This window comes from Mobula birostris, chromosome 7, assembly GCF_030028105.1.
Source record: "Mobula birostris isolate sMobBir1 chromosome 7, sMobBir1.hap1, whole genome shotgun sequence".
In the NCBI taxonomy this organism is placed as follows: Eukaryota; Metazoa; Chordata; class Chondrichthyes; order Myliobatiformes; family Myliobatidae; genus Mobula; species Mobula birostris.
Genome location: NC_092376.1, coordinates 111,952,863 through 112,021,532, shown reverse-complemented (window position 1 = coordinate 112,021,532; position 68,670 = coordinate 111,952,863). Strand labels below are relative to the sequence as shown.

The window sequence follows — 68,670 nt, the reverse complement described above, 5'->3', positions numbered from 1 at the left end:
CATGTGCAGAATGTAGCCCGATTACTCTGATCTTTCAGGGCACCATAAACACATGCAGTGGTCAACCAGATCATATAACTATTCACTTTTGAAGTAAGATCCCAGAACCAGTACCCTGACTGATTTTAAAGCAAACCAAGAATCCACTGTGGCTCTAGTTCAGGTAGCAACAAATTCAACGGCAGTTAGGCAGCTGAACTGGGGCTTTGTAGATTATAGAGTTCCCCGATGATGTTCAATAAACCTCAAACATGCCGCAGACTAGCTAGTAGATGAAATGTAAACCTCAGTGCTTGAACAAAGGATGCACATAAACAATTATAGCTCATTGTTTGACTTTCAACAGAGGCAGTCAGAAAACACAGCAGTGACAAGAGCTGGCAATTTTGTTTGAACCTTTATGCAGCTGATTAGATTTATCTGAATACTTGATAAGAGGCGGCTCTTGCTAAGCAACACAACTTTTTTTTCCCCAAAACCTTCAGTGCACTCTAAACAGACCTGTATTGATTCCAGTTAACTAAGTAATGACATCATTGAATTTCCATTATCTACCAGTTACACTGGCTTCTGTATATAATACATTTATTAACAACTATGAAGTAGAACTGGTTATTGGTGTGGTGTGTATGTCCAATCATAGGCTTAGATATTGAGGTTAGTAGATTTTTAATATTTCAACTTTCAAAGTTTAAGTATTTCAACAAAGTTCAAAGTTTAAAGTAATTCTTTCATCAATGTGCATATGTCACCATATACTACTTGGAGATTCATTTTCTTGCAGGCATTCACAGTAGAACAGAGAAATACAATAGGATCAGTGAAAAACTACACACAAAGACTGATAAGCAACCAATTTACAAATGTAGACAAACTGTAACAAATAAACAAACAAACAAATAAATAATACTGAGTCCTGAGTTGTAGAGTCTTTGAAAGTGAGTCCATGGGGAATCAGTTCAGAGTTGAGGTGTGTGAAGTTATCCACATTGGTTCAGGAGCCTGATGGTTGAAGGGTATTAACTGTTCCTGAACCTGGTGGTCTGTGACCTAAGGCTCCTGTACCTCCTTCCTAATGGCAGCAGTGAGAAGAGAGCACGGCCTGGATGTGGGGGTCCCTGATAATACATGGTGCGTTCTTGCTGCAGTGCTCCATCTAGACGTGCTCAATGGTGGGGAGGGCAAAGCCCTCCCCATGTATAAGCTGTCCGAGGAGGTCTAGCCATCGAGACCATTTCACGGTTCTCATCTAATGTCTAATCAAACCCTTATCATAGCGCGGTGTGAATATAGAGTAAAACTCCTTCTACACTACTCTCTCAGGCTCAGCAGTGGTTAAACATGGAATAAAACTCCCTCCACACTGCCCTTTTTTACATTCCAGGTTGGAACCAGGAGAAGTGGCTAATCAAAATACAAGGTGCTTTTCCTATAACCACCTAGAAATTACAGTCTCACATTTGTCCTTAAGTTAGTTCAGCTCAGTGATAATGTCCATCAGAAAACCTCAATCTCAGGACTGAACCACAAAAACATTCGTCTAAAGATCAATAATTCAGTATGGCACAACATCTCAAATGCTGTAATGCAGTGGTACACTGTCCATCCAGAAGTCCTCACTCAGACAACATCCATCTAAAACCCCAATCTTGGACAACATCCACCTAACAGTCTCATTTCCTGTACACACAGAATACCCATCTAAAAATTCCAAACTACCCTGGGTCAAAATTCACCCAATAATCCCATTGTCTATAGCACACTGGGGCAATGCATTTCTCGTTTCTCCACACTGAAAGTTCACGGAGATTTGTCTTGCTTGTGCCATACTTTTTACTAAACCCTCTCCTCCAGGAGATCCACTGTTCAGATGTCTTCTTTGAAAACAGGGGATGGCCTAGCAGCAACAGAAAGCTCTTAATAAGGCCTAACATTAATGAGCGATAGTAAATTGAGCGAAGAGCAGAGACCTGCCAGTGCCAAACCAATATGGCTTGCTGACTGATGTATTCACTGAGAGCTGCTTCATCTGTTCCAAGTGATGACATCCCCTTCTTTTTCCATTTTCACGCCAGCTTTTTATATGTTGACATGTATGTATGGTACTTACTTGTTTGCATAGGCTCCAGGCAAGGTAGTGCCTTGGCCTTTGTTATTTAATTTGGGGACTATGAAGTCCATGGTTAATGGTGTGTACCCAGTCTTGCCTTCAGTTTTACATTGCTTCTGTTCTTTGCTACAGGCCATACTCCCCATTAAATGTACTTCCATGTTGATGATTGTCACCTCATGCAGATTTAGGGTTGGTAGGCAAAGAGAGAAACATCACACACAAAATGAAAGGAACTCAGCAGGTCAGGTGGTATCTATGAAAATGAATAACCATTTGACGTTTCGAACCAGGACCCTTCTTTGGGACTGAAAAGGAAGGGGGAAGATATGGGAGGGGGAAGGAGGCAAGCTAGAAGGTGATAGGTGAAGCCAAGTGGGTGGGAAAGCTGAAGGTATGGAGAAGAAGGAATCTGATAGGAGAGCAGTGACGCCATTACAAGAAAGGGAAGGAGGAGGGACCCAGCAGAAGTGATAGGCAGGTGAGAAGAGGTAAGAGGCCAGAGTGAGGAAAAGAAGAAGAGATTTTTTTTGTCCGGAAGAAGACATCGATATTCATGTCAACAGATTTGAGGTTACCCAGATTCTAAGGTGTTGCTCTTCCCCCCTGAGGGTGGCCTCATTTTGGCACAAGAGGAGGCCATGGACCAAGATGTCGGAACGGGAATGGGAACTGGAATTATAATGTTTAGCCACCCGGAAGTTCTGCTTTTGACGGAATGGAGTGGAAGTGCTTGACGAAGCGGCCCCCAATTTACGACAGGTCTGACCAATGTAGAGGAGGCCACATCGGGGGCAGTTTTTTATGCTACAGAACAAATTGGTGGGTTATAGAACACTGGAAAACAGAATGCAAGCTGCCAATGATGTTTCACCTCGAGTTCCTTTCTGATTAACAGGATTTGGCATGGGATTGCATCAACCGCAGGCTTCAATGTTTGACCTTGGGGAGAATCATACTCTCATTAAGGTCACTCATTAATGCAATTCATTTGGTTTTCCCTCTTCCACTGTCATTGCCTTACCTGTTATGATCTTGCCCAGTCTATTAGCTCGCTGTTTTGATTTTTGTTGTGCATTGGGGCAAACGTTGTGACCATTAGTTCAGAGATTAAAACAAGTTAAAAGCTGAGTTTGTCATTTACACAAGTACACGTACGCACAGGCGTGTTGAAAAACCTACTTCCTGCAGCATAATACACACATCAGAGTCAAAGTAAAATTTGTTATCAGAGTACATGCATGTCAGCACATACAACCCTGATGTTCTTTTTCTGCAAATGTACTTAACAAATCTATAGGACGGTACCCGTAAACAGGATTAATGGACAAACTGTGCAAACGCAGATATAAGCACATAGCAATAAAGAACGAGTATATCAGGATAATCCTGAAATATCAGGATAAAAGAGACCTTAAAATGAGTGTGGTTATCCCTTTTGTTCAAGAGCCCAATGGTTGAGGGGTAGTAGCTGGTCTTGAAGCTGGTGGTGTGAGTGCTGAGGCCTTTGTACTTTCTAACTGATGGCAGCAGCGAGAAAAGAGCATGGCCTGGGTGGTGAGGATCTTTAATGATGATGCTGCTTCCCTACGGCAATGTTTCATGTAGAATGGCTCAGTGGTTGGGGGGGGGGGTTCTACCCATGATGTACTGGGCCAAATCCATTACCTTTTGTAGAATTTTCCACTTAAAGGCATTGGTGTTCCCATACCAGTTCATAATGCAGCCAGTCAGCACACTTTCCACCACACACTTATAGAAGTCTGCCAAGGCTTTTGATGACATGTGAATCTCTGCAGCCTCCTGAGGAAGTAGAGGCACTGTCATGCTTTCTTTGCAATTACATTTTTATGACGGGTCCAGGACAGGTCTTCTGAGATAGTGACACCCAGGAATTTAAAGTTACTGACCCTCTCCGTTTCAGGTCCTCTGATGATCAGCAGAGAAACAACATTCACAATGGAAACCAAAAGTATTGAAAATTTTTACAAGAAAACGCAAGCAGAACAAAGAAAGTCCTTTGTAGTGCCAAGTGATCATAGTGTTGCTAGAAACACAAGAGATCCTGCAGATGCTGGAAGTGCAGAGCAACACACACAAAATGCTGGAGGAACTCAGCAGGTCAGGCAGCATCCATGGAAATGAATAAACAACAGAGGTTCAGGCTGAGACCCTTCATCAGGACTGGAAAGGAAGGGGGAAGAAGCCAGATGAAGGAGGTGGGGAAAGAGGAAGGAGTACAAGCTGGCAGGTGATAGCTGAAGCCAAGTGATGGGGAAGTTGGTGGGTAGGGGAAGGAAAATGATGAGGGAAGCTGGGAGGTGATAGGTGGAAAAGTTAAAGGGCTGAAGAAGGAGGAATCTGATAAGAGAGGATAAAGAATCATGGGAGAAAGGGAAGGAGAAGGGGCATTAGAGGGAGATGTTGGGCAGGTGAAGAGAAGAGGGGTAAGAAAGGAGACAGAATGGGGAATAGAAAAGAGAGAAGAAGGGAGAGGAAAGAGAAATTACTGGAAGTTAGAAAAATCACTGTTCATTATGTCCAGCTGGAGGATACCCAGACGGAATATGAGGTGTTACCCCTGCATTTTGAGAGTGGACTCATCACGCAGTTCGCGGATCGACATGTCGGAATAGGAGTGGAAGAACTAAAACAGGTACTCACCGGGAAATCCTGGAAATCCCGCCTGTTGCGGCGGATGGAGCAGAGCTACTCGATCGAGTAGTCCCCCAATGTGCATCGGGTCTCACCAGTATAGAGGAGGCCACACCGGGGGCCACTAGATACAGTTGCTGAGCCCGACAGACTCACAGGAGAAGTGTTGTCTCACCTGGAAGGACCGTTGAATGGCGGTGAGGGAGGTGGTGAAGGGGCAGGATTAGCATTGCAGGGATAAGTGCCAGGAAAGAGAACAGTGGGGAGGGACGTGTGGGCAAGGGAGTCACAGAGAGAGCGACCCCTGTGGAAAGTGGAGAGTGGAGGAGGAGGGGTGAAAGATGTGCTTAGTGGTAGGATCATTGAGATGGCAGAAGATGCAGAGAACGATGTGCTCGATGAGGAGGCTCATGAGGTGGTAGGTAAGAACAAGGGGAATTCTATTCCTGTATGGCAGCTGGAAAATGGGATATGGGTGGATACCTGGAATATGGAGGATATGCGGGTGAAGGCAGCATCAGTCGTAAAGGAAGGGAAACACCATTCTTCAAGGAAGGATGTTCTCAGATGTTCTGGAATGGGATGTCTCATCCTGAGAACAGATGCAGCAGAGATGGAGAAACTGAAAATAGCGAGTAGAATTTTACAAATGACAGGGTGGAAAGAGATATAGTCAAGATGCCAGTGAAAGTCAGAAGGTTTATAAAAAAAAATCAGCAGCCAGTCTGTCTCCAGAGATGGAGCCAGAGAGATCGAGAAAGGGTGGAGAGGTGGCAGAGACAGACGAAGTAGATTTGAGGGCAGGGAAAGTTGGAGGCAGAGTTGATGAAATTGACGAGCTCGGCATGGGTGCATGAAACAGCACCAATGTTACACAGAAAGTGTTGGGGAACATTACTAGTGCAGGCTTGGAACATGGACTGTTGACAAAAAGGCCTCATAGCTGGAGCCCAAGCGAGTGCCATTGTTATACTGAGGAAATTTGATTAGGGTTGTGCTGGTTGGTTGTGGAACTGATTGGTTGAAGGGAAGCTGCTGTTTTTGAACATGGTGCTGTGAGACTTCAGATGTCTATACCTTCTGCTTAATATTAGCTGTGAGAAAATGGTATGGTCTGGATGGTTGGGATCTTAGATGATAGCTATTGTCTTCATGAGGTAGAAGATACCGGTTAAGGGGAGGGATGTGCCCATGGTGGTTTAAGCTGAGTTCCCTACTCCTTGTGTATTCAGATCGCCATATGAGACCATAATGTAAACAGCCAGGAAACTTTCAACAGTAGATCTTAGAAATCAGTGTTCAGTGAGATTTGGAACACAGTCATCGAACACTACAGGTCAGAATCAGGCCCTTTGGTCCATCTAGTCTGTGCTGAACTATTATTCTGCCTAGTCCATTAACCTGTACCCAGTCCATAGCTTTCCATTCCTTTCCTACCCAATACTATCCTCCTACCCACGTACCCATCAAAATGTTCTTAGATGTTGAAATCAAACTCATCTACCAATTCCGCTGGCAATACATTCCACATTCTCATCACCCTCTGAGTGAAGAAACTCCCCCTCATGTTCCCCTTAAACATTTCCTGTTTCATCCTTAACCCATGACCTCTAGTTCTAGTCTCACCCAACCTCAGTGGAAAATGCCTGCTTGCATTTGACCTATCTATATCCCTCATAACTTTGTAATTTTTAATCATACCTCACCTCATCCTCCTTTGCTCGAGGGAGTAGTCCTAACCTATTCAATCTTTCCCTGCAACTCAGGTCAATTTTTGACAACACCTTTGTAAATTTCCTCTCTACTCTTTCAACCTTATTTACTACTTCCCTGCAGGCACAGAATGGGTTCTGAACTGCACACTATACTCCAAATTAGGCCTGAAGAACGTCTCATACAACTTCAACTCCTGTACTCGATACTTTGATTTATGAAGGCTAATGTGCCAAAAGCTCTCTTTATGACTCTATCTACTTGTGAAGCCACTTTCAAAAGAAACTCATAGCAAGATAAAATTTGATATGTACCCTCATTAGCCCGGACAGTTGAACTTATGGAGAAGGATAAGAGGGTCAATTTCATCGTCCAGGGGCAGGATATCTGGTCCTCTGCGGTGAGGTGGAAAGTTCAAAGTCAAGTTTTTTGTCATATGCACAACTACATGTATGCACAGGTACAATGAAAATGTACTTGCAGCAGTATCACAGGCACATAGCATCATATAAACAGCATTCACAAAAATATACAAAACATAAATTATACACAATGATTACAAGAAGTAAAAACAATTAGAACAAAAAATTCCATTTTAGAGCAAAGTAATAAAAGTGTTGCTAAACTGCAGTAAGGATCTCAACTTGGCATAAACCAAACCATTCTGTACTAAACTACAAGGCAGTGACAGGTTCTTGAACCATTCCAGTGTAGAACTGATTACATATCAAATAAAACGGAGGTACACTTGAATGAATTCAGGGATCAACAGGAGTAACTGGACAGCCCTACTTCAACATCCTGGCACTCTTGCCTGTGCAGTTAACCTTTGGTGCCATCTGCTGGTTGTAAGTACTAATTAACCTATGATAGATAGGGGTTAAAATGTATCATATTTTACTGTTTAAAAGAAAATAGAGGAATTTCACAATATCTCTTACAGCTTTACACTGTAACTGAAACATGCATAACCACTGTGTAAAAATTATCTGTAGTGCACTTTTGTAATGAAGATTCCTTCCTCAATCTGTTGTTTGGAGAACCGCAACTTTCCTCACAGGTTAATTGACGTGCATCATTAAATTAAGATGAGCCATGGAAGAACCTTAGTGATCATAGACAGGAATTCATAAAAAAAACTCTGCAGATGCTGTAAATCCAAAGCAACGTGAAAAAATGGCAGGAGGAACTCAGTAGGTCAGGTAGCATCCATGGTAATGAACAAACAGCCAGCGTTTCAGGCCAAGACCCTTCTTCAGGAATTCCTAGGGTGACTCACAAGTCATTCCATTATCCCAGAATAGGTTGACGGGGTTAAGGGTGAAAAAAAAATCAATTAGATTATTGTTCCACAGGAACAATGCTGGAATAAAAGGAGACAATCAGGGCATGACAGTACCTCCTCTCTTAAAAGTTCAGCATGTCAACAACTTTGACAAACTTCTAAGCATGGACAGTGGCGAGTATCCTAACAGGTTGTATCACAGCCTTGTAGGGAACCACCAATATCCACAAATGGAAAAGGTTACAGAAAGTGAGGACACAGCTTGGTCCATCACAGATTAAACCTTCCCCACCATTGAGTAGATTCACATGGAGCGCTGCCAGAAGAAAGCACCCTGCCATCAGGCCATGCCCCCCTCTTCTTGCTACTACCATCAGGCAAGAAGTACTGAATCTTTAGGTCCCACACCACCAGGCTCAGAAGCAGTTATTACCCTATGGCCATCAGGCTCTTGAGCAATTGTGGATAACTTCACTCACCTCAACTCTGAACTGATTCTATGATTCACTTTCAATAACTCTTTACTACTTATGTTTCAGTATTGTTTATTTGCAGTTTGGTTTCTTTTGCACAATTGTTGTTTGTTGTCTATGTATAGTTTTCAGAAGTTTATTGTATTTCTATTTTATCCTGTATATGTCTGTAAGAAATGAATCTCAAGGTAGTATATGTAACATACAAATTTACTTTGAACTTTGAAGCCACAGAGGACTTTTTCAGATGCAAAATGGTGACCAGTGAAGGATAAACAAAAAGGTTAGAGATCAGGGTAAGCGGTGAGATACGTATCACTCAGCTAGCCAAACTTGGAGGAAGATAATTGAAATTTAAACAAAAACAGAAAATACATCGGAAGTTTACTTGGCAAAATCCTTCAACAAACCTTCCTTTGTACTGATTACAACTGGTCATCAAATGAATAGAAACAAAACTCATTATGGAGTCAAAATAAATGCACAATTAAATTATCTTTGAATGTACCTAGTTTTTATATAATTTTAATATATTATCAAATTGGATTATCAAGATCAAAGGAATAAGACTACAAAATCTGATCAATATATGGAGAAAGCTGAAGCTACACCTTACAACATTGTTATAGCAGGGCAGTCAACAGGTTAAATGTATTGGAAGGAATGGGCATCTATTCAGAGTCCTTTCCTGGCCAGGGTCTCACCTCCCACTTCTAACTGCTATTGCCCCTGTTTTACTTCACACACCGTCTGTTCACCCATCATCGTTCTATTTGCTGACTCAAATTATTTGTTGCACTGACTATGCCTCACTTTTAAAATTCTCCCATGATCTTAACCCTCCCCACCTTCTATAATCTGCTCCAGTCCTATAACTCGGGAGAGGGGAGAGAGGGAGAATGGACAGCAGTTTCGGTTAGAGTCCAGATCATGGTCTCTTTGGCAGCTTTACTATTTCTTGCATAGTGGGCAGTGGGGAGGGGTTGGTGATTTTGCTGGAGCGGCCAGTGGGTGAGTGGGCCGGTGAAGGAGTGGAGCTTTGAGGCTTTGACTTGAAAGGCTTTGATGAGAAGAGGTGGAGGACAAGCTTGATCGCAGTTGGTTTTTATGATGTCTCCTGAGACAGTGATGTGCCTCTCATGTGAGATGTGGCAGTCTTGGGGGAACTCCCCTCTCCCGCAGAGTCACATCTGCCAGAAGTGCATACGACTAGGTGGTCTGGAAGACCGTGTAAGGAATCTGGAGCAGGAGCTGGATGACCTTCGACTCATAAGGGAGAATGAGGCAGTCATAGATGAGAGCTACAGGGAGGTAGTCACACCTAGGCTGTCGGAAGCAGGTCGTTGGGTGACAGTCAGAGGGGAGAAAGCGAAGGAGAGCAGACAGGTAGTGCAGAGCACCCCTGTAGCCATTCCCCTGAATAATAAGTTTACCGTCCTGGATACTGTTGGTGGGGATGACCGACCAGGTGTGAGACACGGTGGCAGGGCCTCCGGCACTGAGTCTGACCTGGTGGTGCAGAAGGGTGGGATGGAGAAGAGGAGAGCTGTCGTCATTGGAGACTCTATAGTCAGGGGAGCAGACAGGAGATTTTGTGGACGTAGAAGGACACCCACATGGTTTGTTGCCTCCCAGGTGCCAGGGTCTGTGATGTCTCTGACCGAGTGCACGACATCCTGGTACGAGAGGGAAAGCAACCAGAAGTCGTGATACATGTAAGGACCAACGACATAGGCAGGAAGAGGGATGAGGTCCTGAAGTGTGAGTTTCGGGAACTAGGCAGAAGGCTGAAGAACAGGACCTCAAGGGTGGCGTTCTCAGGATTGCTGCCAGTGCTACGTGACAGAGATGGTAAGAATTGAAGGAGATGGCAGTTGAATGCGTGGCTGAGGAGTTGGTGCAGGGGGCAGGGTTTTAGATTTTTGGATCATTGGGATCTCTTCTGGGGAAGGTTGGATGGGTTGCACCTGAACTCCAGGGGGAGCAATATCCTTGCAGGTAGGTTTGCTTGCATGGTTCGGGAGGGTTTAAACTAATTTGCAAGGGGGATGGGAACCAGAGCGATAGAGCAGTGAAAGAAGTGCATGGAGTAAAGCCAGATCTAACATATAGAGAGACTTTGAGGAAAGAGAAGCAGAATTAACGGTGTAAAGACAGTAAGGTAGAAGGGCTGAAATGTGTGTACCTCAATGCAAGAAGTATCAGGAACAAAGGTGATGAACTGAGAGCTTGGATACATACATGGAATTATGATGTAGTGGCCATACAGAGACTTGGCTGGCACCAGGGCAGGAATGGATTCTCAATATCCCTGGATTTCAGTGCTTTAAAAGGGATAGAGAGGGCGGAAAAAGGGAGGAGGGGTGGCATTACTGGTCAGGGATACTATTACAGCTACAGAACGGGTGGGTAGTGTAGCAGGATCCTCTTTTGAGTCAGTATGGGTGGAAGTCAGGAACAGGAAGGGAGCAGTTACTCTACTGGGGGTATTCTATAGGCCCCCTGGTAGCAGCAGAGATACAGAGGAGCAGATTGGGAGGCAGATTTTGGAAAGGTGCAAAAATAACAGGGTTGTTATCATGGGTGACTTTAACTTCCCTAATATTGATTGGCACCTGATTAGTTCCAAGGGTTTAGATGGGGCAGAGTTTGTTAAGTGTGTCCAGGACGGATTCCTGTCACAGTATGTGGACAGGCCGACTAGGGGGAATGCCATACTAGATCTAGTACTAGGTAATGAACCGGGTCAGGTCACAGATCTCTCAGTGGGTGAGCATCTGCGGGACAGTGACCACCGCTCCCTGGCCTTTAGCATTATCATGGAAAAGGATAGAATCAGAGAGGACAGGAAAATTTTTAATTGGGGAAGGGCAAATTATGAGGCTATAAGGCTAGAACTTGCAAGTGTGAATTGGGATGATGTTTTTACAGGGAAATGTACCATGGACATGTGGTCGATGTTTAGAGATCTCTTGCAGGATGTTAGGGATAAATTTGTCCCAGTGGGGAAGATAAAGAATGGTAGGGTGAAGGAACCATGGGTGACAAGTGAGGTGGAAAATCTAGTCAGATGGAAGAAGGCAGCATACATGAGGTTTAGGAAGCAAGGATCAGATGGGTCTATTGAGGAATATAGGGAAGCAAGAAAGGAGCTTAAGAAGGGGCTGAGAAGAGCAAGAAGGGGGCATGAGAAGGCCTTGGCGAGTAGGGTAAAGGAAAACCCCAAAGTATTCTTCAATTTTGTGAAGAAAAAAAGGATGACAGGAGTGAAGGTAGGACCGATTAGACATAAACGTGGGAAGATGTGCCTGGAGGCTGTGGAAGTGAGCGAGGTCCTCAATGAATACTTCTCTTCGGTATTCACCAATGAGAGGGAACTTGATGATGGTGAGGACAATATGAGTGAGGTTGATGTTCTGGAGCATGTTGATATTAAGGGAGAGGAGGTGTTGGAGTTGTTAAAATACATTAGGACAGATAAGTCCCCGGGGCCTGACAGAATATTCCCCAGGCTGCTCCATGAGGCGAGAGAACGGGAATGGTACCGGAGGATTGGAGAGAGGCGAATGTTGTCCCCTTGTTCAAAAAAGGTAGTAGGGATAGTCCGGGTAATTATAGACTAGTGAGCCTTACGTCTGTGGTAGGAAAGCTGTTGGAAAAGATTCTTAGAGATAGGATCTCTGGGCATTTAGAGAATCATGGTCTGATCAGGGACAGTCAGCATGGCTTTGCGAAGGGCAAATCGTGCCTAACAAGCCTGATAGAGTTCTTTGAGGAGGTGACCAGGCATATAGATGACGATAGTGCAGTGGATGTGATCTATATGGATTTTAGTAAGGCATTTGACAAGGTTCCACATGGTAGGCCGATTCAGAAAGTCAGAAGGCATGGGATCCAGGGAAGTTTGGCCAGGTGGATTCAGAATTGACTTGCCTGCAGAAGGCAGAGGGTGGTGGTGGAGGGAGTACATTCAGATTGGAGGATTGTGACTAGTGGTGTCCCACAAGGATCAGTTCTGGGACCTCTACTTTTCATGATTTTTATTAATGACCTGGATGTGGGGGTAGAAGGGTGGGTTGGCAAGTTTGCAGACGACACAAAGGTTGGTGGTGTTGTAGATAGTGTAGAGGATTGTCAAAGTTTGCAGAGAGACATTGATAGGATGCAGAAGTGGGCTGAGAAGTGGCAGATGGAGTTCAACCCAGAGAAGTGTGAGGTGGTACACTTTGGAAGGACAAACTTCAAGGCAGAGTACAAAGTAAATGGCAGGATACTTGGTAGTGTGGAGGAGCAGAGGGATCTGGGGGTACATGTCCACAGATCCCTGAAAGTTGCCTCACAGGTGGATAGGGTAGTTAAGAAAGCTTATGGGGTGTTAGCTCTCATAAGTCGAGGGATAGAGTTTAAGAGTCACAACGTAATGATGCAGCTCTATAAAACTCTGGTTAGGTCACACTTGGAGTACTGTGTCCAGTTCTGGTCACCTCACTATAGGAAGGATGTGGAAGCATTGGAAAGGGTACAGAGGAGATTTACCAGAATGCTGCCTGGTTTAGAGAGTATGCATTATGATCAGAGATTAAGGGTGCTAGGGCTTTACTCTTTGGAGAGAAGGAGGATGAGAGGAGACATGATAGAGGTGTACAAGATAATAAGAGGAATAGATAGAGTGGACAGCTAGCGCCTCTTCCCCAGGTCACCACTGCTCAATACAAGAGGACATGGCTTTAAGGTAAGGGGTGGGAAGTTCAAGGGGGATATTAGAGGAAGGTTTTTTACTCAGAGAGTGGTTCGTGCTTGGAATGCACTGCCTGAGTCAGTGGTGGAGGCAGATACACTAGTGAAGTTTAAGAGACTACTAGACAGGTATATGGAGGAATCTAAGGTGGGAGCTTATATAGGAGGCAGGGTTTGAGGGTTGGCACAACATTGTGGGCTGAAGGGCCTGTACTGTGCTGTACTATTCTATCTTCTATCGGGGGGGAGGGAGGCTTTGATGGTTTTGCTGTTGTTTGTGTTTGGAGCCGGGGGGGGAGGTGGGGGGTTTTGGGGTTCGAACGTTTGCTGTCATTCATTCTTGAGGGTTTTTTCTTCTGTTTTGTGGATGTCTGCAAAGAGTAAGGATTTCAGGTTGCATACTGTCCACATTCTCTGATATTAAATTGAACCATTGTTATCTGCCATCTTCTAATTATCACCTTGCATTTTAATCACTTCCTGCCTTCACCTTCCCAAATCCTAAATTCTGAAATTCCACTTGTGGTGCTATGCCCTCTCCATTATCCCTCTCTACCTCTCCCAATCACCACACCAAACTCTCTGCTGCAGATCATCTCAACCTTTAAGAAGATCCTTAAGCCCTTCTTCCAAATAAGATTTTAATTTCTCTCCCAAAAGATCCCTTTGTGGTTTGGTATCACTTCTTTTACTGAGTTACACATGAAAGACTTCGGGAAATATAAATAGGAACTGCTGTGGATGGGGCTGCAGTGATTGTTAGTATGTACAATAGGACAGTCCAGTGGAAGTGGTGTCTGCTGGTTATTAGAAAGCAGGTAGTTGGGTGCAGAATGTCCCTGGTTTCTGCAATATATGTAAATATTTAATATTTTGGTGCAAAACAGCAAAGAGACACCTTACAGCAAATAAATGTTGCTGGTTATTAAAAAGCAAAATGCAGGATTCAATGCTGATACCCGAAGAAAATCAAACTGACGTTAATATCCCTGACAAGTTGCATGCTGGAGAAATTTTCATGGCTCTCCCAGAACAAGATTCATTCTTCTTTTCTACAATATCGATGAGATTTAGATTTGCAAATCCCATTCCTCAAGGCACAGTGCAAGTACAGAACAGCCGTCAATCACACACGAGACGTCCACCTCTGCCTTGGTGTAGGACAGAGGTGGCAGCATCTATCACCTGCCCACTTCAATCAATACAAGGTCATTCTATTTTAATATCTGGAAGCAACAATGGCCACCTTGATGGATGGATCGACTATTCTCCAAAGCAGTACTCTACTAGTTTTGAGTCCCTCACCATAACTAGATTATAGCCTGATAATGTTTCCACAACTATGCAATTGCTACTCAGCCAGTTCTTTCAAGCTATTGGTTTCCCTTTGCAGCCTGGAATAACAGAAAGGAGTATTGTTCATAGATTAATAGAGGACAGGATGAAAATGGTCAGCCAATATAACACTGGGATGGAATCAGCAGTACTGGGCAAATTGTCTTTGTTTCCCCAACAGAATTCATTGGACAAGTGTCCAGACAAGATTTCACAAATTTTTCCTGGAGCCAACATCATAAAAATTGTTTCTCCATCTTTTGTCTATTAAAAGAACTATTCCTTGACGTAGTTCAAGTAGTATTTTGAATAGCTTTGAATATCAATGCAGCTGAAAATGAGTTTCACATCATTTTTTTTTAAATGAAGGCAGCCAGACCTATACTTATCAGTAATCTAATTTAAAATCAGACAAATGGTGACACCATTCTATTGGTGCACTCTAGTCAGCATTTTCTTAAAGGAGGGATCTGAAGAGTACAGAGTATCTGAAGAGTAATATGTCCACTTGTGACAGATCACTCTACAGAATTAATTTTATGAACTTTGCAAAGAGTCGCTGTTGTTGAAAATTCATGATAGAGATTAATTGACCCACTTTATGGAAGGGTATGATGTTTTATGCCTTTCTTTTTAAACCAGTGCTAAAGATCACGGCGACTCAATTTTCACAAAGCAACTTGTGATTAAAATTTCTCAATTCTTAATGCTGGAGAACTTCATTGCAAGACCTCATTTACAGAATCTCAGCTAGCTTGGAATTCTAGCTCCAATTTTTCCAGTGTGCAGACATTAGATCATTGGTGACATTTATTAATGTCTCAAAGAGACATTTACCATTCTGTGCCATTAGAATACTTAACTTGCAAGTGATTAATGTAGATTTATTGTAGTAATAAACTTGCCATTTTTAAAGGTGTTGAATTAAAAGGTGCTAGTTGAAAACATTGGAGCCAAGTTTCCAATGAGGAGGATGTGCAAAAAGTGCAAATATAAAGTAAGGAACCAAAGCTTATTGTGACTCTGGCAGAGGGAGAGGTGGTGACCTTGGTGGATTTTGGCCAACAAAAATGAATGAGTTATGATTGGATGTGGAGTGAGTAAAATAAGAATTGTGTTCTAGAATCTGCGCACCAACCCCAGCCTATCTGCTTCTTGGCTTGAAGGGCACTGGACAAGTGTTAGACAACCAGGGACTCCAGGGACTAGAAAGTTAAAACTCATTGAAAGCAGAGCTACCAATTTAATCTGGTTCACAGACTGCTGCATTTTCAGGGCCAAAGGCAGGAGGAGATAGCTTCAGACAGAAGGTGCCTGCAAAGTACTGCAGGTAGGACTCCTGACCCTCAATCAGACCACAGATCTTGAATCTCATGCACCTTTGGACGAGCAGCATCTCAGACCTCATGCCATAAGATCATGGATCAGAGCCAGAGTGCTTCCTGGTCTATTCTATTACATGCATTTCTGAGAGGGGAACCAGTCAGGAACAAGAGCATAATGTGGACTGAATGCTCCATTGTAATCAGTGAAACCTAAAACAGGTCCACATGCACATTTCTCACCAACCCAACCTATGTAGTATCTTTGATAGTATCTGTGCCTTTGTGAGAGAGTTACTCATGCCAAATTGATAAGTTTATTTACTGAGATACAGTGTGGAGTAAGTCCTTCCGGCCCTTCAAGCCCCACGATACCCTGATTTAATCCTAGCCTAATCACAGGGCAATTCACAGTGCCCAATTAACCTACCAACCGATAGGTCTGTGGGAAGAAACCAGAGCACTCAGGAAACCCATGAGGTCACTGGGAGAATGTACAAACTCCTTACATCAGCAGCGGAAATTGAACTCTGGTTGCTGGTATTATAAACCACTGTGCTAACCATTACGCCACCTTCCTCCCCACATAACTGATGGCAGAGCAGTGAAACAATCCGCCATTTCCAGTCTCACTATTTCATCTACTTCTTGGCTTACATGTGGGGAAAGGGGCAAATCCATCAACAATGTAACGTTGTTGCCTCCTATACCAAGATTCCCACTTCCTACAACGGACACTTTGCTGACTCGAGTTCCCACTTCAGTCTCGTATTTTAAGTGGCCTTGTAGTGCGTTTAGCTGTTGGCTAAAATTGGAGGTCTGAAGCAGAGCAAGTGAGGTTGGAGGGTGGGGGTGGGGGGAGTGAAATAGGTTAAATCCCAGAATTGCATATGGGAGAGAATGAAGACACCTGGTCCATCCTTATGAGTCTGTTATCTCCAATCTTCTAACCTACTTCTCAAATGCCTAAGGCCCGTGCCCTAGTCCACAGCAACTCCTAGCCACTACAGAACTTAGTTCCTCTGCATTACCGGGAACAGCCACCACCTGCTGTCCCATCAGACCTATCACACACTTAATGTCTAAAGAAACATTGACTGGACACTTGCTGACCACCCACTCCTCTGTCCCAGCCCTCTCACTCCCATACAACTGAGCCTATAACATGGACAATCTCTGGAAATTTCTTTTCCCAATAATCACTCATCCCACAACCCCCATCAAAACCAGCATTCCCTACATACCTGCCATTATTTTTCACATGCGTTAAAAATTGGCATTCACCTTTGGCCTTCAATGAAGTGAACGCAGGATAGACACAGGACGGTAGAGATAAGATAAATGGCGCTCTTGAAGTGATTTGCAGTTTATAGTCCACAATAAAACTCACAATGAAAACAAAACAGGCGTACCATTGAACAACCAGCTTTTAATGCATGTGTTGGGTTAAAAGTCCCAAGCCAGCAAGTTACAAAGATTATGATGGTTTAGACACAGACGTTGAATTGAATTACTGTCAAGAATCTGGTAGTTCAGCTGGGCTCAGTATTGCGTCTGAGAGCTCCACTGAGCAACCAGTGCTCAATGGAGACAATCACTGATCTTTAAGGCAGTGAAAGTCAGGACTTAAAAAATGCATGGCTTGATGAAAATTAAATAAAAGCCTCATTTATAAAATAAATGTAGTCTCACAATTGGGTACAATACATAGGCCACCCCTTTACAATAATAGGTCCCATTTTTGCAGATATCCACATGTTGACTTTGCACATGTCAGAACACACATCAAACAAAAATCAAAACACTCAATATGGTGAACCTTCAAAGTACTGTTATGAACAGCATCAAGAATGAGCAACTACTAGCAGGAGAGACACAGATGAGAAACTAATTCTGCCCTCCATAGGAATATCAGACTTCTTAATTTCATAACACAACGGGAACTCATTCATATGTGGGTTGTCCATAACCCCGAGATGATACATCTCCTGTGCCTCCTTTTCTCATTCTTCAGTCATTCATCAGGTACAACCAAAGGCACATGGTCCACTTTGTTCTGAAAGGGACACAGAAAACCACACATACCCTCTGTAAGGTCACCTATCCCACAGAAACAATGAAGATACAAAAGAACCCAAATGATTTTAAGCCAACCATTTCGTGTTGGGATCAATACTCAGGTGATCCTAACAAAAGTACGCTGCAAATATGAATCTGTATATGTCATGCAGAGGCGCACACACACACACACTTCTGCTTACCAACACATTATTCTACAGTGCTAGTGAATACATCTTTGTGACATCTCATCTCACTGCGACAAACCTATTAAAGTTCACTGCGGGGAAAAGAAAAACTTCTTTCTGAGTGGCTCAAAATGAGAGCTGGTGAATGAGCTGTTGTTAGTTTCTAGTGAATAACTAACTGTGGGAGTGCCTTTTCAACACAAGCTGCAGTGTTAAGGAAGGTGGCCCACCACTATGGGCATTAAACACCAGGAATATTCATACTCCAGCTATGGATTTCAAAAGCTCAGATCTACTGGTACTGATGAAGGGTAGCAGCCTGATACGTCGGTGGTTCGTTTCTATCCATGGACGCTGCCTGACCTGCAGAGTTCCCCCAGTGCTTTGTGTGTTAAGCAGAATCCTGTGTTTGGATTACTCCTCACATCCAATACCAGCATACTTCAATCGAGGAATGTACACATTTTGTATGTTTATGGAACTGGCCTCAAGTAAATAGGTTTAATGTTATTCCTTCTGGTAAGGGCCGGCAATGTTTGCCAATTCTGGGTTCAGCTCTCACCCTGAGCAATGCACTATACATCTTATCACTGAACCAGTCATGTTTTTAAACAACATTCATGTACTCACGATGTAATAGATTTCAAATCCAGTTTTTTCTTCTGCTGGTTTGGTGTTCCATTGTGTTTTGTCACAGATTGGGACAAATCTACATCCAACACCTTCTCATCTGCAGGCGAAACCATTCTGGAACTACAACAAGTGAGCTCTCTGCATACCTCCATTTGTGGAGGCATGCATCATTAACAATTGAAATGTGGATGACATCATATCCACTACATTAAATTGCCTGGCTACAATTATTTCCTGATCCTGCGTTTATTAGTTTCTCTTACTTGAACATCTATCAAGAGTCACATGATTGTGACTGCAGGCCAACTTTCCCAGATCCACACTAAATCCTACTTTTCCCCTATAGGAAGCGTAAAAAAAAAATAGGACCGGTCCCAAGACAGCTTTCTGCTACCACAGGATTTCCTGCCATTTACTATATTTTAATTTCAAAGCATCCAGTTCAGTCTCCTTGGACATGACAACCATGACAGGGAAACAACACAGCAGCTCCCATCAGCATACCAACATCCAGCACCTTGCCAAGCCAAACTGAAAGCACCCACCATGATGTTACACACCCGTCTATTTCCCTGACGCCTTGCTCAAAATTAACAGTCTTAGATGCGTACCACTGCCATAATATTCAACACTTTAACAAATTTCATAACATCTCTGCATCCTCTAGGAAGGAGAAATCATATTATTTAATATATTTGAAAGATGCTTGTATTATAACAAGCCCTTTCCTGGGCATTTTCAGCAGAAGAAAGAAAGAAACCACCAGTCATATGGAGTCAAGAAAAACATCAAAAGCTAATTCAGCGAATGACATTAAGGGGGTGGGGGGAGAATGGGATTTCCAAGTTATCCAGTTCCTCTTGATTTAAAAACAACCACAAACCTGTTTTGTCCCTGATTAGATGATCTTGGGCCGAGCTGTGCTTGGACAAGGAATTAAACCAAATCTTGCCCTTTTATCAGGAGGGAAAAGTTGTTTAGAAGGAAAAGTCTTGTCTGTGTGCTGGATATGGAACAATGGTTGGTCCATATCCAGCTTTCGTAAAACTTTTGACAGTAATAATGGAGAGGCTTTTCAGGGAAGAATATGATGCCATTTACAATTCAATCCTTGACACAGCTCGTGCTTAAACTCAAAGTGAAAATGGACAGTCATATTAAATGACAGGGGTTGCTCATACACATCAAAACCTTTCACAAGCGAGTCAGACATTCAGAGGGAGTGGAAGAAAACAAAGTCAGAGAATGTTAATGTGTTACTATTTTTACTTTCATTAATATAATACCTTGAAAAGGTGGGGTTTGTTATTGTTCTGGATTCTGAAAGCAACTCTGTTTCAGTAGAAACGCACATGTCTTACAACCGCTGGGACCAGGGTTTTAATAATTCCACTTCACTTTAAAACATTTGAAACCAATGGGATTTTACAGCCACCAGGTAAATCCATTCACTCGTCCAAATACTACTGCAATATCAAGGATCGACAGCAAATCATCACATGCCCTCGGGATAGGCAGAGATTCTCAGAATGCAAAGTATTTCTCAAATAAAAACAGATGAGCAAGATGCTATTAAATTAAGCAATTCCCGCAATAAGACTAAAAAATAAGGTTAAAACTTTCATGTTTCAAATCCATTCTTGCATCAGGTTGCAATCAATCTTCCTGCTTTGATGTGACGGTATATTAAGAACTGGGTGTTGGGGAAACATCCTCTGCTATATTATGGGCAGTGGTGCATTTGGATGGATACCCCATTGTAGAAGGCTCCATTGGCCAGTTCCAACAGGTGCTGAAAATGAGCTGGATCAACATTTCACATCTTCCTCAGTCTTGAGATGAGGTCCCGTCTCTGACGCTCTCCAGCCCAGGATTTGCTCTTCTTCCGCAGTTTCAGCATCTCCTCCTGGAAGTCTACATGATCCATGGGACAGTACGTGGGAGGGTCACAGTAATTCTGCAACACAGCAACAGAAAACAAAAAAATCAAGCAACCAGTGGCTTTCTAACTCTGAAAGCACCTGTAAAGCCCGTAGGGGAGACAGATCACATAGATATCATTAGAATTTCTTATTAAGTCCCTGGCCCATTGCTTGGGAAGCTCTAATCGGATATTAAAGCTTTAGGTGAACATTAAAATCTTTAACAGCTGCAAATAAAGTATCTCATGATCAAGTAGCAAAGCACGTCATTTCCCAATAATTGATCCTGGTAAGAGCATTTAACAATTTAAAAGAGTGGTTTAGTCAGCTTAGAAGTATGAGGGGTGATCGATAAGTTCGTGGCCTAAGGTAGGAGTCAATTTTAGAAAACCTAGCACATTTATTTTTCAACATAATCCCCTCCTACATGTACACACTTAATCCAGTGGTCGTGCAGCATACGGATCCCTTCTTTGTAGAAATGGTCCACAGCAGGGGTGATTGATAAGTTCGAGGCCTAAGGTAGAAAGAGATGAGTTATACAGCTCTCGTTACATGCACGTGCAGTTCAACTCTTTGAGTGAAAATGCAGAAAGTTTGAAGTTTCTTCTCATCTCCTTCTACTTTAGGCCATGAACTTATCAACCACCCCTGCTGTGGACCACTTCTGCAGGTCCAAGACGCAGACTTCTACAAAGAAGGGATCCTTATGCTCCACGACCGCTGGACTAAGTGTGTAAATGTAGGAGAATAAATGTGCTAGGTTTTCTAAAATTGACCCCTTCTACCTTAGCCCACGAGTTTATCTATCACCCCTCGTACAATTATCTCTTGCATTTAAAATCATCACAGGCTGAAAGACTTGCTCTTGTGCTGCACTGTTCTAAAACAAACTGCAGTATTCAGGTATCAATAGAAACATCCTCTGTAATCTCACTTCCATTTTAAGATTAAATTGAAACAACATGGAAACAAGCTCCTCTGTCACCTAACCTGAACCATCAGTAATGATTTTAAGAAAACAGTGGTTGATATCAAATTAACTCTAATATGGAAGGACTGTACATCTGCCTCAGGATTTTTATATCTATGCAACATTACCTATGGGTAACCTTAGGTAATTTCTAAAGTAAGTACATGTTCAGCACTGCTGTATTGTGCTGTAGGTTTTCTGTTTCTAACACACCAAGTTCCCAGGGACTTTTACTAGCTATGGGATGGGAGAGGAGAAAGAATGGAAATGGAGGCATGCTTTCCTCACAATTGGCTTGGGAAGATGGAAAGAGAAGGAAATTCCTGACTGCCCATGGACTTTCAAACTACACTGGGGCCCTGATCCCCACGGCACACTATGATTCACCAATCAATAATGGTAAGAAGGTCATGTTGTATCCAGGTTTTAATTGATTCACTTCATTTATTTTTTGTGGATAATTGGAATCAAACTGAATGGAGGTGTAGAAGGCAGATTTTACCTTGCATTCAATGTTGTTTGACAAAAAAAAAATCAGAATGCTAGAATGACCGACCACACCCTGTTTGAAACAGCTCACAAGACCTTTGAACTTGAAACTGCACATATATCTGAATTATACCCAATGCGCAAGAACTCAAGTGTTAAGCCAGTCATCATAATCTGAGTCAGGCAGCAAAGGGCAGCTCCACCACCCTCTATATTCAGAGCTGGTTGACTTCACAACTGTTGAAACCCACTATACAGTTCCTACCACTCCCTCCGTTTTCCCAGGAAAAGATGAGCCACAACTTACCATGAACTGAGAGAAGAAAGCCTTGTACCCTCCTTTCAGAATGTAGAGCTCTGGATAGTACAGATTTGGGTAGTCGTTCATACTGCGATCCTCTTCCCGCACTAACCGACACCTTCGAGGAGAAAGGAGACCTGGCTACTCTGTGGAGTACGTGTGGAGCATCTCACAACCTGACAATTAAGTTGTATTAATTCCCCACTCTGATGTGCTTTATCTCTGCTTCTCCCTTCCTGCCGATAACAATTTAAACGTTGCGTATCGGCAAACACTTAATGGCATTTTACATCATCCAGTAAAACATACAGGTTCACTGGGCAGATTGAATAGATTGGACATAGTCTCTCATTTAGAAAAAACAAAACATAAAAGAAATTTTTATAGGGGTTGATTGGGCAGATAGAAGAATGATGTTTCCCTCGGCTGGGATATCAAAAGCTAATGCAACATGGTCTCAAGACAAGGAGTCAGTTATACATTAGTGATGAATGGAAATTTCTTCTTCCAAAGGATAGTGAAACTTTGCAATTCTCTTCCCCAAGCAGGCTTGTACCTGCGTTTGGTCAAATCAGATTGAGGGGGATAAGAGCTTCTGCCAGGAAAATGTCGCTGAGGTAAGAGATCAAAAATTATCTTATTGAATGGGGGAGCAGATGTGAGGGTGCAGGTGATCTTCTCCTACTACCACCCCTTGGGTTCTGAGGTGTATTCTTTTAAAAAGCTTGTGTGCAATGAGCTTGAGATGATTGAACGCAAGAGGTAACAAAACCAAGCGTGGCTCAATCCTGGCACGTGCACCACCAGACAAGAGCAAAATGTTGGCTAGTTTTCCCTTTATTTAAGAGTTACACTTAGAGTGACACTGCTGTCAGTCAATGGCACATTTAGCATTTTCACTTAATTATGAGTAATCAGGGACTTTCCTTAAATTCCTCTTTTCACACTATGGTACAGAAAAGATCATTCAATTACTGAGCTCCCAGCAGAGCAAGTCCTCTTCAGTCTTATTTCACTGTACCTCTGCTGCTTATTTGCATTCCTGTGCCCATCAACACCCCCTTGGTTCTTTTTGTCATCTGCCTACACTAGAGCTAATTTACAGTGGCCATTAACCTGGCCACACTTTGGGATAACCAGAGCACTTAAGGGAAACCCATGGAGTCACGGGGACATCATGCAAATTCCACAGAGACCAGTGGTCAGGATTGACCCCAGATTGCTGACGTTGCTAGGCAATGGAACCAACTGTAAAACTACCCTTGCTCTGAAACAAGTCCTCTTAAATCCATTAAAATTGCCTTACACCTTATTACACAATTCCCCTTCATGTCTGTAGGATGGCCTTTGAATCTACAGCACCAGAGCAACTAATTTTAAGATTTCTGCAGATATTTCTTTATTTACAGGTTTGAAAAAGCTACTCATTTCATAGCTAACATCCTTTAAAGTTCTCAGCAAAAAAAAGGGGAGGGAAACAATTGGCTCTAACCCCTATAAATAATCGCCTATTTCCCCAAGTCCTACGGAAGGAATGAGTGTGACCACCAGTCTCTTTCCCCTGAGAACTTGCCTGCTTTTAAACTCACTGGCCAAGTTGCATTAACAGTTGAAATTTCACATCATTCCTTGATTCCAAAAAGTACGAGATGCTTCCTTCCAAATGCTCTTCCTGCTTTCAATTCACTCTCAATGGCGATTAAGAAGATAATCTATAGAACTTACATCTTTGGTCCTCGTTCTGATGAAAATTCACAGTGGAAGATGAGAATCAATCTCTTCTCCTTGGATTTAGGAATAATGGGTTTCTTTAGAAAGTAATCAACAGCATCATCTGCTCTGTGAAGGTTCAGGGCACCCTAGGAAAGTAAGGAAAGCAGTGAGGATCTCAGCTCAGAATTAGCCGCATTATTTAAAACAGGAAACATTCATCCTGGACTGGGACTTAGAAACTTTACAAGCAGTCCAAACACAAACTAGAAATGTGCAACTGTTGAAACACACCCAAGTTAATAAAGGCACTTCTGCAACCAGTTCAGATCCTTGCACAATCAACTCCTTGCTCACGCTGGGGTTGCTCGACAACGTGGATGTAGCCTGCTCGAGACCAGAAATAATCTCACTATCAATAACTTATCATTCACTTCATGCTGCAGAAAGCGGCAGTAGGGGAAAAACCAGCCAATTTAATTAACGTTGGTGGCAGGAGATTATCCACAAATACCTTTTCTACTCTGCGGGAAGGCAGAGGTGTAGATGAGGTGGAATCAAGGAAAACACCGTTTCATTTAATATGCAATGCATTTACCTTGATATGTCCTCCTGCAAACTCGTAAGGATAGCGGCAGTCAACGATATAGACTTCTTCTAAAAGGTGGTCATATTCTCCATGTAGTATCTTAGCCATCTGTGTAAAGTCAGGAAGTTTTAAGTACACCTATTATGGTCATTTTCAAGTCTTGCAACTGAATAAATTCCCAAACATCCAGCTAAGGACACCACAGTGAGCGGTAATGGCAAGGGTAACATTACTCTGAACTCAGCACAACTATGCTTTGCCCACAGGATGAGTTTATACTGGAGGGTAGAGAAATTCTGGGTGAGGTGGGAAAACTTAATAGGCAATGTCCCATTGAATCACAGACTAAAATACAAGGAGACTGGGCAAAGGAGAGTTCCAAAGCAGAATGGCATAGAGAACCAGTGACACTGATGAATTGGTAGCATCAACACACTCTTCCAAAAATAAATGAAAATCAAAACATGGCAATGTTAGAAAGAACTGAAAATGCTATGAGCAACTAGCAAATCTAGAAGCACTTGTGAAAAGACAAGCATAGTTATGCTTCAGGTCAAACACCCTTCATCAAAATGAAAATTGATTCAGGGCCACACACCGACCAAGCAAAAAGCTGAGAGAGTCACTTTGATAATGATTCACATTGATGACTAGCACTGAAAGAAGAATGCTGTAGCAGCTTATACTAAAGTGATGTTATTTCTCCAACATCATGGAATTTGAGCATTCCTTTCTGGAACACCCAGTAAGGATGCCCACCAATATTAACTAGATTCACCTTAAAGCTGAGAAGTCTGCAGTCAGACTTCCTCCAGCTCTGTTCTGTCACCAGCCCTTTGGGGTTGGCATTAGACTGTCTATCTGGGATCTTATCAGAGCTCTCTCGCATGGCTCTGGCACCACAGGCTGGAGGAAACAATTAGACGACAGTTTAAAATGCAATGGGAAGATCTCAAAAGTTGCAAAACAGGACTTGCAAAGACAAACATAAAAAGGTTGCTAGTGGCAACAAACCGTGGAAAGGCAAAGCCTGTATTAGTCCACAGATGTCTTCACCATTCTCACTCATGCCATATTGATTGCTGCACAAGAAAAATGAAGCTGAATTCTAATCTTCACATTTAATTCTTAGATAAGACTCTTCACACACCACTTGGGTGTAAAGGCATTGTCTGGGCACCGCCAAACACCTGGTCCATTCAGATACTAATGTTTTGACCATGAAGCACTTAGGGGTATAAGTAGGCACTATTTCAACACAAGAGCCCTCTTCCAATGAATTAAATCAATTTCTTCATAAACACAAGTGACACCAGGTAAAATGGTGGAACTCACAGTTTCAGGGGTGATGTATTTCAGATCTTCATGCTTACCCATTACAGTGGGCAACACATATACCTGCCAAAAAAAAAATAGGTTATTAGAATGAGAACTGGTACTACAATGAAAACATGTTTGAAGATTCAATATCACATCAGGTGGGCTATCCACATCCTTCTTATTCCGTACAAGAGTACTGTTATGATAACATTGCCTTTTATATAATTGCTTTGAACAGTGACGTGTCTGATGAACTTCAAGTGAAGATTGAAAATAGGGGGAAGTCTACCAGGGTAGTTTGTGGGGGGAAAAAAAATCAGATGCATTCTGTGCAATCTCTCTCCTCCTTCCCCTTTCTGGATGGCACAAATCATGTTGAACACCGTGGCACCACAATGGAGAGAAAGGATTTGCCTGGCAATGAGCACAAGCAGCGTCTATAAAATGGCTTCTGAAAGTGAGGTAGAAATCTACATCACAAAAATTTAAGAATGCGCCATCGGAGAAAGGTGAGTACACCTAGTACCCAGAGGTTGGAATTATTTTGAATTCTTTTCCAAATGCTTAATAAGTCAAATGATCAAAGATATTTATTCACTCTTCTGACTGATCCTGACTGACTTAAATCAGAAACAATCCACTCACCATGTGACTCACACACTAAAAAAACAAATCAGCGGACACCTCCAGCCTAGTGATAAAAACAATGCCTGATGTTGCAGTAAATCGACAGACTAGGAGGTCCCAGCATCAACTCTACGCCAGGTTTCAAACTGCAGCAAGGTATCTGGCCTCAGGCCTTGTGAATGTCAGGCTCTGGGACGCAATGAGGCAATCAGCCAATCAGCCACATTCCTCCTCCTGCAGATTAATTATGAGAAGAAACTGAATAAACCTGCCATATATCCCATAATTTAAGGTTCAGAGGCAATCTAATTGTTTAGTGATAAAAAAAAATTCACCACCATTCACTGAAGGTCAATTATATTTGGGCAGTAAGTGGTGGCTTTGGTCTCACACACACATTACTTATTGTAATATATAGTTTTTATTCTGCATTGCAATGTACTCTGCAGCAACACAACAAGTTTCACAGCACATGCCCCCGATATTAAACCTGATTCTGATAACAGATGAAGAGAATGGATTTTGTGGGATCAGAAAATCCAAAACAATACAAAAACCACCGTGTTAAGGCAACTTGTACAGTTCTGTAATCGGTTCGGCTGATCAGGAGGTGAAGGATCTTGGCCTGAAAGGTGACTGTCTACTCCCCTTGATTGGTGCTGCCTGACTTACTGAGTTCCTGCAGCATTTTATGTGCGTTTCTCATGAGGTTCAGAAGGGATTTCTATTGCACGCATAGAAATCAGGATGCCAGGTCACTGAAAAATTCTGAGAATGAGGCCGATTGTTTAATTTTGTGGTAGTTGATCAGCAATCATGAATCAAAGGAAGGTGAGATTTTTTAAATCAGTCATAGGGTCATAGTGGTGAGTAGTAGGTAGTATGGAAACAGGCCCTTCTGCCCAGCAAGTGCTTGCTAGCCATCTAAGAACCCATTTACATTAATCTCATTTTGTTGTTCCTATATCTTCATCAACACCCCATTACCTGCATACACACTGGGGATAATTTACAGTGGCCAGTTAACCTCACCATGTCTTGGGACAAAGGAGGAAACCCAGGCATATGGGAGAAATACACCCTTTCACAGGGAGAACATGCAAACTCTGCACAGATACCACAAGTCAGGATCAAACACAGATCACTGGAGCTGCCCTATCAGTCGAGTGACTAATGGAACTCTAAAGAACTGAATTAGATGTCCTTTTCTACAACATCTGCTGAAAGGGGCTGGGATATGTAGCATGACCATTGGCCTGCATAGGTTCGCCTATTGTGTTACAGAACATTGTAGTTCAGTGGGCAGATGATGATCATGATGTATGACCTTTATTAGTCTATTATGGAGGGACATCTGGTACTCATTGAACCATATCCAGGTGGGATTAGTCATGGTATAACAGAAATTTCAAAGAACGTATAACAGGTGAAAAACCTCACATTGGAAAAGTTCCCTATCAGCTCCATGGGGTTCCTCTCATCTTCCAAAGCATTTGAAGCATTGATCTTGCAGCTGATTGCATCTTGTCTCTGTAGAGAACAGATCAAATAGTTAACATCTGTATACTTATCATGCATCTTTATCCCCAGCAGAGTGGTGTGTAAAAGAAAAGAATTCTCAAATCCCTCATTGAAAACTGCTACTTAACCTCCAAGAGATGCTCAGGATTTCCACCCCAGCACAGATTTTTTACATTGAAGTACCCAACTACCAAATATTACGGTTCTCAGATGCTGCATCGCAGTGTCATTACAAAAGGGCTAAAGAACTGACAGTAGTTATAATCATCCCTTCATCCTTACTCATCTTCCTGAGAGCCAAGGGCACTCATCCCAATATCCCATTAGCATGATACGTGGGAATCAGTGGATACTGAGAGGAAATGAAACCAATTCCTGCCATTTCAATTATGTGCCTTCTCCAGCAAGTGCAGACATTCAGGACAGCTGGAGAAGTAAGGAAATAATTGCATTTCCCTTTTAGTTTATAGAGAACTAATGGCTATTTTTCTCCGTTCTGAATTGTAGAACAGTAATACAAGTGGAATCCTTCTGTTTCAGGGTATAGTCTAATCTGGAATGGAAACTATGATGGTTCTTGTGACAATATTAGAGCCTCAACCTTCCCTTTATGGAAAGTATATCCTCTCTTTATTGAGGTCAGGTAAGAAAATAACTAGATAAAGTTCTCCAGGACTTTCTACTTGGACAGTCATGCTTGGTACAGCTGTTAGTTTTGCTGAATGGGTGAAAGGGGGAAGAGAAGGAAATGCACACGACTATCAGATTTAGGGATTATCAGGGATTCACAACCTGGGGTCCATGGACCCCTCGGTTAATGGTGGGGGTCCATAGCATAAAAATAGTTGGGAAACCCGCTTTAGATAATCTGACTATATTAGCTCTATCAAACACACTGTAGACATTAAGACAATCATGAATTTCAACCATTTAACTGAAAAACCATCACCTCTGACAATGAATTCAACAGCAAATCAGCATTTATTAAAATGAGTCTCAAAAGAGATTCATTTTAATTGTAGTAGTTTTATTAAAGCATGACTGTTTGCCACAGGGAGAGGTTGAGTTGAAGCAAATGAAATATGGGCACTGAGCAAAAGAGTAGACAAGGTAAAGGGTCATCTTTGATATTATTCATAGACAAAATCAACTCAAAGGACCCTGTATGATCACATTCTGCATCTAAGTTTGACCTATGTGCTTAACCATTTGATTCAAAGAAAAGCAGACAGGAAGTCAGATGGATTAGACAGTGGCAATATTTTTGGTTTGCTTGAGCCAAGACCTAGCTTGTAAATTATAGACTCAATGATGCACTTCCTTTTTAACTCAACATTTCTGAGGTTCCAACTGAGCACCCAGTCAAGAGCTCTTTACCGTGAACTGATCCTCCTGCTTCTCCTCCGAGGGGTATTCAAAACTCTTCTGCCGCTTCTTCTTCACAGGCGTGTCCATTTCCCGAGACCGCTCCAATCTTTTCAGGAATGGTTTGTGCAGCCTCTCTGGCATAGAAGGTGACCGAAACAGGCCTGGCTTGCTCCTCCTGACAGGAACCTGAAAGTAAAACTAAACGATCAATAATTAAAGGGAGCAAGGAATTTAATTGGTCTGCCCCCTCCTTCTTATGCAGGGAGCGTTCAGTCAATCATCCCAATTTCAGGTGGCAATATGTTGAACTCTAAAAGTTTCTGAATTTCACTCCTTCGAGCTCGAGGATCTACCTTAATCTTATTGTATACTAGAAAAGATCAAGGAGCAAGCGTCTTAAGGTTTCCATTTGTATAGTCATGCATTTATACAGATGAAAAACAAACATCTGACAATTCTGCAATGGGTGGCATGGGAGTGTAGTGGTTGGCACAACGCTTTACAGTATAGGTGACCCAGGTTCAATTCCCTCTGCCGCCTGTTTGTATGTTCATCCTATGACCGTGTGGATTTCCTGCGGGTGCTCTGGTTTCCTCCCACAGTTCAAAGACGTGCTGGTTGGCACGTTAATTGGTCATTGTAAGTTCCCCCTTGACTGGGTGAGGATTAAATCAGGGTTGTTAGGCAACATGAAAGGTTAAAAATTTAACAGGAACATGAGGGGAAACATCTTCACTTAGAGGTTTGTGAGAGTGTGGAATGAGCTGCCAGCACAAGTGGTGTATGTGAGCTCGATTTCAATGTTTAAGAGAAATTTGGATAACTACATGGATAGTAGGGGTATAGAGGACTATGGTCCTGGTGCAGATCAATGGGAGTAGGCAGTTTAAATAGTTTTGGCATGGACTACATGTGCTGATGAGCCTGTTTCTGTGCCGTACTTCTCTATGGCTTGAGGGCCAGAAGAGACTATTCTGCACTGCATCTCAATAGATAAATAAATGTAAGAATTACTTTCAAATTAAGTGTCATCAAGTAACAAATATTAACTTTAAATTAACCTTGACATGCCTGGGGGAAAGGTCACAGTGTACAGATTGGTGTAAACAGCTGCTATCACAGCAAGTCTCAAAACAGTGTCCTCATATTAAAGTAAGCTTTATTTATTGTGATGAGCACAATACCAGCAGGACATCTATCAAATAGAAGACACACAGCATCGTGTCCAAATCTTGCAGCACTTGCTCAAAAGGTAAGCCTTGCTCCAACCTTGATAGGAATTCCTTCTAACTTCATTAAAAGGTCACTTAATTCATTGTGGTTCCCACCACATGCCCCAAGACTGGCCACATAGAAGTCAGGAATTTAAATGAACTAATGATTTTAGAAGATCTGATAATGTGGGAGTAGTGTTAAATGCTATGTAAATGTTAAATGCTGTGTAAAAACCCAACAGACAAAATAGCACCTTTAATGAAGGGGTTCACCTTTACATTGGAATACAGTCTCATAGTAACATCTTAAAAACTTCAGAGTGGATGTCAGCCTTCACTCTCACCATTTCTGAAGCACTTTGAAGAGGTGCCATTTTCCCAGGCAAGCACCTGGCCAATACTTATTCCCCTAATAAGCAAAAACCCTCTCAGTTACTTGACTGAAGTGGTAGGGCCTCTCTGTAGGTGCTGTCTCTTTCAGGGCAATTACAGGACGTCAATAATAATGGTTTGACATCAACACATTTTAAAACAAACCTTTTGAAATCAAGGGAAGCAAAGAAACTATCTTGAGTCTTAATCATTAAACAGCACCGATTAAAATGCACAGTAGAGGACAGAACTAGCAAGAAGCAAATTCTTGCACAAGATGTAAATAGCTTTAAAACTGCAATAGATTTAATGTAGACAGGCACTTGATGGTCAGCTTGGATGGAGGAAGCTGAAGTGCTCGTTTCTCCTCTGTGTAAATCCATGACTATACAAATGGAAACCTTAAGACATTTGCTCCATGATCCTCTCTACTATACAGTAAGATTAAGGTAGATCCTCGAGCCCATTTTCCCATTAGATCATGGAGTACAGCACAGGAACAGGTCCTTCGTCCCACAATGTTGTGCTGAAGTAATTAAAATTAGTAATTAAATAGCCAACTAATCTCTCTGCCCACACAATGTCATATCTTTCCATTTTCCTCATATTCATGTCCCTATCTAAACATCCCTAATGTCTCTTAAATGTCCCTAATATATCTGTCCCAATCACCACCCTCAGGCAGTGCACTCTAGGCACCCACAACTAGGTTAAAAAAAAACTTGCCCCTCATATCTCCTTTGTAATGACCCCCTCTCACTTTAAATACATGCCCTTGGGTATGAGACATTTCCACCTTGGGGAAAAGGTAGTCTGTTTGCTCCAGGGTTGCTCAGCCAGAGTTCTGCAAGAGATCATGATCTTAAAAAAACATACTTCACGCAGTGTACAATGCTACTGCTGACAGTGGTGGGCAGTGACCGAGCTGCCCCTTGACAATCTCATTACAGGTCTCTCAGCACAGTATGGCAGTGTGCAGTAAGGCCGTGTTCATTAGCTTGAGTCCATTCTCAGTTTTTGATGTGAGATAAGGGAGGCCGTTGATAATTGGGGAGTGCTATAGCGCACTGTAGGGAGGACAGTAGGCTGGTAATTGACGAGCGCTGTATTGCTCAGATGGGAGGATGGTAGAGCTGATAATTGGTGAGCGCTGTACTGCACGGAGGGAGGACGGTAGACTAATAATTGGTGAGCGCTGTATTGCATGGAGGCAGGACAGTAGGCTGATGAGGAGCGTGAAGTGCATTTTCCAAGCATTGAACAGACTCGCCTGACTTGGGCTGTGATGTCAGCCTCTTTCTCATGAATTACCTCCCCAACTTCCCCTGACGTGCCACTGACCGACTTTTGAGAGTGAACAAACTCTACTGGTATAGCAGAAAATTGAAGGGAAATTTTCATTCTAAAGGTTTTTTTTTAAAAACATGCTACGACTCAGCTGCCAGCCTGCCACTTTGCTGTTGTAAACATTGCAAAAGGTGTATTGTGTAGGCTAGAAGTGAATTGTATTGTGAAGTTTTCGTATTTTTGCAGCTTTCTCATTTAGGTATTTATTATGCTGTTCCTTTTTTCAAAAATATATTTTAAGAATCCATGTTTTACAGGCATGTCTGATGGTCCAGTGTGGGAATTTCTGAAGAGGGGATCTGAGATGGAAGAGGAGAATTCTAGGCCTAGACTTGCGTACAATTCTGATGAGGTTAATGATGAAGAATTACAGTCTTCTGAGTCATTTCACAAACTTATGGATCGCACTAACATACTGTGAGCTGTAGATATATTATAGTTTTTATGCAGGGGTTCCTTGACCCTGAAAATTATTTCAAGGCTCCCTCCAGGGCAAAAAAGTTGAGAAAGGTGGGTCTACTCTTATCTATTCCTTTCATAATCTTATAAACCTTTATCAAATCTCCCCTCAGCCGCCACCGCTCCAGAGAAAACCACCTCTCATTATAGAACATGCTCTCTAAACCAGGCAGCATCCTGGTAAACCTCTTCTGCACCCTCCCCCCACCAAAGCCTCAGCATCCTTCCTATAATGGGGTGACCAGAACTGTAAGCAATCCTCCAGATGTGGCCGAACCGGAGATATAAAACTGCAACATAACTTACTGACATTTGAACTCAGTGCCTCGACTAATAAACGCCAGCATGCCATATGCCTTCTTAACCACCCTATCAACCTCTGTAGCCACTTTCAGGGAGCTATGAACTTGGACCACAAGTTCCCTCTGATCATCAACACTGTTAAGGGTCTTGCAACTGATCTATATCCCACTGTATTCTTTGCCAGTCTTCTAAGCTATCCACAACACCATCGATCTTCCTATCATCTGCCAGCTTACCAACCCATCCATCCACACTTTCATCCAGGTCACTTATATACATCACAAACAAGCGGATCCAGTACAAGTCCCTGTGGAACACCACGAATCACAGACCTCCAGCTGGGATAAGTTCCTTCAGCCACTACCATCCATCTTCTATGGGCAAGCCCATTCTGAATCTTAATGACCAATTCACCATTGATCCCATGCATCTTAATCTTCTGGATGAGTTTCCCATGAGGGACCTTGTCAAATGCCTTACTAAAATGCATGTAGATAACATCCGCAGCTCTATCTTCATCAATCTCCCTCGTCAGCTCATCAAAAAAACTCAGTCAAGTTAGTAAGACACCACGTGCCCTGCACAAAACCATGCCGGCTCTCCCTAATTAGGCTATGGTTTTCCTGATGGTCATAATTTCTATCCCTAACGATTAGCTCCAGTAACTTCCCCACTACTGATGTGAGACTCCCCGGTGTATTGTTTCCAGGATTATCTGATTCCCTTTTTGAATAGTGAAACAATATTAGCTACTCGCATACCTCCAGGAGCTCGCCTGTGGCTACAGAGGACACGAAGATATTGGTCAAGGCCCCAGCAATTTTTTCTCTTACGACTCTCAATAATCTGGGGCGTATCCCATCAGGGTCTGGGGACTTATCCACCTTAACGTTCTTAACACTACCTCCTCCTTTACCTTGGTGCCCCAGCATATCAATACACTCGACATTATATATACTGTAGATAGTCACTGCATTGTCTAGTTTTCTGAGGAATCCATTATATTTATTGACCACAAGTTCAGTAAAAGAGACTAAGTGTCACAGGCTTTGAGTGCAGAGAATTCCAAAGATTTACAAACATCTGCATTAATAAGGTTCCATCTTATATTAGTCCAAGATGATCCACTCCTATCCAGTCTACGCTCTTCGCTTATAGATTCCTCGGCTGAGGAAACAAACTCTTGGCACCTACCCAGTCATTCACTTGCAAAAACTCATTCATCAGCAAATTCACTTCACATTTTTTCAAATTCCAGTAAATAATGGCCAATGTTACTCCATCTCTGTCCAGGTTAATATGTTATTCTCAGACCCATGAACCCTCATTTTACATAACAATATTTTATGTGGTACTTTTGAAAATTCTTTGTACCCCTTCATCTATCCTCTTCATTGAATTCTTAAAAAGTTGGAATTATCAAAAAATTTCTTCATAAACCTGTATTGATTCACCCAATCACATCACTATATTTTAAAGCAAGCCCTTCCATGTAATCAGTGATAGGTTTCAACTTTTTGCCAACAGCTGTGAGGTTACTGTGCCTACAGTTTATTATAATTTCCCTCCCTGCTTCAAGTCGTATTTGCTACCTTAAACAGCTAGGACTGTACCAATTTTTTTTTTTAGCGTGTCGCACCAGACAGTCAGCCATTCTTGTCTGGCACGTGGTGTCAAGATTGGTCTCCTTTCAGATTAACCGGGTCACTATATGAACGTTCCTGACTCGACCCTTTTTTTTAAACGAGGCCGAGCGGCTAGCGGAAAGCGTGGTCGGGGGGTGGCCCAACTTGGATTCGAACTCGAGAGCCTTTGCTCCGGAGTCTAGCGCTGATGCCATTGCGCCACCAGCCGGCCCACTGTACCAATGATCTTCACTAGTAAATCCACCACCACCTCTCCAGCTTCCTCAAGCACCTTTGATGTGAGTTATTAGGTCCACAGATTTGACTCATCTTTCTAAATTCTCCAATACTTTGTCAGTGATGTTGACCAAGATCTTTCCATTGTTTGTTGCTTGGTTCTCCTTTATTTCTGCTGTACTACATCACCCCTTCTACATTGAACGCAAAATAATACCTTGACTGTTCTTGAAATGGAAAAGACAATAGAGGTAGGAGTAGTCCACCAGGTTCATTAACCCTGCCTCGCCATTCAATACGATCCTGGCTGATCCACAATGGCCTTATCTCCTTTTCTATACCAATTCTCCACACTCCCAATTCCTCAATTTTCAAAATATTTCTCTTTCTCCACCTTAAGTATATCTACTGATCTGGGCTCCAATACCCACAGGGACAGAGAGTTCCAGAGATTCATTACTCGAAGAAATTTCTACACTTGCAAGTTTTAGGTGACTAGTCCCTTATTTTGTAGCAACGTCCCCTTGTTTGTGATTCTCCCGCAAACAGGAACACCTCAGCATCTGTCCTGGCAAGCATCCTTAAGGTATACATTTGAAAAAGGTCACTCCTCATTCTTCTAAACCCCAAGAAATACAGACCCAAACTTGGCGATTCACCAGACTACACACACAAAATGCTTGAGCAACCCTGCAGCTCAGGCAGTGGAAAGGAAGGGCCTCAGGGTGAAATGTCGACTGTTTATTCATTTCCATAGATGTTGTCTGACCTGCTGAGTTCCTCCAGCATTTTGTGTGCACTGCTCTGGATTTCCAGCATCTGCAGAATTTGTGTTTATGATTCACCAGGCTATCTCTAGTTTGTACACTAGATCACGGAAAGCCGTCTAAACTCCACTCTCAGTCACTCTTCACCTTTTGATTCCTCGTACTGAAATACATAACCTCACATTTCACTACGTTAAACTCCATCTGCCAAATGAATTAATTGATATTCTGTTGCAGAATAACAATGTCTACATCATAGGGTGCCCTTCCATTAATTCTTGTGTCAGCAGCAAACCAGGAACCTTTGCATTTTATTCCCTTCGCTAGGTCATTAAAGTAAATACTGTACTAAATAACCGATGATCAGAAACTAATCCCAAGGTATCCATTTATTTTCATCCTTCAAGCGTGAGGAGTCCCAATTTATTCCAATTCTAGGAAATGTCGAAACTTCATGAAGACCACAAGTATCAACCATAGGACTCAAGCAATCATTCAGAAGAGCACAACCACAGACAGGAAACACCAAAGGGATTATTACTGCATCATCCCCTCATCCCCTCCAAGAGGATCACAACCTTGTCGTGGTTTAGAGACCCAGAGAACTATCCTGGCTGGAGTCAAGGCCTCATGCTTTGGCTATTGGTAGGGCCACCTAAGTCAAACAGGTCAAAAGGTAGCGGTCAGACTAAGAGTGGTCCACCGGACCTCCAGGTTTGGGGGTTCAGCTCAGGGGTAACAACCCTGACTGCTACAGAAACAACAATAAAGAATCCTTCTACATCTGAGTGCGATGGTATTAGTAGTGAAAACTGAGAGGAAACTCAAATGATGAAGGAAGCCCTGAACACCGCCAGAGATGGAGAACCTTCATTGCCGCCCTAAATGTGTGTGTGCGTCCCCTCATCCATCCCAACCTTAGTTTCATATATATTCTTACTGTGCTTGTGTCCATCCCCTGGTTCATGAGATCTCCAGTGAAAAGAGCAGCCATGCTGGAGGACATGGCCTTGTTCATGCTCGAATTCCTCTGTGGAAACAAAATCAAAAGAGCTACAGGAATTGTCCAATTACAGATGCAACAAAACCATCATACCAGATGGAACCTCGAGCTGAGTAAACAAAGGGAATCGAGATCAAAAACTGGTCACTACAGCATTAAAATATGATCAGTGAAACATGTTTTCAGTGTGAATTGTAATGAAATAATACTTGTATCATTACCATTGCCTATTGAATGTTGAAAGTGAAGTCCTATTGTGTATGGAAATACAATTATAAACCTCATAAACCTGGGACAATATTTACAAATAAAATTAAGTTTAACTAATTTACCTGGGACATGGCCTTCTTCTCAATACTCAATACACACTTCTCCTCTGCCATCAGACTTGTAAACTGTCCATAAACCCAGGAACACTACTTCACTATTGTTCTTTGGCACTATTTATTTATTGGAACTTATGGAAATATTTAACATTGTGCATTGTACTGCAGGCACAAAACAATAAATCTCACAACACATCTGTGATAATAAATCTGATTTTAATTAAATTGTTGAGATGAAGTTAAAATAAATGGATTTCATTTTCCAGCTTCCCCAGCGCAATTTCACTTTCCGGCACAGAAGCAGTTCGCCAGTTGGCCCCAAGTCCATGGTTCCTCACACAAGTGCAATTATTATTGGGTTCATGCAAAAATAGTGTTAACAGATTACTCAGCTGTGTGGGCTTCGAAACTGAACCAAACTGTTCATCTTACTCCATTCTTCACACTTCAGCTGCAGTCACTGTGCATCACCAGCTTCTTCTCCCCAATTCCAGGAGGCCAGTTGTAACAACCCATCTGCTCCTATATCACCACCGTTGCCACCCAATAAACCCGCAGAGGAGAATTACAGAGCTTTGCTGCATGGAAGCAGGCTGATCAGCCCAACTCAGTCATGCTGCCCAACTAAGCTAGACTTATTTGCCTGGGTGGCCCCATATCCTTCTAAACCTTTCCTACCCCATCACCTGTCTCAATGTATTTTAAGCCATTTCCTTTGGCAGCTTAGTCTACATAAAGAACATACTCTCTGTCAAAAAAAAAAACACATCCCCTGGGTCCCTGCTAGACTTCTCATCCCTCCTCAGTTATATGTGTGTCGTCTAGTTTTGGACTCCCCTTCCTTGTGGAAAAGACTGTAGTTACCCATCATATATACCCTGCCACCCCATATATTTATAAACCTCATTACCAATTTGGCTGCTGGTGAATAAAGATGAGACTTCCTGATATTTGTAGAATTCTAAATGGCATCCATTTCAGTGGATTGTCCTGGATCAGGGTGGAATGAGACTTGAGATTTAAGTTTTTCAAAGTTTACTCAAATAACACAGACAATTGAAAAGGGGTACATTTAATGGTATACCTTAATATCTTGAATCATATGTGCCTGCAAAGTAGATAGTTAACAGCCAAGGGGGAAACTAAAATCAAAGCAGATATTTTTTCTACATGGAGTAACAACGTCCACATTACCTCTGGATCATTCTGAATCAACTCCAAAAACTCATCAGGAGAACTGTCTTCACCCATGGCGTAGTCCAGGCTCACAGAGTCTTTTGACGTTGCATGATTGACTGCCTCCATCTCAAACCCAAGCTACAAGTTAAAAATAATAATAGTTTAAAAAAAAAGAACAAAACTGCTTTCCTTGTGTGGAGAGAGTTACAGGAATAATCCAATGTTAAAAAAACACTAATCCGCCCACTCTAAATCTGCAATTCAGTAACACTTGATGCATTTTTAAAATCAAATTCAGTGTATTCCGGTTAATCGGAATAGCCACTTATTTCGGACAACTCTGAAAGAATAAAAAACTAATCAAGAAAATAGCCAGGATTCCCTTCCTTTATTTGGAACATGATGCCACCTAACTGGGATAGGAAACCATTGCCGAACAATTTCTAACTAGCGCTAGTTGTGTGCATTTGTGTGGCCAGTAGATGCTGCAGTTGCTTAAAGCGAACAGCTTTTAAGTAGTTAGTTGCGCGTGCTTGTGTTCAAACAGTGATTTCTGTCACTGCATAGTTGGCGAGAAATAAGCCGCAAGACAATGCAAAAACTATTTTGCTCATGGTGGCTTCAAGCATTCAGGCTTGAAGATGCGAGAAACAGAAGTGAAAATGAAATTATTTCACTACTTCAACAAATTAAGAAATACTAAGAATTTGAAGGCCTTAATAATCATCTCTTTTACAAAAAAAGAGAAGAAAGAAAGAAGAGGATTTGGCGGATGCAGTCATCAAAAGCAATTGTATGAAGGTAATCCATTATCTGCAGAGATTTTGTTCATTTACAGTCAAAAGAACATGGCAGTGTATAATTCCTCCGTTGATAACTATTAGGAACTATTACAGCTTGTGTTCCAACTTGTTCTGTATTTCATTAAAGTACACAATTCGCTATTCAGTTAAAATTAGCTTGTGTTTTTATACCTTTTAAATTTCCATGAAATTTTAGCTAACCGGAGCAGCTGCTTAGCTGGGCCAATATGTACTGGTCTCAATATGAAGCAATTAAGCGGAATCCACTGTATTTCAGATGACACAGACACATCAGGGAGGAAATAATTCAAGGATTTTATAAACAGTGTCACATTATTACTCTTCACTAATAATCGGGTCTATTCCATCAGGAACACTCAGCTCCTGATCTCACCACAAATTTCACAGGGGAGGAGAACTCGACAACGGGGTAATACCTGACTGACAGTGACACCATGGACTCTTGTTAACATTTTAGCCCCTGTGCTTAGGGTTAGTGGTGGAGGCAGAGGAAAGTGCTACAGTGGTTGGGCCTACAGCTGGAGGATGGCCACATTTGGAGGCAAACCATCTCAGCCCAGGATGTTGAAGTAGGAGATAGGAGATGACCAAAGCAGCATCCTAGGTCCAAGGTATTTTAAGCTCCTCCATCGTTGGCCTTCCCTTCACTAGCCAGCTACCCAGTGGGAATGTGCCCCATTGACCACATTTGTTGCTTTCCCCCCCAAAACCCAGATAGTATCCAAATGATAAGTTAAACATACACGGGGCAAGTCGACTCTCTTTTTGTCTGCAGCTTACATTGTTCCTCTGCAAATAATGGTGTTACATTTATCAAAACTGCCACCAGCAACTTCCAGAGAACAACTATTGATCAGAAGCTCAAATGCACCAGCTGCATAAACATCATTCGCTTGTTAAGTGCTGTGTCATATGACATAAGTGATCATGGTCTTTAGTAGTAGTAGTAGTAGTCATACTTTATTGATCCCGGGGGAAATTGGTTTTCGTTCCAGTTGCACCATAAATAATAAATAGTAATAGTCATAGAAATAATAGATAGTAATAGAAAATAGTAATAAATAGTTAAATAGTAATATGTAAATTATGCCAGTAAATTATGAAATAAGTCCAGGACCAGCCTATCGGCTCAGGGTGTCTGACCCTCCAAGGGAGGAGTTGTAAAGTTTGATGGCCACAGGCAGGAATGACTTCCTATGACGCTCTGTGTTGCATCTTGGAGGAATGAGTCTCTGGCTGAATGTACTCCTGTGCCCATTCAGTACATTATGTAGTGGATGGGAGACATTGTCCAAGATGGCATGCAACTTAGACAGCATCCTCTTTTCAGACACCACCGTCAGAGAGTCCAGTACCATCCCCACAACATCACTGGCCTTACGAATGAGTTTGTTGATTCTGTTGGTGTCTGCTACCTTCGGCCTGCTGCCCCAGCACACAACAGCAAACATGATCGCACTGGCCACCACAGACTAATAGAACATCCTCAGCATCGTCCGGCAGATGTTAAAGGACCTCAGTTTCCTTACATAACCATGACTGTTCTTGGCAAATTTTTCTACAGAAGCGGCTTGCCATTGTCTTCTTCTGGGCAGTGTCTTTACAAGACGGGTGACCTCAGCCGTTGTCAATACTCTTCAGAGATTGCCTGCCTGGTCGCAGACAAGCTGGACTTGTGCACCAGCTGCTCATAGAACCATGGCTCATGTGACCCTGATGGGAGGAGGGGAAGGGGGGTCTAAGCAAGTACCACGTCTTGCCCAAGGGTGACTTTCAGGCGAGCACCTCCTTTGGTAGAGACACATCTCCACCCCGCAACCCACTACACTACCTAAATACACTGCACATTAAAACAAGGAACACATATGGACAAGGACACCACCTACCATTTACAACACACAAGTCAGGCATGTGATGAAACACTTGCATGGTTGCAGGTAGCAACAAAAGTTACCAACCCTGATAAAGCATACCATCAACCATCTACCCATTCCACCGTTGGCATGCAGCATCTGCAGTGTGAACTAGCTACTGAAGACACCATAGCAGCCCAACTATGCTTCTTCAGCCTTATAACCCAATCCCACAATCTCTATCACATGAGAAAATAATAGAGCAGTGGAGGAACAAAAAAAATCAGGAACAGCTTTACATGAAGTCAACGCAACCCATATGAAGAGGCCAATGAAGGAAAGTACTCTTACAATATATAAGCATCTAATGGACATATACATGATTCACCAAGGCATGCAAGGCTAAAGACCAAGTGTTGGTAAAGTGGATGTTTATAGGTATCCGTTGGTCTTGTGACACCATGGATTTGTGCCTTGGAAGGTTTCCAGGGCGCAGGCCTGGGCAAAGGTTGTATGGAAGACTGGCAGTTGCCCATGCTGCGTCTCCCCTCTCCACGCCACCGATGTTGACCAAGGGAAGGGCACTAGGGCCGATACAGCTTGGCACCGGTGTCATTGCAGAGCAATGTGTGGTTAAGTGCCTTGCTCAAGGACACAACACACTGCCTCAGCTGAGGCTCAAACTAGCGACCTTCAGATCATTAGACTGATGCTTTATCCACTTGGCCATGCACCAACACCAACCAAAAGGGATTAGTATAGTAATATTCAGCAGAGTCGCATCGACCACCTTTCTGTGGTCCTCAAGGTATTGTGATAGATGAGTGCATGAACTGACATGACAAAGACTGCAGACTAATCCTGGTAAATAGATCAGTGCAGATGCATGGTTGATGGTCTCCACTGACATGGTGAACCAAGGGGTTAGTTTCCACGCCACAGGACTAACTGTGCAACAATCCCAACTGTCACATTTATGGTTGCTCCTTTACTGCTGCTGAGTTAAAGCTCTGAAAATTCCTAAAGCATCTACACTCTACAAGAAAGCGCAAGGCCTTCAGACGAGCAATCAAGAATAAATATTAAATCCTAGCTTGCCTGGTAATATGCATAATTAAAAAATAAGGCCAGTCTTAACAAAAAAGAAAACAACAAACTATCATCCTTCACTCATTGAATGAACTGTAGGGTACACCTGACCCACACTGACAGAAAGAACACAAGAGACCGCAAATGGTGGAATCTGAAGTGAGAAACAACCTACTGTAGGAACATAGTAGTATCTGTGGGTGGGTGGGGGAGAAGGAGAATGGGAGAAATTGTTGACATCGAGTTGAAACCCTGCATTAGACTATCGCAGAATCTGCTTGGCCCTGCTGAGTTTCAACAGAAGACCATTTGCTCACCAGGGAGGTCCTGCCTACCCACTGGCCCACAAAGACCAGGAAGCTCCTCGGAGGCATTTCTAATGATTGCAGCCTCTCAATGGAGCAGCTGCAACTGGCCTCTGCATCCTGAGAGGTCAATGGAAAGAGTTCCCAGAGGAGTCAAGAATTCAAGTGGTGCTCACCACACTGACTCATTGAATAGCTATGTCAATACTGGGGATGGATAAAGGAGAAATGAGGAAATCAAACACCAAGCTAAAGATATACCATTCCACTCCCTTTGAACATGTCTGTTCAAGTAAGACTCACCAAAGATGATGTTGAGGAATAAATAGTTTCACAGACTTTTTGTCCTTGGGAGGGTGGCAGTGTTATCTTGGGAGCTAGGCAAATTGGCTTCTTAAACTCATCTCCTTCCTGGCAAAAGAAACGGTGAGGATAAAACTTGCAACACTAGTGGTAACATTTCTATATTGTAATCAAGATTAGTCTGTTACTTTAGTTTTCATACACTTTTGTTAAATACTAACCCAATCAACAATGCAATAAGCATTCACTTGACTGACTCCAGGAATGGTGCGTGTGTCATACAAAGGATTTGGGTGTATAAAATAAGGAAAGAATAATTACACCGTAAATCAGGGGTTCCCAACCTGGGGTCCACAAACCTCTCAGTTAATGGAAGGGGTGGGTGTCATAAAAAAGTTTGGGAGCCCCTTCCTTAAATGGAGGAAAAGGATGATGTGAAGGAGCACAGGGATTTGGGCTATGTTTCAAAGCAACATCTCCTGTAGAGAACCGGTCATAAAATTCAAATGATCATGAATTACATTGTCAGAGCTACAGAATATAAACAGGATGTAATGGTGACTATATATATCTTTAGCAAGCCTAATAGGAAATAAAAACTAACTGGAAATGCTGTGCAAAGGAACACTCAAGCTTCCAGTGGACATTCCATCTACACTTAGCAGACCCTCTTCAATACATCGAAGTGATACGTTTTAAAGTGATAGCATTTCATCAGATTACAGGTTATGAAAAGTCATTAACTAGAAACATTAACCAGCTTTCTCCATAGATGCTGTTGAGTACATCCAGGTTCCTGTTATGAATTTCTTCCATTTCCATTCTTTGCTTCTTGTACAATAGGAACTTTGAATCTTGTGTGATAGGATATTGAGGCAAAGCAAAGATCAAACACCAACTCCACAAACATTTTTTTAAAAAAACAGACGCAAAGAAAAAAACAATACTTGAAAAGAAATTAATGAAAAAGTGGTATTGTAATTTTAGATCAGAGACAAAAGCAGAATTCTAACGAAAGGTCATTGATCTGAAATTTTAAACTGGCTCTACTTCTCAAAGAGTCTTTTCTGTTTTTAACTCAGATTTTCAACATTCCCAGCGCTTTGCTTCACAATATGGGTGATATGATAGAGGTGCTTACAGGCAAAGGTAAACATATATACAAGGTGATTGTGGGGTTCACGTTAAGGATTATCAGTAAAGGATTAAAACAGATTTAATAAGGTATTGCAGAAGTTGCTTCTACATTTTTAAAAACAATACAGCACATCACAGGTCATTTATTCCCAATCACCATCCCCAATACTCCTACTGGCAGTTGCTGCCAAGCAAAAACATTAAAACAAAACTACTAAAATTTTGTTTGTTCTATTCCCTACCAACCTTTGGAGAAAACAAGTTTTGGCTCAGACATGGACTTGAAGGATGATTCAACTGGAAATGAAATCAGAACAAAGAAAGCAGACAAAGTCTGGGAGGATTTTGGATGGAAGCAACAGGAAATGGAAACACCTCACTAATGTAATTACACATACTAATCAGATATCAGACAAAGAAAGAGGCTGTACTAAATGATAAAGAAACAAGAGATTGCAGACGCAGGGATCTAGGGCGAAAACCTTTGCAGGAACTCAGGCAAAATCGATGCAGGCAAAGGGGTGGTCAAGTCAACACCCTGCAAGAAAACTGTTGACAATCCCTTTGTCGCCACAATGTTACCAAACCAACTGAGCATCTCAAGCAATTTGCCTTATACTCCAAATATAGTCAATTCAGTTAATTGGATCATTGGTTAATTGAAGCAACTCTTAAAGAACAAATATTAACTGAGAAAATTGCTGGCATTCCCTTTGTTTATTTGGGGCTGGTGACTTGCTGAACAAGTTCTAATTAGAGTCAGTTATACGTAGTTGTGTGGCCATTAGACGCCACATTATGCTTAGATCAAAGATTTATATAGCATCAGTTGCATGTGCTTGTGTTCAAAAGCAGTGATGTTTGGCAAGAAAGAAGCACTTAGAGGATTCTGAACTGTTTTGCTCACTGTGATTTCAAGCATTCAGGTTTGGAGATATCAGAAATGGCTAGGAATGAAAATGAAATAATTTCACTACTTCAACAAGTTAAGAACAATGAAAAATTTGAAGGTATAACAATAGTCTTGAATGTTACAGTGAAAATGAAGATTTGGAGGATCCATTGTTGATTGCATTGTATGGAAGGCAGTCTGTCTGCAGATCTGCACTAGGTGCCTGAACAGATTTTGTTCATTATGTACACTGGATGAATTCCTCTGTTGGTAACTATTAGGAATTAATACACTAGTTTTACTATACTGGAGTACAATTGGTAATGTTCTAACTTGGTATGCATTTCTGTTAAATACAAAAAGGACAGGTTACACTTGAATCCTAGGGGGACCAATATCCTGGCAGGGAGATTAGCAGGGGCTACTGAGGTGAATTTAAACTAGAATGGTTGGGTGGGAATCAAGTTAGAGAGGCTAGGCGTGAGGAGGTTAGTTCACAACAGGGGGATGGGAACCAGTGCAGAGAGACAGAGGGGTGTAAAGTGAGGGTAGAAGCAAAAAGTACTAAGGAGAAAAGTAAAAGTGGCAGGCCGACAAATCCAGGGCAAGCATTAAAAAGGGCCACTTTTCAACATAATTGTATAAGGGCTAAGAGAGTTGTAAAAGAGCGCCTGAAGGCTTTGTGTGTCAATGCAAGGAGCATTCGTAATAAGGTGGATGAATTGAAAGTGCAGATTGTTATTAATGATTATGATATAGTTGGGATCACAGAGACATGGCTCCAGGGTGACCAGGGATGGGAGCTTAACGTTCAGGGATATTCAATATTCAGGAGGGATAGACATAAAGAAAGGGGAGGTGGGGTGGCGTTGCTGGTTAAAGAAGAGATTAACGCAATAGGAAGGAAGGACATAAGCCGGGAAGATGTGGAATCGATATGGGTAGAGCTGCGTAACACTAAGGGGCAGAAGACGCTGGTGGGAGTTGTGTACAGGCCACCTAACAGTAGTAGTGAGGTCGGAGATGGTATTAAACAGGAAATTAGAAATGTGTGCAATAAAGGAGCAGCAGTTATAATGGGTGACTTCAATCTACATGTAGATTGGGTGAACCAAATTGGTAAAGGTGCTGAGGAAGAGGATTTCTTGGAAAGTATGCGGGATGGTTTTTTGAACCAACATGTCGAGGAACCAACTAGAGAGCAGGCTATTCTGGACTGGGTTTTGAGCAATGAGGAAGGGTTAATTAGCGATCTTGTCGTGAGAGGCCCCTTGGGTAAGAGTGACCATAATATGGTGGAATTCTTCATTAAGATGGAGAGTGACATATTTAATTCAGAAACAAAGGTTCTGAACTTAAAGAGGGGTAACTTTGAAGGTATGAGACGTGAATTGGCTAAGATAGACTGGCAAATGACACTTAAAGGATTGACGGTGGATATGCAATGGCAAGCCTTTAAAGGTTGCATGGATGAACTACAACAATTGTTCATCCCAGTTTGGCAAAAGAATAAATCAAGGAAGGTAGTGCACCCGTGGCTGACAAGAGAAATTAGGGATAGTATCAATTCCAAAGAAGAAGCATACAAATTAGCCAGAGAAAGTGGCTCACCTGAGGACTGGGAGAAATTCAGAGTTCAGCAGAGGAGGACAAAGGGCTTAATTAGGAAGGGGAAAAAAGATTATGAGAAAAAACTGGCAGAGAACATAAAAACTGACTGTAAAAGCTTTTATAGATATGTAAAAAGGAAAAGACTGGTAAAGACAAATGTAGGTCCCCTGCAGACAGAAACAGGTGAATTGATTATGGGGAGCAAGGACATGGCAGACCAATTGAATAATTACTTTGGTTCTGTCTTCACTAAGGAGGACATAAATAATCTTCCAGAAATAGTAGGGGACAGAGGGTCCAGTGAGATGGAGGAACTGAGCAAAATACATGTTAGTAGGGAAGTGGTGTTAGGTAAATTGAAGGGATTGAAGGCAGATAAATCCCCAGGGCCAGATGGTCTGCATCCTAGAGTGCTTAAGGAAGTAGCCCAAGAAATAGTGGATGCATTAGTGATAATTTTTCAAAACTCGTTAGATTCTGGACTAGTTCCTGAGGATTGGAGGGTGGCTAATGTAACTCTACTTTTTAAAAAAGGAGGGAGAGAGAAACCGGGGAATTATAGACCGGTTAGCCTAACGTCGGTGGTGGGTAAACTGTTGGAGTCAGTTATCAAGGATGTGATAACAGCACATTTGGAAAGCAGTGAAATCATCGGACAAAGTCAGCATGGATTTGTGAAAGGAAAATCATGTCTGACGAATCTCATAGAATTTGTTGAGGATGTAACTAGTAGAGTGGATAGGGGAGAACCAGTGGATGTGGTATATTTGGATTTTCAAAAGGCTTTTGACAAGGTCCCACACAGGAGATTAGTGTGCAAACTTAAAGCACACGGTATTGGGGGTAAGGTATTGGTGTGGGTGGAGAATTGGTTAGCAGACGGGAAGCAAAGAGTGGGAATAAACGGGACCTTTTCAGAATGGCAGGCGGTGACTAGTGGGGTACCGCAAGGCTCAGTGCTGGGACCCCAGTTGTTTACAATATACATTAATGACTTGGATGAGGGAATTAAATGCAGCATCTCCAAGTTTGCGGATGACACGAAGCTGGGTGGCAGTGTTAGCTGTGAGGAGGATGCTAAGAGGATGCAGGGTGACTTGGATAGGTTAGGTGAGTGGGCAAATTCATGGCAGATGCAATTTAATGTGGATAAATGTGAAGTTATCCACTTTGGTGGCAAAAATAGGAAAACAGATTATTATCTGAATGGTAGCTGATTAGGAAAAGGGGAGGTGCAACGAGACCTGGGTGTCATTATACACCAGTCATTGAAAGTGGGCATGCAGGTACAGCAGACGGTGAAAAAGGTGAATGGTATGCTGGCATTTATAGCGAGAGGATTCGAGTACAGGAGCAGGGAGGTACTACTGCAGTTGTACAAGGCCTAGGTGAGACCACACCTGGAGTATTGTGTGCAGTTTTGGTCCCCTAATCTGAGGAAAGACATCCTTGCCATAGAGGGAGTACAAAGAAGGTTCACCAGATTGATTCCTGGGATGGCAGGACTTTCATATGAAGAAAGACTGGATGAACTGGGCTTGTACTTGTTGGAATTTAGAAGATTGAGGGGGGATCTGATTGAAACGTATAAAATCCTAAAGGGATTGGACAGGCTAGATGCAGGAAGATTGTTCCCGATGTTGGGGAAGTCCAGAACGAGGGGCCACAGTTTGAGGATAGAGGGGAAGCCTTTTAGGACCGAGATTAGGAAAAACTTCTTCACGCAGAGAGTGGTGAATCTGTGGAATTCTCTGCCACAGGAAACAGTTGAGGCCAGTTCATTGGCTATATTTGAGAGGGAGTTAGATATGGCCCTTGTGGCTACGGGGATCAGCGGGTATGGAGGGAAGGCTGGGGCGGGGTTCTGAGTTGGATGATCAGCCATGATCATAATAAATGGCGGTGCAGGCTCGAAGGGCTGAATGGCCTACTCCTGCACCTATTTTCTATGTTTCTATGTTTCTATAATATGTTACTCAGTTTGTCTTTTTTTAATATACCTTTTTTTTTTAAACGGTTTCCATGACCCTTTGGCTAATTGTGGTCTTCGCTTAACTGGGCCAAAATGTACTGGCCACAATGTGTTGCAATTAACCAAAATGCACTGTATGTCCTCAAACTAATCACAAAAATAGCCAAACCACAGCAAGATTTTGAGAAATAAGCATATTCGGCCACAGCACTTCCAATCTCATTTCTTCAACAGCAAGAGACACTTCTTACATTTTCCTTGTTGTGGTCCAGACTTCTGAAATTCACATGATCTTGGAGCAGGGCTTGAGGGCCAGACGTAACCAGCATAGGACTGCTGCAGAGAATCTCCGGCTGAAAGGCAATGAATATTTACATGCAGGTCAGTATTTTAGAATGTGGTCTTTCTACATTTTTTGCATTTTGCTTGGTCAGTTAGCTTTTTGCATTAATAGCAACAAGATCAGAAAGACAAGGAAAAGTGTTCCAAAGCTTAACAATCAGCGGCACTTGCACGTCCCTAGAGCTGAACCTTGGCACGGCTGTGGAAAGCCAAATTCCAAGTGCAATAGTAGCAGGACCTCTGAGGTATTAGCAGCAATCTGGTGACTTTCAGTAGCAACTCCAGTAACCAGATTGTCTGAAATGAGTTCTTGTTTTAAAAGGATTCTTAAGGTAGAATTTGAATTCACAACCTTGAAGTTAGTGGTGAGAAAGAAAGCAATTAGTTAAAGTTCTTTGATTGAAATCCCTTGAGGAACTGGTACAATTCCTTGAAGAATTTGTTTTGAAGAATTTCAAATGGTTGCCATGGTAATATGCATACAACACAATTGTTCAATGTACAAAATATGTAATTGTTAAAAGTTAAGTTTCTTTCTTTCCTTCTCCTCTTGCTTCGTATATCCCCAGCTCCATATTTTCTTTCTTAAAGTTGCTACCTATCTCTGTAGCAATTTCACAGCTGTTCTTTACACCCCTTGGCAATTTTCAACTCATTATCTTTACAAGGCCTACATGTTACGGAAATGTTAACTTTGCTTCTCTCTTCATTGATCCTGCCTGATTTGCTGGGGGTTTCCAGCTCTTTCTGTCATGCAAGACATACACCTGACTGGGACAGATCTCAATGAATTCACAACCATTAGCTCCAGTAACAACTCTTGCTGTCAGAATTTCAGATGGTGAAGGGGGGGGTGGGGGCATACAGGAATGAGATAGATCAGCTGTTAAGTGGTGTTGGAGCAACAACATTGCACTCAGTACCAGTAAATCCAAGGAATTACCTGTGAACCTCAGGAAGGGGAAGTCAAGGGAACACACACCAGTCCTTGGTTCTTGGTCCTCCAAAATATTCCGCATGGAATTTAAACTGGAGGTGGCAGAGGGCGGGCTTAAGGAGGAGATTTTTGAAGAAGAGAAGCTGCCTTAAATTTAATTGGGCTTGGTTATGTGACTGTGTTAGGATTAAGATTACTTCATGTTGTAATTGTGCGGGGGAGAAATGAATTGCTGTACACATCTGACTTGGTAGTTAGCATTTCAAATTGAGTTGAGTGCCCTCGTCTGCTTCTAATAGGTTTGGGTTTGATGTGGGATTGGTAGTCTATGTCGAGCTGACCATTTAACATTTTGTAAAAACAGGTCAGGCAGTGAGCTCCACGTCTATCTTGGAGAGAGTACCACTTTAATGAATTTAAAAGTTGAGTGACACTCGGTTCTCTCTCATAGGTATTTGTGACAAATCGGGCTGCCTGTCTTTGGACTTGCTCCATGGAAATAGTGGTTTTGTTTGTGTATGGGTCCCATGCAGCAACTGCATATTCCAAATGTGGCCTAACAATGGTGAGGTACAACTTCTCCTTAACTGAAGCTGAACAATGATGAAAGTTGCGTCTCAAAAAATTTAGGACTCTTGTTGCATTCCCTGTTGCATGATGCATCTGACTATTCCAGCGTAGATCATTCTGGATTTTGATACCAAGATACTTGATATGTTTGGTTTCTTCAAGGGTGACACCTAGGATTTTATATGAAGTTTTACCTGTTATTCTCTTCCTGGTGACATGCATGGTTTCACATTTGGAAGGACTGAACTGCATGCCCCATTGTTGAGACCACTCAACCATACTATCAAGATCTTTTTGAAGAGCATCTTCATCATCAGTTGACTTAATTGGCTGGTATATTAAACAATCATCAGCAAAAAGTCTGGCTGTGCTTGTGACTTTTTCGTGGATGTCATTAATGTAAAGTAAAAACAAATGTGGGCCCAGCACTGTCCCCTGGGGATTGTCCTATTGAGGGATCACCAGTGGAAAGAGTAAGCAGTTTCAAGTTCCTGGGTGTCAACATCTCTGCAGATCTATCCTATACCTGACATATTGATGAAATTACAAAGAAGGCATGACAGTGACTATAGTTAATTAGGAGTTTGAGAAGAAATGTGATGTCAAAAACACTTGCTAATTTCTACAGATGCATCGTGGAGAGTATTCTGACTGGCTGCATCACCGTCTGGTAAGGAGGGACCACTGCACAGGATTGGAAAAAGCTGCAGGAAGTTGTAAACTCAGCCAGCTCTATCATGGCCACTAGCCTCTCCAGCATCCAAGACACCCTCAAAAGGTGGCATCCATCATCAAGACCCCCATCACCCAGGACATGCCCCCTTCTCGTTGCTACCATCAAGGTGGTGGTACAGGAGCCTGAAGGCACACCCTCAATACTTCAGCAACAGCCTCCTCCCCTCTGCCGCAGATTTCTGAATGGACAATCAACCCGTGAACATGACCTCACTATTTTCCCCGTCTCTCTTAGCATTACTTTTTTTTATACATACTTAATAATAAAAACTAAATTTTACTATATTATGCATTGCAATGCTCTGCAGCCACTAAAAAAGCAAATTTCACAAAACACAAATTTCGTGACATATGCCAGTGATATTACACCCGATTCTGATTCCAAAACCTGGATATCAGTCAGAATCAGTAACTATGCCTGATACTTCCTTATCAAATCGAGATCAATTATAATTAATATTACTTACAGCCTAACGATCCAGGAGTTTGGATTTACTTCCATGTTAAGACTTGTGATTGCAGATGTAGTACCAGAATTCAGTTAAAAAAATTAAAACAAACAAAATTAGTAAAGGAGTTTACATATCTGATGGATTATCATGATAACCCAGCAGATATGTGAATTTACTAATTCCTAGTAGGGCGAGATATCTACCATTTTCCATGTGGCCGACGTTGACTGAACTGATCTGGATCCACTGACCTCAGGTGGGTAAGAAAGGTGCCTTTCAATTGGGGGAGCAAATTAAAAACAGCACAAAATGGGAACAAGTCCAGGCCATTTTGCCCTGTATGGCTCAGCTATTCATCCACAGGGTCAGCAATGAAAGCACCTCACCGCTGGGCTAACATTCAAGAACAGAGGTTGGCACCAGGTGTTGGAACATTACACCAGCTGTGTCACAGCCAATCTCATTTCAAAAAGGACCTCACACAAATAAGGATTTTGTTATTTTTATTGGAAAGGTTCTTTGGGACAAGGCTAGATACACAAGCCTGCGTATATCCTGAGCATTCCTACTGGGACAAAAAGAGATTGGAGAGGACAGAATTTGAACCCGTTTACTGCAGTTAACTCCACATACAATAGCCAACAGATATTAGTTTTCTGAGAAATTCTGTTCAATAATCTTAAATAGAAAAGTGTAAGTAGGTCATGAAGTCTGAGCACAGAAACAAGTCCTTCACCTCACCACGTTCTTGCTCTCTATATGTACCCATCTACACTAATACAGATGACCTGTGATAGATAGGTAGCCACCAACTCTTTCACAATCCTGATACTTCGGTTAGATGCTTCTCAAATTACATGAGTGTATCCAGACATCCCACTCTGCAAAAACTCATTTCAGGGAGGTAGCGCCCCCACCCCCCGCAACCCCATATCCCCCCTCTCCAGGTCAACCTCCAAGGGTGTATGTAATACTTTGTTTAGTGATTTTGTCTAATCTGTAAACCAAGTTGTATATATGCAGAAAATGTGACATTAAAATATGAACTTATATTATCATGGAGTCATTTTTTAATTCTATTACAACTTTAAGCAAGTCTGCAGGGAGTTTGGCCTCATCATGTAGGACATCAATAGAGTAGCTCTTTAGCAGCTGGCCAGCTAGTTTAAATAACGTTAGCTATGCTAATGAACGAATGACACCTGTTAAACTCACCTCAACATGTCTCTTACATTTTAACCCACCATGGGCAATAGAAAAGTCATTGTTGCAAACAGTGCAGCCAGCAACACCGTCATTATTTTTGAGGTCGACTGTAAAGCCCGGCCACAGAGAAAACTGATAGGTCCGCTTAGCACGAAGAGAGACCAGTCAAGATGCTCGCTCTCGCTCTCCCTCTCAAAAAAAAAAGATTTCCGGGATAATATACATAATTTCCAGGCGTCAGGGAGCCGCTATCAATATGCAGGAGGCTCCCGGAACTTCCGGGAGAGGTGGAATGTCTGTGTATCTGCCTCCACTACTTCTTAAGGCAGTGCTTTCTCAATTCCTCAGTCTTCTCTGAACCTCCTACCTCTCAACTTAAACCTCCTGTCTCTCTGCTTAGGCATCCCACCATTGGAAAAGTAATTGTTTACTATGAACCTTATTAAAATTTTATACACCTTTATCAAGTCACCCCTCAGCCTTCTCAACCCTAGCTTAAACAATCTTTCCTTATCACTGCAATGCTCCAATCCAGGCAACATCCTGGTGAATCATTTCTTCACTCTCTCCACCTCCATCACATCCTCTGTCATCATCACCTATTCCACCAGCCTACTGGCATTGTCCTACCACCTTACCCCAACCTACATAACACCCGAGAGCTCATGTCCATCTCAGTAAACGGTATAAGTCAGTAGTTTATGTAGGAGGCAGCCTAGGAATGGACAGGCTCTGCTCCATGCTTCTCACCACACTGCTTACAGTTCTTCAAAAGATTCTTTCTCAGAGTAGATGCAGACTTACCAGTGGTTGTCGGGCTCTTCCCACAAGGTGCCTGTTGCAATCAAACAAAGGTAAATCACATTAGAGAACACACAATCTGCAGAGGCAACAATACCCTGCATTTCAAATCCATAGTCCAAACAGGAACCTAAATCACAAAGGAAGAGTCCGGCATGAATCAAACTAACAAGGAGTACTTTCATAGAGAAAGGAATCTCTTACGGCTTTATCCAGCATTGTCTTTGCTTTTCCCGCATCACAAAGGCACAGGTAAATGCATCTGATATCTCCTTAGCCAACTCACAAAGAACTAATGAAAGCGACTATGAAAGAGTTCACCGTGGAGCAAGAAGTTTTTAGTTTGGTGCCCCTTTCCAGAGATCTGAAGGCATATTCTAGGCTGGCACCCCAATGTATTAATGAAAGGACACATCATCATCAAGACATTATCATATTTCAACAACACATACCAGTGATAATAAACCTGGTTCTGAATGAGATATTAAAATCATCTCCCATCCCACTAGGATATAAAGTGGCCCATAACAATTATCTCAAGTATAGGGGAAAAGCTTTCCTCAACAATATCAACCTCCAATCAGACAACACTAAAATTAAATTATTCAGTCAACACCTCACTGCCGTTCTTGACACCTCATACCCGCTAAATGTATTACTTCCAATATTTCTAAAGGTAGTACACGGCTACAAAAGCTGTACTTATTTGATGGTCCCTTTGGGTGCCCTGGGCTGCACATTTACGAGCATTAGAATGGATTTTACGATGAGCAGACTATTCACAGCACTTGCTGCGGACTTCAAAGAAAAATTACGGAACTCTAGCAGTCAGTGTTGTGGGTGGCACCATTCCTGATATCAGTTGCATTCTGACACCAACTCTAGGCGTGCTGCAGGGGTCCGTTTACATCACCAAGCAAGCTGAGCAGCCATTTGCAGTGAAGATTTCTCCCATCAGTGCAAACCAGGAAATGACAAACTGAATGACTAATGGGTTTTTATACTCCGTAGAAGGGTGATTAAAAATTGCAATGGAGGTAAAAATACCGTATTATATAATCCACTGATTTTTCAAAGATGGAATGGAAATATCTGAGGCTCTGCAAATATAAAAATTAGACATCCAGAGAGGTAATTCAGTGTTAATTATGAATTAGTTGGGATTTTAAAAAAATCTCATTTAACAAGGTTTAACATTCCCTTCAGCAAGTTTTTACAGAAGTAATATGTAAAATGTTGAAGTTCACATGAGCTAAGTGACATCAGCAGTACCTTCAAAGAAGGTTCAGGATGTCACTGACTTGGAATACCACTCTGAACTTTGCAAGTGTGAACTCCAGATGTTGCTATCAATTTCACAGAATCTTGGCAGTGCACACCAACACACAGGTTTGCAGTCATAACAATACAAAATATCATGGAGACACTGGGACATGTTCCAGAACAGGAAAAAAAACAACACAAAATCGAGTACCATTTCATCCCTCACAATCCTGAGAGTGTGAGGTAAACACAGTGGATATGATCTTCCCACTATTCAGGACATTTACAAAGACAGGTGTGTAAAATAGGCCCAAAGGATCATTGGGGACCTGAGTCACCCCAACCATAATCTATTCCAGCTGCTACCATCCGGGAAACTGTATCGCAGCATAAAAGCCAGGACCAACAGACTCCGGGACAGCTTCTTAGGCAATCAGACTGATTAATTCATGCTGATATAATTGTATTTCTATGTTACATTGACTGTCCTGTTGTACATACTATTTATTATAATTCAATTCAATTAGCCATCCTAACCCAGAATACCTCAACTACTAAAAGGGATGGGAGGTGGGGGTAAAGTGGGAGAACAGAAAAATCTAAACATTAACCACAACCATGAACAGGAATCTTCAAAAGATTTGTTGACTGTGAATGAGCAGACTTTGTATTTGGCTTGGGAAACCTCAAACCTTGCAGAGACTTTATGTATCGTTAAATTAGGCTTAAAACTTCAACTCCATGCTTTTCAGAACAGCTGCAGTCTTGAAAGGAAGTTGCATATCAGAATTTAAATAGAAACACGTCCATTTTCAGCATGTCCGGGTTGTTCTTCTGTAATCATGGGACAACGGTTTAGGAGAACTTCTCCAGAGAACCAGCCACAGACCAGAAAAATAGACTCAGTAAGGAAGCTTTAATTTCACTACCTAGAAAGAGAAACCTGCCCCTCAGAATCTTATGCCCAGAAATTCAACTGCATACTATTAAGACTAGCATACTGCTCTACAGCATCAACTGTAAGACTGGGGTGTAATTCTCACTGTCTGCCTGTAAGGAGTTTGGATGTACTGCCCATGACCACATAGGTTTCCTCAGGGTGCTCTGGTTTCCTCCCACATTCCAAAAAGACGTTCAAGTTAGTTTTAGTGAGTTGTGGGCACTTTATGTTGGCACCAGAATCATGGTGATAATTGTGGTCTGTTCCCGGGCACATCTCTGACTGTGTTGGTCTCCGATGCAAAAGATACATTTCACTCTATGTTTTGATGTACGTGTAATGAAAAAGCTCATCTTTATTTTTCCTTTGCAATTAAACAGCACAGTGACTCATCTAGCAGAGCAACTGCCTCGTAGCTCCACTGGCTGGATTCAATCCCGACCTCCAACACTATCTGTGGGGGAATTTGGATGTTGGCCCTGTGACTAAACGCACATTTCCTTGGTACTTCAGTTACTTTCCACATCCCAAAGACATGTGGTTACTTGCAAATTGACCACAGTAAATTCCCCCCTATCGTGCAAGCAGATAAATCTGATGGGAATATGGGGAGAATAAAAGTAAAATTAGTTGCATGTTAATGTGCTGCATAGACTCGCAGGGCCAGACGTCCAGTCAAGTGAACCTTCTCATCAGGCAATTAATTACCTTTTCAGACTATCATTTCCTTATCAGTATCTCAATACTGAATGCCTACCAAATCCTTGCCTCCACTTAGATCCATTTCTTCCCACCCTCTTCCACCAGAGATCCCAAACCCTCCTACCTCCAAAATCTCCTACTCCTTGACTGATTTGAGACTCAAGCTTCAAGCTTTTGATTTCCTGACACCATGAGAAATGTCTAAACCACAACTATCTAACCACCCCAACCCCTGCTCACCTATTCGCGTCACTTGGGTCTTGCTTGTTCTACTCCTTGGCTTGATCCTGTTCCTTTCTTCACTACAATCCCCCCACCATCTCAAATTATTTCTTTTCCTTGCTCCCTGGTGCAAGGGGGAAAAAACTGCAACCCTCCTCCTCCTGCAACCACTCCCTTCCAAACTCTAACACACATAACCCAGGCAATCAAGCAACAGAAGAGATAGGCCACAAACAAGAGAAAATCTACAGTCACTAGAAATCTAAACAACAAAATGCTGGAGGAACCCAGTGGGCCAGGCAGCACCTGTGGGAAGAAAAGTACAGTCGGTGTTTCGGGTCAAATCCCTTCATCACGACTGGAGAAAAAGATGAGGAGTCAGAGTAGAAGGTGGGGGAGGGGAGGAAGAAACACAAGGTGACAGGTGAGACCAGGAAGGGGGGAGGGAAGGGGTGAAGTAAAGAGCTGGGAAGTTGATTGGTGAAAGGGCTACTGGGAGATCCTGCTTCTTCTGGCAGATGGAGCACACCGGACACAGTATGTGACCCCAACAGACTCACAGGCGAAGTGTCGCCTCGCCTGGAAGGACTGTTTGGGGCTCTGAACGGTAGTGAGGGACGAGGTGTAAGGGCAGGTGTGGCACTTAACCTCGCAAGCAGAACAAGTGCCAGGAGGACAATCAGTGGGGAGGGACGAATGGACAAGGGAATTACGTAGGGAGCGATCCTTGCAGAAAGCAGAAAGCGGGGGATGGGGGAGGGAAGGGAAGATGTACTTGGTGGTGGGATCCCGTTGGAGATGGTGGAAGTTAAAGAGAATTATGTGCTGGGCATAGAGTCTGGTAGGGTGGTGGTAGGTGAGGACAAGAGGAACCCTGTCCCTGTTAGGGTTGGCAGGAAGATGGGGTGAGGGCAGACACGTGCGAAACTATTGATTAACTATACCATGACCATGTTTGATTAGTTAAGTGACAAATTGGTTTGGTCTGTAAGTTTCCTTGAACTCAGTCACAATGATGCAAATAACTTAGCCAGTGTTGTCTGTTTTGTTGCAGGCCTGTTAACATAACCCCATTCTTTTATGTGGTGCTACAAGACCTCACTCTTTACTTGTTTACACCAAAAAGCTGAGCATGGAATTTTGATTGGTTAGTTTAACTTTGTCACAAATATCTGTGACCCTTTGGGAAGGTCATGTTGTGGTGCTAGAAAGCTGAAGTTAGCAATGAGTCTCTTGGGCACTAGAAATGGAATATCCATCCATCACATCACTTCTTTTTCCACAATCTTTGTCATGCTTCGAGGAACAACCTCTTCCAGAAAAATGTTGTTATTAAATAGCATTTGTATTCTATGCCGAGACATTACCTAAATAATACATGTGCCAACAACCATTTTCAAAGTAGGGGAGAGGATGGTAACAGTTGGGATATGAGGCAAACAGTCTTGCCTCTCTGGAAAGAGTTCGATTGGAAGGTGTAGAAGAAGAGGGTAGTGCACAGTAAAGCAAGGGAATTTACAGGCATAATCCACCCACAGTATCTTTCCCAACAAGTGGATGGCACATTCATTCTGAATGGAAACAAAAAATGTGTTCCAGTTTCTGAAAAAAAATAATTTGATAATGCAAACAGGACTACTTCTTCAAAAAAAATGTATGTTCTTATGGGCAAGATGACTAAATCATATTTCCTCAAATTTAACTTTATCGCAAATAGGGATGCCAATCATCAAGAAAATGGCTCATTTGAGATAAATACTACTTAATTCATGTTAATTTATACTTGGCTCTCACAAGCTATTCTACACAGCTTTCTCTGTTAAAGGTCTAATCAAATCAGCAGCAGATTACTACTCACAATTCTCCCGTTTGTGCATCTGTTACACCAGGCGAACCGAGGCACCAACCTGGAACAATAGAAAAGTCTGATATATATTTAAACCTTGTAAAAGAGAATGAAAACTCAGGTTTGTTGTATCGCAGATTGGAAAGCATCTGCTTTTTCTTCCACAGGCTGGTGGCCGAAGATGCTGATTTAAGATTGATTTATATCTGTAATAAAGTCTGACATTGCATACACAAAGTGCACCATTTTAAATCCAAAATGGGTAGCCAGCGTGGCAGTGATTACTAAAAAGCTGAAATTACTTCCCTGATTATTGTGGGGAGCCCCCACATCCTACACGGGAGTAGAGCACATAATTAGAGAAGCAATTAAGCACAAGTTTCTTACACTTCTGCCAAAAAATCTGAAGATATTTTGATTTGCTTCTGAGAAGCGAGAGACCAGAATCCTATTTGATCCAGCAAATAAAAGGAAAGCTCCTCTGCAGAAGTACATCCTGATATAAAATAACTTCATTTTTTTTTAAATTTACAAATAAAATGCATTTATCCTATCATGTACAAACCTTCCTGTGATATTACAACTGTTTATTTTTGTTACATTTACCATTCAGCTCTTCTCAAAACTCAAAGAAACCCAAACATTTTCGTGAAAAGTGATCAGCTCTCTGCGAATGCTACCTAATCTGCTGGATACTTTAAGTTTCTGGTTTTACTTTATATATAAAGTTACAGCACAAAGAAAGATGGGCTTTAGCACAGAAAATAACTACTTTAAAAGCAAGTGTTACTGACCTCTGTGTACAGTGTGTGGAGAGGCTGATGCCTCACCCCCATTACTCAGATTCGACAAGTCCAGGCAACGTTTCGGAGTTTCACTGAAAGAATTAAAGTAGTTTGGCTATAAAATATACAAATCATCTTTGGCTACCGTTAATTCTTGCTGCTAAAAGACGTCCATGTATATTCAGGCACTTTGACAATAGAAAACTAGGTACGTTTTGGGGGGGGGCGGGGGGAGTGATTCAAAATTAATTCTTACATAATTAACAGACTCCAGGTTTGTCTTTGTTCCTGCACAGAGATGCAGAAAGAAAACAGTTGAACAGACTTTGTAATGCCAATTGCAACTAATTTCAGCTTCAAAGTACTTCAGCTTTTATACACAGTTTTACACTTTCCCCCTGCAGTTTTACACTTATTCAGTTGCATTTGAGAAATACCTTTAAAGCAGACTGCCAGAATTTGAAGTCAAATGGAAAAACAAATCAATCATTGCCATCAGGACAGCAGGCAGAGAACCCAAATGGCTCACATCAGGGACATTCGCTCCAGCTCCCCATAAATCTTAATTACAGCCACCCAAGTTCTACCAAACCCTTCTGCTCCCACAATTTCTGTGAAAAAAAGAAAGTGCGCAGTTTAGACCTGGAAAATTAAAGCATTCCTTCTCATCAGCTTCTCCATCTAATTATCAAGAACTACTGTTTTCTCGGTTTTTTACTCAATAACTTCTACAGAGCACTAAATGCAGATGTTACAACCCTGTAGAAAACCCCACATCCACATTCCAACACCAAAATGTGCTGTGTCTTCTTCTCCCTAATGTAAACCCGACCTGAACCTTTGTCCCTCTTGCTACTCTACAAGCTATTGTAGCCGCTTTATTTCACCAACGCTGCAGCCTCTTTTCTAACTCGAGCTACTATTCTCTTGTCCTCTCCCTAAAGTTGATTTTCATATTTTGCCACTTCCTCTAATTCTCAACTTGAAGTACTGCCAAAGTTTGCCAACCACGGAAACAGCCGATTGCTTGCAACTCCAACAATATTCCAACGTACTCTAAAACCTGAATAAAACCAAAAGCAATACTGAGAAGACATTTAACCAGTACTGCTTTTGGGAGCAGGTGCTAACTGAAATCGGTACATTCTTCAACCACAGGAGATGACACCTTTTCAGTCATGTTATACATTAAGAATGTTACTGATAACATTCAGTTTTAGTAAAGTAAATGTCATTTGCTTCAACACCAAGAACATAAATATTTCTTTGCTGTTTTTGCTCATTAATTTGGACCCAGACATAGAGTGGTTGTATGTTTTTGAAGCTCACTTCATAAATGTTTTCATTTTCAGGAAACTCACTTAAAACATTCTTAAACCAAACTGTCCAAGGTGGAATGCTTTTAGCTATTTATTTAGGAGAATAATTGGATTCTAAATGTAGTGATTTCTAGCTTGAATATCATCAGAAAATGCTTAGTTTTCTTTGGCCTCTGGCCGGTATTTATACTTCACAGAGAAATTCTGTTCTGAGGTCCATCACAGAAAGGATTATGAAAATACAGACAAAAATAGAGGCATGAATCTGGTCAAAAGCCTCTTTGGGAAAGAATATCATTACTGACACTTTAAGATCCCCAGTCTACAACTGCTTGAAGTAGGAAAGGATCATTCAGGAGGATAATAGGAACCTCAAGTCCATTTATCAGCCCGTGTAGACAACAGATTGAGTCCACACCATAAACTAGCTACCCTCCCTTACTGCTCCATCTGTGGAAGGGTCACCCGACCTGGAGCTTCTACCAGTCAAGCAGCATCCACGCAACCTGCTGAAGGAGTTTTCCACCTTCATCCTGGTACATTCCATCTCAGGCCAAGGCTGTACTGGAGGAGCTGAGTACCGTGATCAGCAGTCACAAAACAACACACTCCTTTTATGCACGCTTTGTAAGGGAGAATAAAACTACACCTGCGAGAATCCCTGCAGCATCTGTTGGTCCAGTAATCTATCTCTGAGGCCGAAGTCAGAACATCTTGAGACAGTGAAGCCTTGCTAGGCGTCAGGCCCCAATGGCGTAGCTGGTAGCGTACTGGAAACCTGTGCCCACCAAGTGGTGGGAGTGTTCAAGGACCTCTTCAATCTCTCATTGCTGCAGTCAAAGGCTGCCATCTGTTTCAAAAGAGGGACAATCATACCAGTGGCCAGGAGCAGGGTGAGCTGCCTCAACGACCATCGACTAGTTGCACTCACACCTACTGCAATGAAGTGCTTTGAGAGGTTGGCCATGGCGAGAATCAACTCCTGCTCAAGCAAGGACCTGAACCCACTGCAATTTGCTGACCACCACAATAGGTCGACAGTGGATGCAGTCCCACTGGCTCGCCACTCGGTCTTGGATCACCTGGACAACAGCAATATCTCCTCCAGGGCGCTATTTATTGATTACAGCTCAGTGTTCAACACCAACATGCCTTCAGTACAAATGAACAAGCTCCAAATCTTACAGCAGCATGGTAGTATATAGTACCAGCGACCTGGGTTCAACTCCCACAGCTGCCTGTAAGGCATTTCTACGTTCTCCCCATGACTGCCTGGGTTTTCCAGGTGCTCGTTTCTTCCCACATTTGATAGATTAATTGGTCATTATAAATTGTGCTGTGATTAGGCTGGGATCACTGGGCAGCGTGGCTTGAAGGACCAGAATGGTCTATTCCATACTATAGGTCAACAGATCGATAAACAAACAAACAATAAATAGTAAATAAAAACATGAGCCTCTGTACCCCCATCTGCAAATGGATCCTTGACTTCCTCATTGGAAGAACACAGTCTGTGCAGATGGGAAATAACATCTCCACCTCGCTGACAACCATCACCGGTGCACCTAAAGGATGTGTGCTTAGCCCACTGCAGTATTCTGTCAACACCCACCACTTTAGGGCTAGGCACAGCTCAAATGCCAGCTATAAATTTGCTGATGATAACAGGTAGTGACGAGACGTACAGGAGTGAGGTAGATCAGCAGGTTGAGAGGTATCACAGCAACAACCTTTCACCCGGTGTCAGTAAGACCAAGGAAGTGATTGTGGACTTCAGGAAAGGGAAGTCACATCAATCCTCATTGGGGGATCAGCAGTGGAAAGGGTGAGCACATTCACTTTCCTGGGTGTCAACATCTCTGAAGATCTACCCTGGGCCCAACATGCTAATGAATTTACAAAGAAGGCACAACAGGAGATATATTTCATCAGTCTGAGGAGACTTGGTACGACCCCAAAGACTCATTAATTTCTACAAAAGTATTCTGGAGAACATTTCAGCTGGTAGTATCATGGTCCGGTACGGAGAAGGGACTGCACAGGATCAGGAAAAGCTGCAGGAAGCTGTGAGCTCAACCAGCTCCATCATGGACTCTAGCCTCTTTAGCATCGAAAATATCTTCAAAAAGTGATCAATATCTTCAAAAAGGCGGCATCCATTGTCAAGGGCCCCATCTCCCAGGACCTGCCCTCTTCTCATTGCTACCATCGAGGTGGTGGCACGGGGACCTGAAGATACACACTCAACGCTTTAGGAACAGCTTTTTAAGCCTCTGCCATCACATTTCTGAATGGACAATGAATCCATATACACTACCTCAATATTCTTTTGCTCTGTTTCCACTACCTATTTAATTTTTAAAATACTTATTATTGTAATTTATAGTTTTTATTATGTATTGCAATATACAGCTGTCACAAAACAATAAATTTCACGACATATTAAACAGTGATATTAAACCTGATTCTGATCGAGTCTGTAGTTCTCCACATTTGACTCATCTGGCACCTTGGAATTCACAAAACCAAAGTGGAAGCAAGCCATCCTTGATCCCCAGAGATCCCCAAAGACTTTCCTGCGTAGGAAATGTGCTAAACAGCTGCACAAATCAGTGACAAAAAAATACTTTGGGTAAACAGCAGCTGTCAAACCTCGTAACTGCCAGCATAACTAAAAACGATTTGCATCACTGCAGGTGACCCAGACTTCAAGAACCGTTTGGAAGAAGACAATGCCAACAAGTAGGTCAGAGAGTATACAGAAGCTTCGAAAGGAAAAACCACAGAGAGTAAAACAATGAGACAACTTAGAGAATTCCAGAGCACGAAATCAAATGGAAGATTGTGTGCAGATCGAGCACAAGAATAAAACACCAGATAGAAACAGAGCAGAGAAAGCAATCCAGGCTATAGGGAAAGTGAAGACTGAATAGATTGTCAGCAGCTCCACAGAAATGCAAACCTAAGGAAAGTGAACAACCCACCAAACAGCTCCCTTCCTCACCTCAGCATCAGACTTTGAGAGCAGCTATTCCCAGCTGTGGACTGCAGGAGCAACCTTCAGGAAGACAGATTTAGCCCACCCTCTGTGCCAGTTCATCCATTAATCATTCATTAAATGATTCACTGGCACAAATACCTCTGAATCATTCAGTTACACAACTGTGATGCTCTAAAATTCCTTCGCATTTCTTAGTCTAAACTCTGCCTTAGATAATGGAGCACATGGCAATCTGTAAAAGGAATTCTCATGAGCCCTTGTGACACCTCTTTTTGCTTTTCTTCTCACCCTGGATTATTGACATGTAAAGAAGGAGCACAATAAAACCTTCCCTCCGCTTTCAGTTGTTATGAGCTAGGAAAAGATCCTCTCTTGCCCCCCTACCCCCAGCTTACCCATCACAGAAGCTGAGACTGAGGGAGTGGCTTTGCATAGGCGATGCTGTCGGCTCAGGAGAGAAGGACATGGAAGAGTTGCTGTCTTGGATAACGGAGAGCAACTTCTTGCTGTTCAGTCGATAGCTTGGACAGAAGTCAGGACTGAGTGTCATGGAGGCATCTTCACACTCATCTATCATGGCAACACAGTTCCCAAACATCTGGAAAGAGGAAAAGCATGCAGAGATTTCATTTAAGATTCTCTCATGATCGTTTGCTAAAGCACAAGAGCGATATGGAATGCAAAATATAGAACACGGAGGTTTTATGATTAATTGCTCAGTTCCAACGAAATAGATTCATACAAGATGTGACCAATGCATTCAACTGGGTTTATAACATAACGTAGCCCAATAACAATTCAATAATTTGCCACACTGCAGGGCAAAGTCAATGCGTACAATTGAATTGGGGATGAATGCAGTTTCCCCAAGAACAATCTGAATTATTGCACTAAAGATGCACCTATAGATATCACATGTTGAGCTACTCACAGTTCAGGGCAAGCATTCGGCAGAAGGACAATCAAAAGATGCCAAACACCTTCCCAGGACCCACTTACAGGCTGGGATTGGTATCCACCATGCAACAACAAAGAGCAAATGTGGGAGAGGAATTTAGACTCTGTCTACAGTCAGGAATCCATAGATTCCACTAAATCATTGCTCAACCAGTATTCTTTGTCAACATCTGGTTTCTGGCACTAATCTGCTCACTTTATGCTGATACCTCATTCACTGCTCTGAAGGTGGATTTCTGCTAGCAGCTATTACAAAGCAGTCTGGAGCAAAGGGTAACTTCAGCATCAAAATCTGTAAAATCTAAAACATCTCCGACCATCCACATGTTCCACGCACCGCAAACTAACTCACTTCAGGAACCAAGTCTCCATCTGTGCCCAACCGTCAAAAGCTTTTGTTTTTTGGGCAATGCACCAAGGTTACGGAATTTGCCCGTCACCGCCACCCAGTGCAGCTGCTGGAACTTGTACAATATGCATGGATACAGTAACAACTGCAGCGTTTCAGAAAATTCAAAAATACCTGCTGGGGTCATAGCGGGAATAGAATAATCTTACACTTGCTAAAGCAGGGATATTTAAAAGAAATGCCATTCTTACAATCTAATCAAAGTTAAGGCCATAATAAAACATTAAAAATATTTTAAGTAGATATCAGTAAGAACATTACTTTGATGATTCATGAGGAATGAGGATTGGGTTTGGGAGTAAATGACTGGAACCAATTTTCTGAATGTGATCTGGCAGCTACATTGTGATTTACCAGCTCCCCCAGCCAAGACTCCAAAGAAACAGCCAGGCAGTGGGGGAACCTTCACTGGAAAGTAGAGTGCACATCAAGGTGAGGACATGACTGAGCTCAGGTTGTTACAGTCTTACAGCCTGGCTGCACCAACCCCAAATGAAGAACGACCATATCCTGGGCATCTCAGCATGATCATGGAGAGAACAGCAGAATACAAACTGAAAGCACACTGGTGCAACAGACAGTCTGCTGTTGGAACACGGCAGTTAGACAATCCTTTCCTCCCACTGCTGCTCAGCCTGCTAGGTTCCGCGAGATTGCTTGTTGCTCTACTCTTCACTTGGTAAAACTTCTGGCTGTCAGCTTGGAAGGTGCTAGACCCATCCTCAATGTTCCTCTCAACTCACATCACTGTTGCATCAGATTTCAGCACCTCTGTCTGGAATATCTCTGATATTTCCATTCCACAGACTGCAATTCATGAATGCTGCTCACCACTACTTGGCAATTAGAAATGTTCTTCCTCAGCACCTACATCCCACAGATGGAGAAATAATCTATTTAGAATAGAAAGGAAAACTCATTTTGCAATGTGTGATAAGCATACACACATTGTGGATTCATTTAAACCTGAAACCCCAACTGCAACACTTATGCAAATACACCACACAAAACTACAGTTAATAAATCCCTCTTAAGTATTTAAAAAGATCAAAGGAAATGCTATTTCCGTCACACAATCACTTACCTCTTGGAAACTGGTGAATTTGGTTTAACAGATTATCAGCTGCAAGAAGCCTGAACAAGCATGAATTGATCAAGGCTAAAACAGATCATGAAGATGGTTTGCTTTCTTCCAAGTTTAAGGACCCGGTTTAGAATTGTCAAGTGCTATTGTCTGTTGAATAGATTCTACCACGATGTCGTAAAGATGATCTGTTGTTTCCATTCATTCAACACCGTGTACAAGGATTCTTCCTTTCACACCTTCATTCCTAAAAGTGGAAAAGAATTATATTCCTGCATCCAACACCATCTGCAGAAGGTTTGGTCTATACAGACATACTCTCTCGTCAATGGAACAGACCGAACACATGTTCTTTCTCAATTCAACCTCCAGTAAACAGGGTTTGTTTCTATTGTCTCACCCCAATTCAGGCCTCGAGAGGAACAAAATTAAGCCCATCTCCCAGTGGCTACCCTAACTCGCTGAAATAAAAAAGCATTTTTCCCTCTCCAACTCTGCATCGCCCACTAATGTGATGCTATTACAGCTCAGGGAGTCAGAGCTCAACTCTATTGTCACCTGTAAGGACACTGTATGACCTCCCGTGGAACGTGTGGGTCTTCTCCAAGTCCTCTGTTTTCCTCGCACAGTACAAAGACGTACCGTTTAGTAGGCTAATTGGTCATTGTAAATTGTCCTGTGATTAGGCTAGGATTAAACTGGAGGTAAATCAGGGGTTGCTGGGTGGTGCCTATTCTGTGCTGTATCTCTAAACAGATAGAGAAATAAGTATAAACTAAACCAATACAAACATAAATATAAATAATTATGTAACTATAAAATAAGTTAAAGGATTCTTCTCTCTTATACCCTAACTCCTAACAAAGACTAGTGTCTTTTTCTCTCCCTTCCTCCTTTCCCAGTTGTCTAACGTCTACCAACACACACAAAATGCTGGAGGAACTCAGCAGGTCAGGCAGCATCTGTGGAAATGAATAAACAGACAATGTTTTGTGTCGAGATCCTTCTCCATGACTGGAAAGGAAGGGAGAAGACACCAGGATAGAAAGGTGGTGAGAGGAGAAGGAGGATAGCTAAGAGGTGATAGGTGAAGCCAGGTGGGTAGGAAAGATAAAGGGATGGAAAAAAAGGAATCTGATAGGAGAGGAAAGTGGACCACAGGAGAAAGGGAAGAAGGAAACCTGGTCTAGGTCTGACACCCAGTAAATGGAATCTAGTCTTCTTTCAGCCTTACAGGATTTAATCCCTCCCTGTCTGACACTGTGAGATCACGTTTCCCTTTCCTCATTCATAAACACAAGGGATCCTGGAGCTTCTCGAAATACAGAGCAATCAGTGGACTTCCTGCATTATCTCAAACCTCAGAGTCTACTGGAATTCATTTTAAAAAGACTGTCACTTCTCACTCTCTTGCCAATTACCAGTTTTCAAAAAAGTTCCAATACTTTTCTTTGCAACTTCCAGTAAAGAGGATCTAACTCTAATCCCCAATAGACATGATCTTCTGTCTCCTAACCTAATGCCCGGTTCATAAGGGTGTATAATGCTAACAGGCTCTCCCCACCGAGAAAAGAAACTATTCAATCGGCTCCAGCCCCAGGTTTTCTTTACCGTAAAACCCAGTTCTCCGAATCCAGTTTCAATCGCTTACCCCCGCCGCTGATGTGCAACCACCATCCACTCAGAAACAACCCCGAGCTGCTCACTTCCGGTTTAAAATGGATTTTAAATCTGCCGCGATGACGCCTTACTCCCGGAGCCAATCCAGTCCCTGCTTTCTGAATCCGACAAATCGCAACCGACTACCTGTGGCGTCAGAGAGGCAGGGACCAATTCCCAGAGTAGCTGTGACGGAATAACATCATGACGCGCATGATTGGAGCAGATGCGTGCCAATCAAGCCGCGGTTTCCTTTAAACTTTAGCTGTGTAGAGCAATATCTGGACTGGCGTTTAAAAGCAGCTTGGTGATTTCCTGCATTCTCTCAAACCTGGGCGTGTACTGAAATGTCCTTTAATAAAAAGCATATGCTATTGATATGGGTAGCATGGTGTAAAAAGCACAGTTATGTCAAGAGTTACATTGCAATGAATGAAGGTGAATAGCTTCACCTTCAGCTGATATTTCCTGGAATGAAAGTTCACGTTGGTGGTGAAGCCTCAGAAAAGACTGTTTAGCATGCAGCTTTTACACACACCTCACCACAAGGTTTCCCACAAGATCAGATCATATGCCTTTTTTGAGTTAGCTAAAAATCTTTTAGGATGCAAACTAAACACAAAATCTATGTTCCGTGCCTATTCTGGGATCTGTCCCCCACTTTTCCTTCGCTACATCGATGACTGCATTGGCGCTGCTTCCTGCACGCATGCAGAACTCGTTGACTTTATTAACTTTGCCTCCAACTTTCACCCTGCCCTCAAGTTTACCTGGTCCATTTCCGACACCTCCCTCCCCTTTCTAGATCTTTCTGTCTCTGTCTCTGGAGACAGCTTATCCACTGATGTCTACTGTAAGCCTACTGACTCTCACAGCTATCTGGACTATTCCTCTTCTCACCCTGTCTCTTGCAAAAATGCCATCCCCTTCTCGCAATTCCTCCGTCTCCACCGCATCTGCTCTCAGGATGAGGCTTTTCATTCCAGGACGAGGGAGATGTCTTCCTTTTTTAAAGAAAGGGGCTTCCCTTCCTCCGCTATCAACTCTGCTCTCAAACGCATCTCCCCCATTTCACGTACATCTGCTCTCACTCCATCCTCCCGCCACCCCACTAGGAATAGGGTTCCCCTGGTCCTCACCTACCACCCCACCAGCCTCCGGGTCCAACATATTATTCTCCGTAACTTCTGCCACCTCCAACGGGATCCCACCACTAAGCACATCTTTCCCTCCCCTCCTCTCTCTGCTTTCCGCAGGGATCGCTCCCTACGCGACTCCCTTGTCCATTCGTCC

At 42.4% G+C, this 68,670-nt stretch overlaps 1 protein-coding gene across 4 annotated transcripts; it reads right to left on the bottom strand.

The window, feature by feature from the left end:
* Nucleotides 1-17,048: 17,048 nt before the first annotated feature.
* Nucleotides 17,049-67,428, bottom strand: LOC140200369 (M-phase inducer phosphatase 1-B-like). Of its 4 annotated transcripts, none has more exons than XM_072263599.1 (17): nucleotides 67,370-67,428; nucleotides 65,719-65,965; nucleotides 63,664-63,866; nucleotides 58,958-59,040; nucleotides 58,176-58,224; nucleotides 53,194-53,224; nucleotides 48,399-48,500; nucleotides 42,536-42,643; nucleotides 38,177-38,299; nucleotides 36,594-36,683; nucleotides 29,339-29,527; nucleotides 27,881-27,970; nucleotides 25,829-25,891; nucleotides 24,503-24,601; nucleotides 23,920-24,053; nucleotides 22,201-22,312; nucleotides 17,049-20,466 (listed from the first exon to the last, which is right to left on the bottom strand). In XM_072263599.1, exons 3-17 carry the CDS (start codon nucleotides 63,864-63,866, stop codon nucleotides 20,326-20,328), a joined length of 1,617 nt encoding a protein of 538 aa, XP_072119700.1. In that variant the 5' UTR covers nucleotides 65,719-65,965; nucleotides 67,370-67,428; the 3' UTR covers nucleotides 17,049-20,325. The 4 variants fall into 4 exon arrangements, with proteins under 4 accessions (XP_072119700.1, XP_072119702.1, XP_072119701.1 ...); XM_072263601.1 differs by having other exon boundaries at nucleotides 29,339-29,515; XM_072263600.1 differs by having other exon boundaries at nucleotides 67,330-67,383.
* Nucleotides 67,429-68,670: the final 1,242 nt, after the last annotated feature.

Bases quoted from the DNA above. Each gene is read 5' to 3' on its own strand.
- LOC140200369 (XM_072263599.1), bottom strand. From the start codon at position 63,866: ATGTTTGGGAACTGTGTTGCCATGATAGATGAGTGTGAAGATGCCTCC. The intron at 36,684-38,176 runs GTAATGTGGACG...TTGTTTCCACAG, and splicing joins TGATTCAGAATGATCCAGAG to AGGAATTCGAGCATGAACAA. The intron at 20,467-22,200 runs GTAAGTTGTGGC...GCTGTGTTGCAG, and splicing joins CTTTCTTCTCTCAGTTCATG to AATTACTGTGACCCTCCCAC.